Raw genomic sequence first — 72,089 nt, forward strand, 5'->3', positions numbered from 1 at the left:
AGAAGAAATTTTACAATAGGAATAGAAACTTAAGAAGAAGTTTTACAAAAGGAAAAGAAACATTCAAACAGAAAGATGGTGTACGATTGCCGTCATAATGGCTCAATGTTCGCCACAGGACCTTGTGAAGAGTGTAAGAACAAAAAGCAGACCGAGAGGACCTCGGTAAAACTGGTCTGTAGAGAAAAGGAGAATAAGAAGCTTGAGTGTCGGGTCCGCTGGTCTGATGTACCAGGAACAGAATCACCAAGGGACAGTGATAGTGAGAGTGATAAGAAGAAATCCCCACGGTCAATACTCAAACAACGAGCCAACTGCGTCATCGTCATCCACGACTCGGACTGAAAGAAACTCACTCCAGTATATGAAGTGCAATTCGTAATGTTCATGACTCCCGGAGATCTTCAAGTCAAATCCCTAGTCAGTCAGGTTTATGTTCAGGAAAACACTCTTGATAACTTCTCCTTCTAGAGTTGTTAAAAAAACACTTAGATGGATGTCTTCCAAACCAAGTATGTGTTCTTTGAGGAATGTGCAATATTTTGAACTGTTTTATGACAAATTCCAATATGAACGGGATGATATTTTACGTATATTTGATGATCACTTTGTGTACTGTAGAGTAGCCAGAAAGGTGATAAATCTAATAAAATTAACATGTAAACCTGAAGAAAACTATCGTTTTTTATCAATAATTTCTATGTAAATCGTTATAATGTGTACTCAGATAATGTTTACAATCACTTGAATCCCGATAGTCTTCAAAGAATATTTATCCTTATATATTTATATATGAGTGATAAGAAGCTAATGTCAAAAATTTGAAATTTCAGAAAAACCCTTCTATTTGATATAATCTCTTTATGCTTCTCAAATTCCAAATTTTTGATTCTGTCTTTTTTTAGAAAAATGTAAAGCCAATATTATAACTCAAAAACTGGGAAATTGTGTTCTATATTTCTTCTACTTTCAAATTTGTACCCAAAAATTTTCCACCTATAAAGATATTGAAATCGTGTAGTACAGTATTAATATCATCTAAAAAAGATATTTTTGCCTGGAGAAGTTCTACGTAACGATTTAATGGGATGATTTTACCGATACCTTGTTTATAGGACATTACTAAATGCGGAGATACAAAAAAACTTACTTTTTTATCATTACAGCATTACATTGTTTTTCTGACGTAAGTGAATTGATTTATCAGTCTCTTTGATTAAATTTTGATACATTGAACGGAATGTGCTTCGTGTTAAACAGATTTTGATAATCCAGCCTATTCATATGTAATGAATCTCTCTCTCTCTCTCTCTCTCTCTCTCTCTCTCTCTCTCTCTCTCTCTCTCTCTCTCTCTCTCTCTCTCTCTCTCTCACATTAAACACGATTTGACCACACCTGTAAAGATGCCAATACTTCAACACGACATAGAATCAAAATGGAAGTTCGACTTAGTACAGTGTTGTCTTAAAAGTTCGTCTGCGTATTCAGCTGTTCATGGCCAAAGTACAATCCCCATTGTCTCTTTGTCCAGAAGTAGACCGAGTGTAACTGCTAAGGCGATTAAAACAGAAAGATAATGATGTCATCTTCCCTCGCCGTCTGCTCGAGTCATTTAAACAAGATTAACACATTCTCTTTATGTCTGATTCCTTATAAGATTGATAAGTTGTCTTCATTGATGTTCTATTCGTCACATTCTCATAGCACAATTAATGATATAATTTATAATTAGATAACTTTATTAAAAGAACAAAAATCCAAAGTGGCTAGCCCTGTTGATATGTATATTTATTTTTATATGAGACATCAAAAGAGGTTTTTTGATTCGATCACTCATAAATTATAATCATTGATGAATTGCTTGAAGAACAATGAATTGTTTGTGTTATGCTCTTCTAAAGAAAGTTGATATTGATCAAGCAATTCAATGGGAAGCTAATATTGTAATTACTGTGTGCATTGGTTTCAACTTATTTATGTAGTGAAAATAAGATTCTAGAAAGAGTTTTATACATTCTGAAAAGATCAATTAAGTGCATGGTTTGAAAAAATATCAACTAATTCTTTCAAACTAAGATGACATTCTTTCAAACTATTATAGAAGAAAAAGTCCTCTATCATCGTGCATAAAAATGGTCTGCATCTTTCACTAATAATGAAGTATGAACATAAAATATTCAAGGTCTTAGTCAACTTAAACAATCCAAACAGGGTGCACAGTTAACATGAACCTCTAAAAACATCAGAGGTTTGTTCAGGTGTCATTGAGGAGTAAGCATCCCCTGTGGAAAGACTGTCGGTCTCGCTGTGTATCCCATGACAGGGGAGGGTAAAATCTGTGAACAATTCAGACTGGAAAAAACGCCTGTCAACACTTTCCACTTAATATGTGAGATGACTTTTGGAACAATAAGGCTTATAATCATGAAAATTATGTTATGAAAAATTTTCATTCCTCTCTGCCAAATATTTTTAAAACTTATCTTCGATAAGTTTATTACCCTAGTTTTCAAGAGACTGCTATCAGATTAAAGTTTTTTTAACACAAAGAGCAAAAAAAAAAAAAAAAAAGAGGAAGAAAAGAAAAGAAAAACATTTTGTTACAAGTAACGTATTTGAATTCAATTTGCCTTCAGAAATTTCGAATTTTGTTTACAGTCAAAAAAAAAAATACTGGCAAAAGCAAGAAGGATATGTTTTTCTTGTGCAATATAAATGGAAACTTCTAACTGTTGACACTGATTAATAAAAGCGTCTTTTTTCTCATGGTTCTAGCAATTCCAGGATCAAAGAAACATTTATAATACCACCCTCCCATAGGCCTATTGATTCTTAGAAGTGAAAATAATTTATATTCTTTATATTCAAAATAAGAAAAACTATCGGAAACATTGGTCATAAAATAAAATAAAACCTTCCAAATATGATAGAAAAAATGCATATTCGTTTTAAAGGAATCGTGCATTAAAACGTGTCCACATCTGACTGTTTGCTTTATCAATGACATAAATTTTCTTGATTGTGTCATTTACGATCGGTTTGTTTGTAGCTATAAGTTGAGAGTTGATTATACGACCATGGTGATTTGATTTATTGATCTCTATTTTCAGCGATAACCCAATTCTCATTTTATTTCTTGACATTTAAAGGTAGCCATAAATTATAAAGCATAAAAACTAGATAAAAAGAATGTATGAAAATGGCTTTTCTTGAGCTTCTCACTGTTCAATATTTGATTCACTGCTGGAGATACTTGGCTTTATGTCGCCATATACATGCATAACAATATCTTATTTCAACAGCGATAAAATGTTCCTTGTATATGTTGATACAATCTTAATGAGAAGAAGGGTATTGATTGCGACTCTTTTCTATAATACGAAATACTTCGTTGTGAAATGAAAAAGTTCGCTAAAATTATTTTTCATTTGAAAGTTTAATTTTCTCTTTGGTGACGTTTTCATGTATATTACAACTTCAGAAAATAAATAGAACGATCAAACAAACGTGCGCTAAAAATATCAAAATATGATCAAAATACTTATGAATAAAAAAAACGTACTATTTTTACTTAAAAGCTAAAACTTTATAAGTTAATATCTATTACTTGTTCACAAAGTTCGAGGTGAACAAATACATTATTACTGTTCGTATTAAATATACCCCATCCTTTAAAGTACATGTAAATGAAATGTGAATCCGATTGTTTAAGCTCATTTCTCCCGAGAAAGAATTGAACATATAAAGAAGAAAAGCATGAAAGGAACATCTTCCACAAAACATGTAACTGTGTTCGTCAAGAACGCATTAGTTACAATGGACTTTCGAGGTATTTCGATATATGGATCAGCAGTCTCGTTAAAGTCATCATTTCTAAGTTCTATAGTGGATACAATGACCTTGTCAGCAAATACAATACTGCAAAAATGAATGGAAAAAAATCTTAGCAAGTTATATGCCAAAATAATTTCTATGGATAAATCTAGAATAGTTAAGTCAAGTTGAATACAAGTTCTTTAATAGTAAACAAAACTTAATCTTAAAGTACAAGTTTATCAGCGAATTAGATTCCTTTATCAAGTTATTGTCCCAAGCTTTCACTTTCTATGTTAAGTATATTGATTTTTGTGAACGACTACCTCACATTGGAAATCTAGGTCAAAGTAATACATCAAGTATCAAGAACTTGGCATCTCGATAAAAATATATACTTTTATCAGTTTATAAATTGCTACATTTAAACTGCACGATAATAAACCTTGGAACCGAGAAAAATAGAGACGAAATGAACATTCTACAACATTCTTTCAATGACATTACAAAAAGCAAGAGGATAGAAAAAAAATAATTAATGAGGCAGAATAAACACACATACAGATAGGGTTTTTTTTTTTTTACAAAACAATAAAAAAAAATCAAAATAAAGATTCAGGTTCCTCTGAGGGATATTTCATATTCTCCTGAATGGAACTTAAAATAAGGTCATTGTGAACAAAAACTTTAGCCAAGACTAAACGCATATCGTCTCATCGAAAACATAAAATGATTGCGTATAGGAGACACATTTACTAGTAAAAATAAATCTTGACTTTTTCCTTAGAGTTTACAATCACATTTGCATTCTCTCCTAATTTAAGTTTTGATAATTGGAAGGTATTCTAATAAAACGTTACGTTTATTTTCCTGGCTAGGTAAAGTGCTCTGCACAAAATGATCGATAAAGATTAAGCAACAGTCATTAAGATGCTGGATGCTGAAAAAAAGCTTTTCTTAGCTTGTATGGCTATTTTCGTTATTTCGTTACAAAATTTTTAGTAATTTTGCTCATAGATGAAGCTTAGATACTCTTCAAATTTCTGTTTTTAAATTGTGGAAACTGTGTAACTATTTATATCATTTTGTACAATAAAAATGTGGAGATATCGAACAGTATACAAGATCAAAAGTTCATAAAACAATATAAAATAGGAGCAGGGCAAACACGGACCTCCAGAACGACAGAGGTGGGATCAGGTGCCATGGAGGGGTAAGCATTCTCTGCCGACCGACCACACCTGCCGTGTGCTCCTTGTCATGATCGGGAAAAAATGAAAAATTCGTCGTCAATTTAGTGCATAAATAATGGACTAATTATAAGTATGAAAAACGCCAGTCAGCATTTACCACAATAATAAATTTTATTTGCTGACAGGTCATTGTATCTACCATAGAACTTACGAAATGATGACATTGAACGAGACTGCTGATATTCTTGTTTCATCAACTTTGTTTTCAATAATTTACCTCGTTTAAGAAATTGTTTATACGTAGAGCATGCTCTTATGTATTGAATCAACTGAGACAACTCCGTATGCAGGCGATGAAGGTATATTGCTGCATGATTAAGGTAAGTTGACTATAGAAAAGATATAGTCATCACGTTAATCATTGAGCTTGGTTGTTAGGTTACCATTAACGTTTTTTTCAAGTTAAAATATCCAAAGTTGAAACAGATGCATCAGACTGTGGTATCTTTCATCTCAAGCTCACCAGGATATATTGTATCGACATAAGAATGGAAATTACAGTTGTTAATTGACAGTACGTCAATATATCTAAATGTCGATTTGAAGGCCACACAAGTGTTTTCTTTAAGTTTTTAAGCGGTTGATTTTGGTAAAATCTTGTGATTTCAAGTGCTCCAAAAGTTCCTTGGAATTTTTAAGTATCCACATCTGGTTTACACCACTTCTCTAATATATTGTTGCACAATACTCTTGAAGTTTCTCCTTCACTACTGTTCGTATTTTAGTGAGGAGTAAAGAAAGAGGCTTGGTTGAGCATTTACTGGAACCCGATATGTATCGTGTTTGTAAGGATTCATTTGAAGTTTCGATATCCAGTATACATAATATGGTATTTAAAAATCATTTTGGTTCTTTGGGATATTAGAAATATTCAAAACTGACAAATGATTTTGAAGAAATTCTTCTAAAGAAAGGGAACTATGAGTATAAGTTGGATTATCCTTTGTAGAATTAAATCCAAATTCTTCTAAAATACATACTCTTATATAATGAGCCTTACAAACAAAGACAATGTTTTTACCTGCTTTGTCAGCAGAGACCAGTACGTACGGATCATGTAATCTATACTTTTCTTTTCTTGTTACTTCTCTTGGCTTGTTTTTGGTAATTCTCGTTTGTGTAATGTACATATGAAGGGATACTTCCTTAATGAAAGGTTAGTCGTAATTTGCAAAAGTCAAAGATATTTACTAGACCTCGGATGTATGATCTCATTTAATATTCATACATGAATCTAGAACAAAATACATGTGCTCTAAAAAAATTGCGAGGAGTATACACTCAAAATTGATCAGTATATTTCCTGCATTTATGCCATATAAAGGTATGAATGAATAAAAAAAACTGATTTTTACCTACTAGAAAACCACTATAAATTGAACTTTAGGCTTCTTTTATTTCTCATATTTCTCAAAAATAAACTATCATATACTTTAAAGATGGTAAAGATTTGTTTGTTTCGGCAACCAAGACCTTTGCCCTAAACTTGCCCTAAATTAGGTTTAGAACCACTTCACTTACTTTGTTAATCAGTGTAATGTCTTTCCGAATGTAAAATAAACACTCGACACTTCTCCATTGACCTCGAAATATTGCTAAGAGTTTTATGGTCCAAAATATCTCTTTCGGACGGACTTTCATCTATTTATAAACTTAGCCATATGTTCTTGAAAAGGGTCCAGTACTGTTGTCTATATGCCTTACTTGCAGTTGGGTCGTGTAAAACTTTCAAACTGCATGAGGTTGTAAAGTGTTATTTGAAAATATGAAAATATTGCTTTAAATTGATATGAGAAACAAAATCTATTTTGGTTAAAAAATAAATGAAATGTGGTGATAATGAACAGTACTGAGTATTCATTCTCAGTATTACCTTTAACAATAACAGGTCCAGAGAAGAGCAAACATGGTTCTTAAAAACACGTACCACGTGGGATCTGGTGCCATGGAGGAATGCATTCCATGCCGAATGGTAACACTCGCAGTGTGCTCCTTGTCATGATCGAAAAAAACAAACAAAAAAAAAAACAGGAAAATATTATAACAAATGGATGTAGTTTACACATTAGTACAACTGATTTGACCTAATGCATAAACAGATATAGAAATGAGCTGATGATTTGATTAGAAATATGTGTAGAGAGAATGAAATAGATGAAAATTAGGAAAAGTGTTCGCTCTATAAACTACGAAAAATTACAATCATAAATGTGACAAAGTAGATAACGAATAGTAATCACGGTCAAACGCCCAGCAATGGAACAGCACAATCAGGGGCAGAGCGGAGCTGGAAACCGTTAGAGGTGGGATCGTGTTCCATATAGGAGTAAGTACCCCCTGCAACCCGGTCACACCCGGTGTGTGGTTTTTTTTTCTCACGATCAAGCAAACGGGAAAATCCGTAGTCAGTAACTTGAACAATTTACATAAAAACACGTATGAGGGTAAAAAAATATTTTTTATTTGTTTTATATAATGATTATTTAAAAGTATTAGAGGTCAAACAAAAATGAAACATGCTACAGAATTTAAAATTTATCCATTGCACGTTGGTTGAGTACCATTGTAAAATCGCCATATAGATTCGGAATAACTTAACATACAATTTCAAATAAAGCTATTCTAAGAACAAAAAAATATTTACGGAAGTTATAAAGAAATGTGCTCATTTCTTCAATAAATGTATTAATTTAATTTTTTTTTTTAAACTATTTTGGACTACATCAACCTTGTTAATACAAAGAACAGACGGTTTGTGTGACTAGCCGTTCACATGAGAATTTTACCCCTCCTAGGCACCTGATCCTTCCTCTGGAAATTCAAGGGCCTGTGTTTTATGTTCTGTTCAAAGCTTTCACTGTATTGTTCGAAGATTTATTTTCAGACTGATCACTGTTTTTTTTAACACATTTCCTTTTTCACCCAAAAAACAAATACAACATCAGTTTTACAGAAAACGAAGATAATGAAGAAATGAAAAGACAGCATATATTTGAATTCAGTAATCAAAATTCTAAAAGTTAGGATCATTAATTTAGGACAGAAATAAATCAACCAAAAGGCAACAAAAATGTCGATTTTTTTCAGTCAAAGATAAAACTTTAAAAGCATACTAATGCAATAAAATGCATAATTGTTATTGAAGGATATGGAGATAACGAACAGTGACTGACGACAAAAATGCAAATATGAAGGATAATAAAAGTATGTTCCTGTATCTACCTCACTCTTACATTATCTATAATTACAAACAAAGTTCACTAGCAAAAGTAAGTTAAGAAGTTTATCCACTTAAAGTTTATCCTTTTAAAACGTTGAAATTAACTTTGTGGTTTCAAGAAACATGCATAGTAAGGTAAAGGTATAAAACTTCAGAATTGCAAAACTCATTTAAAGTCTATTTGGAAGCTTTATTGAGAACCCAAATAGTTAAATTCTTGTTTTTAGAACGTGTGCTTCAAGACATGTACTTCTTATGTTAAGGTGAGAAAAGGGAGAAAATAAAGATTCTAAAATATAGAGAACAAAATACATCGAGATGTTACTAGCTAAGGAAAGCTAACTCTTATTACACATTAGGAATATCGTAGCCTACTTTTCATATCGTGAAGATTTTTCTCTCCTTTTTCCCAATTGAAGGAGGTTTTATCTTTATATGTATAAGATGTTATCATTAAACGAGGTTTTGAATTTAAACTCATTTTACTCTCATTGTTGTGATAAATGGCTATACTAAAATATTTATTTAAAAAACATTGAGGCATGATCATTCTTAAATAAAAGGCGGTTTCGAGATTGATCGGTGCCGTAGTTGTCTTTGACTGCTTCTTTAAAATTTATTTTAAGTTGGCGTTAATCATTCATGAATGAAATAACTATAAATTGTGTATTTATTAGTAAAATAATAAAGGTAGAGAAAACGAAAAAATTCAAATGGAATACAAATCTTTGAAATGGATATACTACACTTATACAAATCTTAAAACAGGACAAAACACTTAAAAAATCAAGAGATGGAACCAGGTACCCAGTGGGAATGTATGGATCAATTGAGGATTTAAAAAGTATAGAACATAGAAAATAGAGAACAATTCTTAAGTTTTACATCCTTAGTCATAAAAATGAAAAGATACTTGTATGGAGATAACGAGTGTAGTAATCAGGCTCAAAAGCCCATTCAAGCAATACAAGTTAGGAGCAGAACAAACACAGGCCTCTAAAATATCAGAGGTGGGATTAGGTGCCACCGAAGAAACTCGCCGTGCTCTCATTGTCAGGATCGGAAAATAACGGGAAATTCGTTGAAACAGAGTGCAACTAATGAACTAACAATTAGTATATCAAGATCAGTCAGCATTGAATTACTGATAGTCTGTATTTGCTAAGAAGGTCATTGTTTCGACCATAGAACTTGACGAATTTAAAGGAGACTGTTGATGTTCCTGTTCCATCAACTTGTTCGTCATTAACTTATCTCGTTTAAGATTTTTTTACACAAAGAGTATGCACTTGCATTTGAATCTCGAATCAAGTGAGAGATACAAACTCCCTGTTCAGGTGATGAGGTATTTTAATATTGATGCAGAAGTAACGGAAGTTAACGATTGAAAAGTTTAATTCACCACGTTTATCATAATTTTTTTTGTCGTGATTCTCTTTTGTTGAATTTCTTTGAAGCAAAAACATTATCAAAAAATTAATCAAGGCATATAAAGTACATAAAGTATTCGTATAAGTACAAAATGTACATAATTTATTACAAAACACAAACACGTTTTTACGTAATAATGAAACCAACATTTACACACTAATTACCTTGCACTCAGCGATATAATTTCAACAATCTCTAACAAAATGATACATATTTATGATATTGCACAATAAGTCATGTTGTATACAAGGAACACGTGCTCATCAGATACAGAGAGTGGTTTATGCCTTCTGTATCCGCTGGGATGGTGAGATTTCGTGAAATAATGAGTGATTATTCATCGTCCACCTGTCGTGAGAACTTGATGGTCATATCGTCCCCTCCTCTGTTGTAGAACTTAACATACAAGAACAGAACTAAGGCAGTTAAGAGGACCCCAACTATTATCATCACTATGGCCACACCCGCAGCGCCACCTAGAAGAACAGTTATACACCATGTATTATCCTCTTAAAATCTATTTTAGTTTGATAAAACATTTATGTGGCCAAACACAGAAAGACACAAACATCCTAGCAATGTCCTAAGAGGGCTTGTATACTGCTTCTGAGATATGTTTTTCAGACAAGTCACATGAGGATTGAAGTTTCCTACCTTTAGAGATGCCACCAGTAGAAGGCGTGTTCAAGTTTCCATAGTATTTCTGCGGATTAGCAATGTATGTTGTGCCATCAGGGAAAGATTGTCCTTAAAAACATATAAACATTTATTGCCACTTGTATACTAATAACATAGACTGAACTGTAAAAGGTAGGATTATTTTGCTACTTTACAACTTACTGCTGTATACAGTACATGTCGCTACAGCCGATGGTCCAACTTGTCCTACATTACTTAGAGCAGAAGTACTCAATCTGCACTCTGACCCGGTGTTACAAAATGCAAACGACGCGCAACTTCCGCCCTCCATATCCACACAAGACTTTGCACACTGGTTCACACTTATTCCAGTAATAATACGATCGTTGATCATTTTAATGTTCACGTTAATCTTGCTCTGTTTGAAGTCGTCGATGTATTTCCCTACGGAGAATAACGAAATTTTGTACACACTGTGATTTCTAAACTTCACCCGAAAAACGTAAATATCAACAGCTACTTACTTGACCAGTGGTTACACATCGGATTTAGTTTGATCTGAGACTTAGGGACATCATAAACATGCGATTTCCCTAGAAAGCAAGTTCCTATATCTGGACAAAAATCAAATGATTTGCATTGGAATCCCTGGTAGTCTACACAAAATTTAGCACACTGGTTTGTGTCGAAGATCTGTTGGTAAACAGCATTGGACGATGAAAGAACGGTTGTTCCTGGAGTCTCAATAAACTTGTTAGAATAATCACCTGGAAATATAAAAAAAAGATATTAATTTATTATTTATCAAAGATTGGCTGGCTTACCAGGCACCAGCTCATTTAGCCAAAAAGCTATCTTATGTTGAATTTATTTAGATTATTACTTACGAATAAACAAGTCGACTCCAACATTGGTCGTTATCAATGAAGGATTTTCGTCAGGGTGAAGCGTGGACAACAAACAGTAACTTGTTGCGTACTGATATTCAAATGAGTTACAGACATAATTTAATGCCGTCATGCACGCCTGCGCACAGTCGTCTACCGAGATCCCAGACAGAATGTCGATGTCAAAGTTCTTCACGAATTTGTTTGTCATCAGTTTAAAGTTACTCATAACATTTGCTGAAAAAGAAAACAATTATGGTTCCTGCAAGTGCCTTCAAAAATGAAGTTTTTTCTTATTTTTTTTAATTCTGTTTTTTATTGGTTATGTTGTGAGTTTGGGATAACGTTAATGTGCTTATCACGTGACACTGATACTCACTCGAGACTGCAGCTTGTGCTGGATTGTCCAGAATGTTATTGCTGATGGTCTCAGCGGTATACGTCTGAACCTAATATACAGTAGTCAAGCATTAAACAGACGTGTACATCCTTTGGCAATAAGATTTTTTGGTGAACCACTTTTCAAGAATAAGAAAAATATTAACTTACGCTTTTATCAAATTGCACTTGTATTTTGAAATTTTTCTTCACAACTGCATTCCTAAGATTGTTCCAAGCCGTACTAAGAGGGACTTCGGCAAAACTCGGCGTACCGAGTGTTCCTGTTGGGAAATAGAAGAACAACTCCCTGACTTATATTGTGACAAGCTTATTTTCAATATTTTCTTCGTGAAAACTTTCAAAATGAATTTGAAGGAGGAGAACAAGCATTCTCTCAATCTTCATTGGAAAATAAAATTGATGCTCACGTAATAAAAATAGTTTAAATATTTTCATAAGCTGTTAAGTAATAGCGAGCGCAGCGAGCTCAATAGACTAACTAAAGAACAGAGGAAATTCGGAATGGAATCTGAACATACGTCAGGCAAATTTTTCTGTGAAACATTTCCAGAATTCCTTTATTACCCAATGTCCTTTGCGCGAATAAATAAAAAAAATAAATAATAACGTAAAGCTTTATAGGCTTTCAGTTTGTAAAAATCTTTAAAAGAAACTAAAAATAACTCTGCAATGTTTTTCGACCAAAATTGCATTAGGTCTATAGGTCTATTGTTTCAAACAGACGCTCGGCTGTCTCCGTAAGCTCCGACGAGCTCCGTGACGTCGTGTGACGTCACAGCTAGTAGAGATGTCTCGTGCGGCTTGATGTTTGAAGTGGCTGATCATTTTTTTCAAGTGTTTTTGATGGTACAACTCTGCTCGCCCCTACAGTCACACCGTAAAACATATTAGGGGAATATTTAGGCTTTAATTACTTACATGCACACGGGAGACTTTGTACATAAAACTTACTGTCATAGAGATCACACATCTGAGTGGAGTCCGTGACGGTGCCGTCAGCCGTGTGGATTTTACTTAGTGTGCAGGTCAGTGACGACGGACAGTACTCAAAACTGTTACAGGTCCAGTTCCCAAACGTCTGACAAGTGTCTGCGCAATCGGAAGCGGAAGTGATTCCTCCAATAACGGCGTCATTGTGGAACTGAACGACCTTCCCAGGAATCTTCTGATATCTCACTGCAATCATGTGTCATTTTTATTTTTATTTTGCAGTTTTAATCAAGTTCATCAGGAAATTGTTTCCTTATCTTCATCTTTGATTTTTCTTCAATATATGTACAAATAGAATTTTAAAGCTTTTTACACGTAGAATAGGAAACTAAATATATATTCAAGATAGAGAAGTTCAATTACTTATTGTGGGGGCCTTGTCCAGTAGGGTCGCCACGAAATACGCCTGTGACGACTGCATGTACATTGTGGGGTTAGAGACTCGTAAAGGGGTAACCCCTGCAGTGTTAGCCACGGCTGATATTGTTTGGAATAAAAAGATTTGCTTGTAAGAAATCACGTTCGCATCAAACGTTCCTGTAACATAAATAAAAAGAAAATGGGTTATTGCAAATCAATTCATTCTATTTTTTTTTTATTTTGCAAATTGGATGAAATTTCAAAACTGATATATATATATACCATAATATGTCAGTTTGAATGTAATCTTTTGATCAGCTGCAAAACAAGTGCTGACGTCAAAGTTCGTGATTTCTGGATCTTCGGGGTCAAAGTTGAAAATGTTGTAGGTCAAGGTAATAGATTCCTTATTGTAAAGTAATATTTAAAGAATCAATAATTATTTCTATAATATTAAACCTGTCTAAAAAGATTTCAATGAACACTATTACAACAATTGGAAATATATAGATTTAGACCAATTTTCAACCAACGGAGTTAACCTTCAGAAAAGAAAAAACAACATTTAGATAGAAAACCAAATATCAAGGACTTGTTGAATATGTACATGTACTTTCAAATTTACATCCGAAGTTCATTCATTCTTTTGTATCAAGAATTAATGTAAAAAAAACGGTAGATATATTTACTCAATAAAAACACAAACAGACCAAAAGTAAAAAAAAAAAAAAAAAGGAGAAATATCTAACCCCTGGTATGAAGACATTCAGTTGGATTGGGACATCTTTTGAGGTTTGTGTGAGGGCTCCGGCGTTATTTTGTTCTTTCTGGTCATTCTAGAACAGTGAAAACGAAGCAGAATATTACAGGAATAAATTCTTATGTTGGTGATGTTGTAAATGATTATAATAACATACAAAAAAAATAGAGAGAGAGTAAGTTCTTTTAAATGAGATTAAATATGGGGAGGACAAAATTTCAATTTCATTTAATTAAATTCTTTAAATAATTAAATGCATATCTGAACACCATACGCATCTAAATCCCGAACGTTAAAATGGTAAGGTTAACTTTTCCTTAAATGTGAATTTTAAATTGAAAACATTTAGAATATTTGTTCTAGGTATTCATATTCTCAAATTAATATCAATTGCATGGTATATTAAATTAAAGAAGGGTTAATTTTACAAATTAATAAACATGAAAAAGTCATAAAATAAAATACATCCGCAATTAATTACAATACAAACTTCTGTGGATTTTGTTACAATGCTACAGACTTACAGCTAGGAAGTAAAATTCCAAAATCGCATGCATTTTGAAGGGTCCCAAAGGATAATCATCGCGGGTACGAATAAACACGTCACAATTCAGACCACGGGCTCTACGCTGAAAATACCCAAAAAAAAGTACTGATAAAAATTCACTGAAATAAGGTATTGACAAAATGTTATAGACTTTTTTGACAATTTTTCACCTACAAAGATTCTGGATATCGTTTTGATTTAAAATTTTCATTCTAATGCTTTCTTCCGTCATGAAATTGCTAACTACTCACTCTGCCAGTATACGTGTAGTTATTGTCGAGGTAAAACAGGTCATTGGGACTCTTCATCTTGAGAATAAACTGCTGTTTGTTTACTCCAGTTGATACATTAGTGATGGAGGCGTCAAACGAGGTGTTCTGTAGAGGGATGATCGAACAGTTTTGCATTACCTTGTCTATAGCGTAAGCCACACCTAGAAAGGGAAAATTATTTTGTCAAACAAAACGATCATGTATAGATGCATATACACGTAGATTTCTTCACCACAAGCAACACATTAAGGTAGATTTTCTTTTATTTCTGTAAAAGCTAATCCGCCAAACTCACTTCTGGCTTTCTATACCTATAGCTTCATACTTGCCCTATAGGTGTGTATTTTACCTATGCTGTAGTCGTGTATCTCGGTAATTGTGTCGTTACTGTAGTATGGAGGGGACCCAGAAGCTGGTCGGTAATCTAATCTCATTAGTTTGTAGGTGGAGTCAAACCATACCTGTATTTACATATATTTTTTAATGAACGAATTTTTTATGACGATTGTAAGGATCATTTAATAGTTTTTGATTTTCAGAAAACGTGTATCGGTTTATCATCAAATCATTTTTGGTACTCAGTTGAAAGGTACACTGTTTGGCTGAAGCCCAGTGTTCCAAATTTTATTATTAATTAAATTTTTAAAATCCTTGGAAAAACCTGATATTTCAATTTCCAGAAATAAAATTTTTAATCATTTAAAAAACGAAATTCTGACTCACATCTGAATTACTTGTGGTTCCTGAAGATGAGATTATTTCCTCTCTGTACGAAAAGGCGGACTTCAGAGATGGAACGCTTCTCAGCTGAGTCCGGTTAGTGCATGTAACGAAATGGGGGGTCTGAAAATATATTGATAAACCTTTACATTATTTTTCCTTCTTTAGGTGCACTAAGCATCCAGTTTGACTTGTTTATAAAATATCGAAGGATTTTCTCTTTTTTTGGATACACAATCTGTTATAACATCATACAATGTACAAAAGTTTAACATTTTTTATCGAACAGGCTGTGAAATTGGGGAGAGGAAAAGAAATGGCATTTTATCACTTATTTAACATCCATCGTGAACATGATGAATAAGATTCCAACTTTAAACAAGTTTCAATAAAACAATTGATTCCATTCATTTCAGTTGGTTATAATCCTATTATATACATTTAATTTTCATAGAATATTAAAAGAAGATAATTTTAGGTGACGGGGTAAAGGAATTTTATCAGATCTTCCTAGTTTTACCTCAAACACTGTTGTTCTGGGGTCCAGTGTTGTGGTGAAGTCTGTGTAGTCGTAGATATGGTGGAACTGCCGAGGATTCCCGCCGGACTGTTGTTGTATCCCGAATATCTCAGCTCGGACAGGAACCTGAGAGTACCCAGAGGACGTTATCCAATTCTGATCTGGTTATCAAATAAAAAGGTTTTATAACACATCTTACAATGTAGCTATAGCCAAGTAGTAATCAGTAACCCTGTATCAAAATAAACTTTTAATTAATATTTCAACAACAACAAATAAGATATTTATTTTGCCTTGAAATTTTATTTAAAGATCTAAACATGTAAAAGAAAAGTGTTGGATCACACTTTGCACAAGATATCTTATGAATAATTTTAAATGTGTCCCGGATCTGATTCTTTTACCTATGTTTTGTACACATGTGTTAAAATCAAAATGTAATTTCACCTTAAATATTTCGATGTAAAAATACTTAATGAACATTTTAATTTGCATAATTTATGTAGATAATAAACTCCACAACAATTTTTCATGATTTCTGAATTGAGAAACATTGTCTCCATGTAGATTGATGTCACTGTATATAGCTAAATTTGCTGCATGTATTTTTTTTTATTATATTGTAAATGAAGGAAGAGCCAACTGAAAATGTGTTTTGTAAATTAGTGTTGGGGAACCATAAGAATATCAATTAAAAGCTATGGTAATCTTTTTATCGTTTTATCCAAATCTAAACTTAGCAAACCAAGAACTTGGGCTGTAGATGTTAACAGAGGTGAGCTAACCTGTTAGTCCAGAGTAAATATAGACTTAGAATAAATGTTTGGGTTGTGGATATTTCTAACCTGTAAAGTAGTAGTCCAGAGTAAATGTGGACTGCAGTGGTTGCCAGGTCAGACACGTTCTCCACTGGTCGCAGTTTATTCCTCGAATCACCTTTTTACCCATGTATGTCTGCAGGTAAATAAATTTTATATTTATATCCAAAATTATCATGATTTGATTATTTGGTGTATAAAAAAAACTAAACTATAGTGTTCTCTTGCAGCAATTCAAAACATCTTGAATGGTAAATTATTGAAAAGACAAACAAGTTCCATCCCAACATTATAAACATTATTAAGAAGATTAATGCTGTCAAAATAAAAAATGTGTACTCTTTCCATGGTCAAGAGTCCATTTTTCTAACTAATAAAATATTTTCAGATAGAAATTGAAGAATCGATGCCTAATCAACCAACTAAGTATACTTGTTCTTTTTTCAGAAATTTTTAAGACAGAGCTCTGAATTGTACCAACCTGTCCATATTTTTGTGAGAAATGAATGGCGCCATTTGTGGAGAACACGTGAAGTCCCCCTTCGATTTTAACGTTTCCAAACAACAGGTTGTTGTCGTCCGTCGTTAGATTGGTGGTTCTACATGTACCATTAGCTACAATTAACGGTCTAAGTTTTATTTTTAATTTTCATTTAATATTCATTTTCAATTTAAATTCTAAAACTTTTTTTCAGAGAAACTTTTATCAGCTTTGATTTCATGTTCAGGAACAGAGTTTACCATTTATTAATCTGTTATGTGCGACAGGATGACAAAATCATGAATTATTTAACCTTGTTCGACTACAAGTAAATGTGCATTGTAATTGACCATCTTCATTCTGACTTACGGTAGACGTAAAATAGTTCCTCGGTGTTGTAATCAAAGATAAGCTTGTTGATCTGATCACCCCTTAACATAAAGAGAGCGGCTCGGTTGTTGTATTCGTCGAAGTATTCTTCCGCAGAGACCGTCTCGTTGCGATCCACAATAATGGCCTCTAGTTTAGTGGAAAACGTGTTTGGTACAACGGGAAACGGGGGTTCTATATTTAAAAATAAAAAGAAACTTATTGTTTATTTAGCTCACTATACTTTTAACTAGAATAAAACATCCCAGTTGAATAATTTGGGGATAAGAAGTAGAAAGGATCTAGTTAAATTGATATTTTGATCAAACAAGAAGTAAATCATAATCTCTTTTAAGATTCATATTTCATCAGTTCTTTTCAATGACAGATGTTCTTCAATTGACTTACCTGAAGCCACGGTGGGGTGAATACCTGGCTGGGGAGTACAGGTGTAAGAAGGTGTTTGACTGTGGCTCCCGCTGACAAGCAAAAGTAGAACCACTACATATAAAACAGAAGTCCCACTCTGCAGAAACAAAAGAAAATGACATATATAAATCAGAATTGCACTCTTTTATAATTATTTTAGCTTCAAGGCAATGGTAAGCATATTTGATATGTTTTGAATTTATGCAGTCATATAGTCATATAGACATGTGCCACTTTATATTATTCTGGATTATAACAGTGTATAAGAAATGCTCATTTATCGGTATTACACGTATCTACATATACAGTATTTGTAGTAAAAGAGATTTGATTGTAACATCATTTATTCAGTTAAGGACATATGATACAAACAAAAAAAATGGATGTCATAGATTGGTATATGTTTTTTGACTTATTTTGATTGTAGGTGATGAGAGAGAATAATAATTTTTTTAAGTATTAAGACATTGTAAAATGTCTATGATTTTCAAATTTCAACCTTTTTTGTAACAATCCTCATTAATCTATACAAATTTTCGCCACATTTAACCCCATTATTGTGAAGTTTTGAATAAAAAAATGAAAATCTATGCCGTTAAAGTTATTCCTTTTACTCCTTTGAACTTGACATATGTTGTTATTTTCAGGATTTTTGACAAAAGTTTGTTTGTACCATCTATCCTTAAATTAAATGTACATATACATTTACAAATACCCCTGAACTACATAGAACATGCAATATTAATGATAAGAGATTTCATGAACACTTAATAAGAAATCTGTTGTATGCTTTGATATATTTAACAAAATTCCACAGAGATAAGCTGAAAATAAAGGTTATTAAGTAAGTCTATATACATTTATCATAAGCGTAGGCAAACATTTTATCAACAATATGCATTATTTTAAATTAATTCATTGCATGTTTACAAAACCTGAAACAAGGCAAGATAATGACAACTGAGATGTAAAAACGAGGATATCAACAGTGTATCTTAAAACCAACATAAAAACAATCTTACATTAACAATATATCATTAAATCGAATGTTGACTGACGATTGCCATACAAATTGTTAGGCATCACTTTTACTCTGATCTAATTGTCTACTCGATTTTGACAAGGACTACGGAAATTTTTGACGGTCAAAAGGAGACGCCTTCTTCTCCATGGCACCTGATCCCACATCTTTGATTTTAGAGGGCCTTGTTTGCTCTGCTCCTGATTTGTATTGTTTCTATGGATTTTTAGGCAATATTAATGTTCATTATCTTCATATATCATGGAAAGGATTGAAAACAATATCTATTAACATACTGGTTCCTCTTAATGTAAAACATACCATGCAAAACAAAATAAGTAATTGAAATAGTAACTTAATATAAATTGTAAAAGACATACATGTAATACTAAAGAATTTTTATTATTTACAATAGCAGTATAAAAGCAACAGGTTCATTTAAAAAAATCAATGGGCAACAACATATATTATTCATTAATAACATTTGTTACAATTTCATCAAACATAAATAGACAGTAACTGTTCTAGCATTAAAAAGATGTAAACAATGAAATATGAAGATAAAAACAGTAATCATTCTCAGAAGTCCATTTTAACAATACAAATTTTGAGCACAGCGAACATGAACCTCTGAAAGAAAGAGGTGAGGTCAGATGCCACTGAGGTGTAATATCCCACAACCCCCGTGTGCTTATTGTCATGATTAAGAAAAACATAATGTTATTATATAAACTTTATAATAACGTAAAGTCTTTTTATTAAAATTAGTTATGTGTTCTTTTAATGCTATGTAAATGTACTAGGCCTATACTTCAATAGAACAAATAATTGTAATAATAAGAAGTTGCTGATATGTCCCTAGATGTCAAACATCATTTAGAAAAGAAAACAAATATTGATCATATTTTAGACTAAAAACAAAATAACCAATGACATTTGTATGTAACATCTAAAAAATTACAGAAAATATATATCATACGCCTCTCTTTCATAGTATTAATTGATTTTTATGTGATTACCTATTTCAAATCAAATTTAATGCTACGTAGTGTGATAAATAAAGAATGAGGCGCGGTTACTTACCATTATGTCTGTCTCTGGGGAGGTATATACAGAGGGACGGTTAATGTCGGGGTGTCTGAACTCTGAACTCCTCGTTCTTCATACAAGGTTTTGTAAGGTATCGATAGATAACACAGATAAATGTTTCAGATGTCAGTATATGAGTAGATTGTACCGGTTTTATACGTATACAGGTGTCATTACTGTAACGCACTCTTATATCACTTATGTAAATAAACAAAAGTTTTAAAAATCATTTTATTTTTCTCTCTAATTAAATAATTAAAACATTTTTAAAGTAATACATCAATGTTACAGAAAATCAAAATATTTTTTCAAAGACAAAATCTTAATGCAGCTTGATCGCGATATCTCGGTTTATTTCTTGTATTGTGCCCTGATTACTATCGGGTCTTGCTGATAAACCTCGTTTGATGGGGGAGCAGAGTTCACTATCTCCGTCCTCCATGTTATAACACACTATACCCCAAGACACAAAACAAGGTAAGTTTTATTATTAAGGATATATACCACACCCATACTGCACAAATCATACCCAACTCCACCCTTCAGTATTTAGCATGAACCTTATCTGGTAAAAAAAACTGTTTCTTTGAACAAAACTATGAAACATGCACTGCATATATCTCGTAAACTGTATGAATTATTTAAGTATGAAGATAAACTGTATGAATTATTTAAGTCATCAAAAAAATGAAACAAGAAAACTAATCACAAGCTATTTACAAAAGGCTTTGAGAAAAGGTACACTTTTTAACCAGTGAAACTATAATAAATCGAGGCAGCAAAACGATTATCGTTACGAGATTTAAAATATCTGTCTCTAATCAGGCATTGTTTGTTTTTCCTTGATCTGTTCGGATCTTCATTTATGATCAATTGATTAAATGGTAAACCTATTTCAACATAAAATATGTGTTTGTACAAAACATAATCAAAAGGGGGTTATAATGGAAACGATATTTATTTAGTCTTTTGTACATAAACATAATAATTTCCTTCAAATGTACGTATAGTATGTCCAAAACTATCCAAAATTGTTGTGATTGCTTTTGGGATCACAGCTAATTCCATCCTTCAATTTCATCTATAAATTTTTAAGCAAACATTGTACGACGGACTACTGTGTTTTTTGTTTACTATGCATTGACAACTTGATGTTCATATAGCAACAGGGATAAGTACTAAAAACTTCTTAATGTATTTACTTCGAGATGCAACCACATTTATTTATTGAGTTATACAATTGAATAAACAATTTTTTTTAAGACACACTTTTCCTTCAACGTGAAGTCTATTCGTTCGTTTGATTACCGAAAAAGTTAAGTTTATGTTTCGAAGAGTGGAAATCTTACATTAGTTACTGGTTATTATTCAGGTCTTTCTTTTTCCATCATCGTAGGCCATGATTTTCACGTCTTTTTTTCATTTTCCCGATCATATTTGCATATTTTTTTTTTTACAGATGAAGCTCCTATATCTGGTTTTCCCGCTGTTTCTTGTCACGTGTGTGACGTCAGATGACCCAAGCCTCTACACGTGTCACCCTGGAGTCCGTGCCCCCGGTGTAACGCCTGCTGCAAATCGTAACATACTTGATTGGTTTAATGATTAATTGGATAACTACTAGTATTGACAATAACTGATTAATTGATTAAAAATTGATTATTTCCTTAAGCTTTGCTTAACGTTTTGTTACATTTCACAATCCTATTTCATCACATGAAAAGGTATTGCAAGATTTATCTTAGGATTGTCCTTCCTTTAAATAGTAGATTATATTAATGTCTAGCAACTTAACAGTTAAATCATAAGCTACCAAAATTCACAATCATTAATATTATTTTAAGTTTAATAAAACCATAGATAACTATTTTGATACAGCAAATGCTCCATTTAAGGCAGTAAAATAAATTAACATTAATAAACAAATAAAAAATATTCCTTTATTCGTGACAAATAGTATAAAAATATCAAACAGTGATCGATCTAAAAATCCGTAAATAATAAAAATCTGTAAATATGGTGATATCTGGTCAATATGGTGATAATCTGTGATATTACAACATCAATCAGGAAATTTCACGATGAAAAAAGCTGTTATTGTCTCGGTTTTCAAACCATATTATTCTATCTTCCAGCAAATAAACGCAACTTAAAGTTTGTTTTACTCATATTTTCTATTCAGCCCCATCGATGCCATCATTAGCTGGAATCAATGCCTTTACCACAAAGATAGAAGCCGTCATAGGCGAGACCAACATGACTGTGTCGGCGGAGGAATACTTCGACTACGGAAACAACCGAGCTGCACTCTTTATGTTAATGTCTGGCTTGCTCTACAAACTTGTTTATGACTACAACACCAACGAGCTCTTCTACGTCAATCGTGAGACCTTTGAAAAACTTAAAGATAATGGCTAACTTTAATTTTTGCAGTATTTCAAAAAAAAAATTTTATCCTTGAAACATATTGGCTTTTTTTTCTTCAATCTGTTTAAATAGTTTATATTTATGTTTATTTTTTCGTAGCGGACCTTTCATGTTATACTCACAACCTTACAACAGACACTAATAACGTGTTCTTCGGAAATATCAAGTTGTCCAACCATCTCCATGTCTTTAACACTATGGATGCTCTGCAATTCGCTGCCACTCAAGGACAGGTACCACATGTAACAATCCTTATTCGATTGATGTTCCGCTCGTTTACCATGTTGATTTATCAACCATTTTTGAAATCAGATTATTTCTTTCAATGGGCTTAGGATAACCTATTAGTTGTATATTTGCAGACATACATGGGTCAGAAAACAGTCCGTGGAATTTTGTGTGACTACTGGAGAACTTGCCTAACCTGGCCTCAGGTCAACTCCACTTTCACACTGGACTATTACTTTACGAGTAAGATCGCAAAACAATCCATGGTTAAACCTAAAGTATTACAGGGTTGATAAGGGAAGATTATAAGGAGTTACTAATATTCTGGTTTCCATTTTTAGCTCACCTGAACCGAAGGCTCAAGTGAGCTTTTCTGATCACATTTTGTCCGGCGTCCGTCTGTCTGTCTGTCCGTCTGTCTGTCTGTCTGTAAACTTTTCACATTTTCGACTTCTTCTCAAGAACCACTGGGCCAATTTCAACCAAACTTGCCACAAAGCATCCTTGGGTAAAGGGGATTCAAGTTTGTTCAAATGAAGGGCCACGCCCTCATTCAAGGGGAGATAATTGGGAATTAATGAAAATTTGGTGGCATGTTTTAAAAATCTTCTTCTCAAGAACCACTGTGCCAGGAAAGATGAAACTTATGGGGAAACATCCTCAGGTAGTGTAGATTCAAGTTTGTTCAAATCATGACCCCGGGGGTAGGGCGGGGCCAAAATGGCCGACCAAAGTTTTACGTAGAAATATATAGGAAAGTTCTTTAAAAATCTTCTTCTCAAGAATGACAAAGCCATAATTCATCATATTTATATGGAAGCATCCTCAGGTAGTGTAGATTCAAGTTTGTTCAAATCATGACCCCCAAGGGTAGGGCGGGGCCAAAATGGCCGACCAAACTTTTACACAGAAATATATAGAAAAATTCTTTTAAAATTTTCTTCTCAAGAATGGCAAAGCAATGATTGGTCATGGGAGTGTTTTTGGATTTAAACTTTTCAATAATACTTCAGTAAACCAATTTCTACTTTTTCCTAGCCACAGTGCTCAGGTGAGTGATGTGGCCCATGGGCCTCTTGTTATTTTATGAGAATGAAGCTAGGGTAAACTTTGTATCCAAATTCCTGCCACTATGTTCTAGATTGACTATAGTGAAGCTTTTCAGGTAATATTTTCTCCTTTTTTTGTAGGGTTGGGGGTGGATGGGGTTGAGACGCAAATTACAATCCAATTTAATTATAAGGGTTAAAAAAATACGATATATTCATTTAAAAATCCAAAACTCATTATTATAATTTATTATTTTAAAAAATGGTGTAATTCCTCATTTACAATATACATGTATACACTGATTCCAGTGCGCTCTACATAAAAATCACCACATAGGCTAAAATATACTTCACTTTATGAATTCATCATCTGATCCCCTCATATATTTCCAGTACTCCGTGTTTTATATGCTTTTCTCAACTAGTAATGAAACACTGGATTTTTAAGCATGATTCACACAAAATAATCAAAAAACAGAATACAATGTTTGTACCGACCGCATCTCTTAGATTGCCAAAGTAATCAGCCAACAAAATATGATCTGATACATCTTTAATGAGGAAAATGTTTCATAAAATGCTTGAATTACAATACAGCTCCAAATTGGGTAACCCCTGCCGGAATTCCTCAAGTTCCGGTCCGGGCTGAAGTCTTCGGCATCAGGCAGATGGCCGGCGGACAACATAAATTCCATCATGTCTATGACTACACGGAATTTCGTGCAACACCACCGGATGATACAACTGTTTTTGAAGTAATATGCTTAAGTTTTTCTCAATACTGTGTTATAAAATTTAATTCAATATTTCCGAAATGGAAACTTTTTATATAATATGTACAAGGAAAACACTTATATTAAATGAAAGATGAAAATCTCTTATTCCAGACGCCAGCTATGGTGGTTTGTGCTAACCGCACACAGGTGCGCCCTCCCCCACAACTCACTCAGGCCTTTGTTTACCGAGAGGAGATTGTTCCCAAATCAGGTGTATCAACTACCGCTGACGTAAGTTATTTGGCGCCAAAATTTCAAATATAGTACGTCTTACATTCTTTGTAAAGTTGCAGTCATTTAGCAATGTCCCTAAACAAATTCTGTACATAACAAAATTGTCTTTTCCTTGTTTTTGAATATTCTCAGGTGTGGTATGATAATAATTTAAAGCTTGTAAGATATGATTTTCGACCATCTTCCCCAGTAGCTCCTTACTACAATACCGATGCCGTCACGGAAATCCATGATTTTAATACAGGTAGGCATTATATAGTGTAAGAAAAAATATAGCCATCCATTTCATCTCTTACACAATTGATGTTCTCATTAGAACTTAATTACAAAAGAAACAATTTTTATTTAGGTGTGGCTTACGTCATCGACCGTATCATGGCTAACTGTTCTATCATACCCATCATGAATGCCTCCTTTGACACCTCTCTAAATGTCAGTGTGGCAGCCAACCACCAACAATTTGTCCTCAAGATGAAGAGCCCACAAGATCTGTTTTACATCGACAATAATTATACATACGCAGGACAGGTAGGGGAACTATTTTATGCAAGTGTAATAGGAGTGATGCTTCTAATAAATATTTCAATAAATTGTCTGTTGTAACCGTTTGACATTTTTGTCAAATTATAAGATAAGCTCAGTACATCTACATTTTACTTTGTTCTCTATATGTTTTCTGATATTTAAAATGTGAGAGTGTGACTTTCATTCATAGATGTACGCCTGCAGTGGGCGGATGATGTCATTAGTAATTTTTTTGTGTTATCATGTTTGGCTTTATATTGTAGAGGTACGCTCGAGGTGAGCAGTGTGACGTCTTCATCAGACAGAGGTCGGACTTTATGCTAGGAGGCGTAGCCATCAATGCCACACTAGAGTTCTACTTTCTTTCGGTAAATTATTTCCCAGTGAAAATATTATTTCTTTGAAAAAAATATATATTAAGGAAAGAATGAACAGTTTGTATACCATGAATACACTCTGCCATTAGGAAAGAAAAGGTACAAAAATCATAAAAAAAAAAAGAGATGTTCTCTTGATATCATCTATGCTCTGCAAAAGTGTTTGAAAATAAATAAAATGATGTAAATATTACATAGACTTTAATTCAAATTTTGTTATTTATTCTCTGCAAATGAGCAAGGATTACAGCATGATAAAACTAGGTGTTTTTCTCTAGCAAGATCAGATACAGAGGAACAATGATGGAAATCTGGTGTCTCAAGTCAGAGACATCCCCGTCCAGCTGAACGTTAACGTGCCAAGCGTGAGTACACTTCAATTCTATTTGAATTTATTAAAATATACATGTATGCTTCAAAGTCATGTCAAACGTTTTATGAAAAGAAATGATCTTAAATAGAGGGAAAATTGATATTCCAACATACCTCCTATATCATATCGAAGTGACAGTACGAACCTATATGCGTAAATCTTACTGTAAAAGTATGAAAAAAATTATTTATGGCTATTTTATCTTCCTGACTAATACTTGTTTACAGATTCCCTATATGGTGACATACAGCATCTACGACTACGATCCAGAGGAGCCCGCCATTACCAGCTATGACGTCAGCACATGTTACTCCATTCAGAATAAAATGGGCTTTAGGATAACATTCTATGGTTATATAACACAGACTAGAATTAAACATTCAAATTCTCTAATTTGAAATTCAGAATACATGTACCAATAACTTTCTCAAATATATTGAATGCGTTTTGCACTAATACTAAACAACTAAAATTCTTTTCAGGAAATTTTGACAGAAAGGTCAGGGCGTACAAGGACATCTTCCTGTATCAGTCCATTTCTCTGGCAGCCAGTATAGCCGGAGTAACTCCAATTAGAATTACAAAACCCAGCTTCCACATGGAGTCTGGAAACGCGTATTTCATTGCAACCCTAGTAGACAGAGCACCGGTACTGAGTAAGTTATTACATTTGTATTTCAATCATTATCTATCAACATTTATTGTCAATGTTAAATGGACCCTAAAAATAAATACATTTATATCTATTATTTCAATATGGTCTGGATTCCAGTTAGGTTATGATAAACAACTTTATTTCTTTTTATAGAGCGGTACCGGAAGTTACCAGGAAAGATGGTTCAGTACAATAACGACGCAGTCATCCAGAACATCCGGACACCGGATATGTGTGCCTCCCTCTGTAGTCAGAATACTAACTTCACCTGTAACAGTTTTGAGTACTGCCCCACCTCTAATGTGTGCACCCTCAGTAAGATCCACACCTCGGACGGGACGGTCGTCAGTTCTACACAACAGTGCGATCTATACGACCGTAGGTTCATAGCTGCATGCACTTAGAAATAGTACATTTGGTCAATGAGAATGTGTGCTTGAAAGCAAATCCGTTCTTTGCATATATTCTGAATGGTTGAGAATATGATTTAGGTTAATTCTTCAAGAAAATCCTCCTGGAAGTACAGAAAAGACAAATTACGTACATCTTCAGTTGAAATGTTATTGACTTCAACATCATCAGATTTAACTAAGATACAATATATATACTTAAGGTTAACTTTTCCTTTCATTAACTATAAAATGTAGCTTTTGGGTGTGCAGGTTCTTTGGGAAGCAACCCATTCGTTGAGGTCTCACTACCCGACGCTTGGCAGAACCTGAAGAATGGCGTCATCAAACAACTCTTCCAAATTAGCGTCAAATATGACAAAAACGCAAGTCATCATTTTATTTTGCAATTTTTTCTGAAGATTGGGTATCAATTAAAATTGGTTGTCATCTATCAGTTAAACTGAGTATTTACGATGCTTATATTCCTATATATTAAAAAAAAGCAGAGAAAATTTGTCAGTGGTGAATACCAGCTTCAAAGCATGATCATTTATGTTGAATGATTCTTACCTCAAAAGTCATCATTTAATTTCAAATAAAAATAAGCATGGACTTTAATCTGGCTTTACTTATGATTGTTGAAGTATGTATTTGTAAGTAATGTTTTCATCTAACTGCAGACCAAGACCTATACAGCTCAGGACATCACAAATGACGTGGTAGACAGTACAGACCTTCCTCCATCGTCAAGTACGCTCTAAAAAGGGTTACAAATAAGTGATTTACAAGATGTTTTATTAATCTTATTCAAAATAATCAACCAAGAGCCAAACATTTTTTTAGTTCTTTAATTTTCAACCACTTATAATCATTCGGTTTCCTCTTACAATAATTTCATTTTCCCAAAAAAATCTACCATTTTTTTAGGTCAATCCTTGCAAGGCATTTTGTCCAGAGCCTCAAAGATTTTCAATTTTCTTTTATTTATGTTGTGCATCAATTTTGATTCTAAAATTACTGAAAATTTCAAATCTGATAAATTCCAAGCAATCATTACAGTAAGCTTTCTTCCTATTGTAATCCTTGATATTTTCAGCTAAAACCCTCCAATCCTTTAAAAGTATGCCGAATAGATACGTTCCTAATTTTGACGACAACATCCTTAGTGGTCAGTCTATTGATGACTGCGCTCAAGCATGCGTGGACCAGACTTCCTTTGTGTGTCAGTCCTTTGAGTATGAATTGTTAACGGGCACCTGCTTCCTCTCACATCTTCATCCTGACGAACACCCAGGGGTCATAAAAGGCATTCAAGGAACAGATCTATACATAAGTAAATAAATATTCAAAACGGCTATAGATGCGTATTTCTTTAAAAAAATCTTCTCACTATTTCAAAAATAGTATTAATGATTGGAACATGATATCAACTTGCAAAATTAAATAAGAAGCAACTTTTCATGAATTCCAAAAAGATATAAACCGATTTTCAAAATCTTTTCATTGAAGGGGACTATACCAGTAAATTTACACAGCTCCCTGGTCAGACCGTCCTGTCTTCCTCTAATGTGATTTACCAACAAATATACGACACGAATCAATGCGCTAAGCTCTGTGATAACTACCAGGCATTCAACTGCAAGTCATTCGATTACTGCTCCGATATTGGTACATGTTTCTTGGGGAAAACACACGTGTTTGATGTACCAAAAGCCGATGTTATATCAAATCCTATGTGCAACCACTACTCAAGTATGTCGATCATGTTTCTGATACAACATTGTTGAATTTCAATGTTAAGCATCTCTTTCGTATGAAGGGATTGTACGTGATTTTACTAACAACCTCTATATATTTTAGGAAATTACATCGACGATTTCACAAAGACAGCACGCAAAACAATACAACTTGTTAATGATCGAGTGGTGACTGGGGTCACTTTGGCTCAGTGTGCTAAAAGTTGTGTGGATACTGAGGCCGGAAGTTGCGCCTCGTTTTCATATTGTGATATGCAGTCGCTATGCCGTCTCACCACTGGTTCCTTGAAGAACGTTGGTCAGGTGTCAGCGACAAATAGTGCTACCTGTGACCTGTATACAAGTAATTAAAACCAATAATTCTTCACAAATTTATCAATAAACCTAAAAGTGTAGATGGTTTTTTTTAAACTGATAATTCAGTTTTTCCTTAGGCCTTAAGTTTGTATATATAATATTCAGATCTTTTGTTGCCATACTTTCTCTATTTGATAAATTACAATCACATTCTCGGTAAAAGAGGTCAATATCTATAATTTTATGATTGTCTGAGATTGTTGCAGGACAATATTTCCCTGACGGGACAGGATACGTGTCCAACCCTCAACAGTATTATGCCAAGAAGGCAACCTCTACTAATGTGTCCTCAAGTAAGAATTCTTAATATCAGGTGATGTCACATGAATATCATGAATATAAAATCATTATCAAGTCGCAAAATTCGTTGTAATCATCTTTTTTTACGCTTTTTTTCTCAGTACCAATATATTTCATTTTCAAAATGCATATAAGGTTTAAAATTTTCGAGGTATTTATCAATACTCATATTGTTCATGTATAATTATGTATTTAATAGCATTTTATTATGCAATTCGCTTTTTTCAACTTGAAATTTCAGACTTATCTTTACATTTTTAGGTTCTGTAGCCGGTATAGCCGTTGCTATGGTGATTTTAGGAGTCCTTTTTACAGCCATAGGAATCTTTGTATATCTTAGAAGAACCAACAAACGTTTACAAGACATACGAATGCCATCACGTGACTAGTGTTGCTCATGTGACCTCATCGATCTCATAGCATAAAATGATATCACTTACCGCGTATTTAAACTGTATTTGGCTTGACATTTTTTTATTCTTCCCCTCTCCCTTCCTGTCCCTGAGATAAACACGTGAAGTTTCTCCTTTTAGAAAGATGTGAAATATGTTTGACATAGATATCATGTGGATATCAAAAAATAATATATTTTGTGTTGATTGCATATTGGAAAAATACCTTGATTGTGAATTTATTTGAAGATTTTGCAACTTCTCACAGGTTGTGTTTAAAACATTTTGTATGTTTTTGTTGATATTTTTGTTTGTTAAATTTGAATCCTCTATCCTGATATATACTCAATGAGATGCAGAATAGTTATATTTTTCTCATGAATATATCTAAAACAGCAAGGAGCAATGATAATATCTTTTAATAATTCGAAATTTATTGAAGTATACAAATGTACCTTTTGATGAGGTCGACCTTAGAGAAAGCATTACCAAGCACGAAGTTCTGGGTCCCTATGGATTATATTGAAACACCACTTTCCTTTTATTGTGTGTGTGTGTGTGTGTGTGTGTGTGTGTCAATTTATACGAATTATCTTTTCAATGTTTATTTCCATTATAGAAAAATTTCATGTTTGAAATCTTACGCCTTACCAAAAGGACATCTAGTGTCAAACAAGAGCTTATGGGGTTTTCATAAATCTAGTCTTTATTGGATTTTGTTATGTCACCTCCATTGTTTGTTTTTTTTTCATAGAAAATTGTTTCCTGTTATAGCAATACCTAATTATTGTTCTATTTTGGAAACGTAATAAAATTGCCTATTTAGATGTTGCGTTAAATTGGATAATGTAATCTAGTATGAGCCAACCTGAGAGGTGAGAAGGATAAAGAAAAATATAATAATAACAGGGTTTGTTGCTCTCATAATTGCATTTGAAAATGTCCATGCAAAGGCGATATACTTTAAAGTAAATGATAAATTATTGATAGAGATTTTGCAGTAGCACATGTTGTAAAAGATTTGAAATATGAGATGTTTCAAATTAAAGATATGTACAAAATTATTTTCCTCGATGTCGAATCTTTTCAGGTTGAAGAATAGACATGTAACATGACAATGTGTTGTCAATGTTAAAGCATTTTATTTTGTTATCCATTGTCTAACATTTTCTTCGATTACTAGTATTCCTTTTTTTGCGATCAAATAATTATCAACTGCTGCATTTTTTATAAAGGGATAAAGCAATGTGGAGATAACTGACTAAGACAATTTTTACAATTACTTCAATGTTAAACTATACTTGATAAACTATTTTGTATTTATCTGTATCTCTGTTTTGGTCTTTGATTTACTGTAGACGTAATTTTTTCCACGGAGTCATAATTCCGCGGAATCTCAATTTTTGTTTAATACGCGAGTAGAAAATTGCGCGGATTTATAATTGTAATTACATTTATATTCTCAAAGAAAATTTTTTAGCGTAAATTAATACCACGCGGAAAAAAGTACTTTTACAGTATACTGATCAAAGCTCTATGATTTATAATAATTAAATTCTCAAAGTTTTTCTTACTTAAGATTTCAAATTGGATACAAAGACTTCTATACCGAATACTTTTGTAAAGAAAACAAATAATATTGAACAAAAAAGGTCATAAAGACTGCAAAACATTTCAATACAGTGTCGATACAAATAATAGCCTTTTATTAATGTCATACATAATGAACGATTAGGAAGAGCGAGTTCGATACGAATTCTTTTTTCGTAGGGTCTTCATGTCTATGGAAATCAAATTAAAAGGTTACCTTGTTTTATTATTTTTTCCTAATAACTGAAAAAAAACCCTTTTTTGCATATTTACAAACAAGAGTTCATAAGTGTCTGTTCTTAAAAGATAAACATCCTGTATTTATTTTTAATTGTTACAGCTGTATGTTTCACAAAATATGAATTTTTTCTCAGAGTTTTTGCTCTAACCACTTTGTTCACTCCAAGAATTTAATAGAAATGATTACAATGGAATTTTATGAGGGTAATGATATTTTTATTATTTCTCGCAAAGTTTATTCACATTATTTCAAAAAATTAAAGGTGGTCTGTTTTGTGGAGGGATTGAAAGGGGGGACAAGAGAATAATACTGTAAATTCCATATGACCTATTTTCAAAATAATGAAAACAATGGTACCGAATTTTAAGTTTTATTCTCAAAGAAAAGGTTATCCTCTTCATAATATAATTATGTAGTCATCAATATTCTAATAATTCTCAACTGCATATACATGTATTAAGATATAAAAATATTTGATACATAAACTTAAAGGTTGGCAACAGAAAATGTTTATGAAGTTCATTTTAGTAGACATACCCTTCAAGCTACTTAAACATTTATAATGACAGTAAATTGATTTTGTTAGTAAATTCTAATAATTACAAAATACTACATAGAATTCCTAACCTACTGAAACCATTCCAAAAAGACTTTAAGGTCAGATCAAATAGAATTGAATAATAGCAAAACATGTATAGCACAGAGTACATATATAAATATCTTAGTTCGTAGAAAATATCATACTACATGTTCTTGTAAGTTAATGTTCTGAACAAAATATTTATGATAAGTAATTTATAAGGTAACATGACATTCGATTCAGTTTGCGATGAAAAATTTGGAAGGACACGTCCTCATTAAAATATTAAACAATCCAGATTCAGCATAACATAAATAAATTGGATATCACATGTATAATGTAAAGAATAATTATCATGTTTGACATGTTTAAAGGTGTGACTTCTGAACCTGTAAGAACATGAAGTATTGAGAAGGAAAATTACTAACGTTTTCTTTCTCTTGAATGATTATATGCTGTGAGAATTTTATACCAAAGAAAAAGTAGTAAAGTTCCAGTTGTCAGAAGAGTTAGTCTTTGATTCGTAATTTTAGCTTGACCAAAGATTGTATTTCATTTAAGTTTATCATAAATAAACGATACACTCCTCTTCCATATTTGACTAGGAATGTGTCCTTTATCTATAAATAGATATGTGTGTAGATTCAATCAACAAGAAATGTTATTAAAACAGGCCATAAATTTTCTTTATATTCATTTTTGTTGTTTATATAATTTTACCAACCATCCATATCATTCCCCCTAAGCAAATTGAGAACAATAAACTATAAATGTAGAATGGAAAAAATAAAGGCATCTCAAAATAAATGCTGAAGTATACTTTAGTCCGGATTTAACTGCAACATAGCTAAAACTAACGGATCTTTCACGGCGCCATCATAAAATTCTTCCCATGAAATATCTCCATCTCCATTGGCGTCCATTTTTTCGAATAACTTCCGGGTCATCTTTTCGGGAGTACTGACGTCATCAGGCTTTTTTATGGATGGGGTCATCTTATAGACCGCCTGTAATAGAAAAATTACTTCATTCTTTGCAACTTAAAAGGCACAAATTATCAATATTACTCTGATAATTTAAAAACACTATATTTCAAGGAAACGTGTGTGTGGTGTTTGCTTCCTTCAAAATGTTTTAAAAATAACATGCTTTACATCCCAAAAAAACAAGTTTCAAGTTTTCTGAAAGTTCTTTATACAAACATAAACGCAGATACTCTCACACACATGCACACAGTGCATGCTTTTACTTCTTTTTCATAATTCAATCATCTATATCTGCATTTCAATCAACACAGCGATTAATTATTTAATATACTCTAACATACCGAGGAGATGTGGTTACATGTATTATATCATTCTCTGTGACAAGATCAAGGAATCTACTAATTGATTTGGTACCGCATTACACGACTTCTGATAGAATCATAAAGCTTTCTATAGAAATCAATAAGGTTCCATCTACATATAAATTAAGTATTACGAAGGGGAAAAAAGTAATTATTCTCTCATCACTATCTTACCCATGAAATTGTTATCTTTAGAACTTAAGTGCGTTAGACTCATAGAAAGCAATCAAAGTAAAAAACAAAACCTTTGACTGTATATTCTTTTTCTACTTTTTTGTAGCTAGTATATGAAAATGACATTGGATATTTTAATGATATGATAAATTAAAGATTACCATGTGATTATACTATATGATAATATATAAATCGAGAATATGTAGATCATTATTACGCTTACCCTCATCATTGACGTCATTTCCTTTTTATCAATGAAACCATTTCCATCTATATCATACATGCTGAACGCCCATTTTAATTTTTTCTCAACGTCACTACTTGATGTCACGCTCAAACCAATCAAGAATTCTTTGAAATCCACTTTACCATTTTTATCTGAGTCAAAAGTCCTAAACACGTGCTCTGCAAAGGCTGTCGCATCTCCGCCAAATATTTTTGAGTAGACGTCCTTGAATTCTTTGACAGTGAGAAATCGGCCATGCCTGCAGCTTTTCTGATACTCCTCATACCATTCTTGTATTTCTTCGGCGCTAAAATCCACGCCACTCTTTTGTAAGTCTTCAATAGCAGAGGGTTTTAACCGTGATGTTTTATTTCCCATTTCGACTCTTCTTTATCTCCCATTCCAGTGTCTCTTTCTAAACAAACATACTATAGAGTGAGACCCGGAAGTATAATTATATATTAATCTTTTCAAAGAAATCTTAATGAATGTGAATTGAAATGTTTTATTGATATCAAAATTTTATACAACATCATGCATGCTACTCTTTTTTATACAGGTACATCAAAACAAAAACAAAAACAAAAAAACAGTTGACATACCTATGAATTCTCAATTCTTCCTCCACGCCATTTTAGTTTAAATTGACGGGTACCTTGACTAAAAGGTGGAATCGTTACTCGTATACCAGTAAACAAAATCGATCGGGACATTTAAATTCATGAATGTTTAGATATTGCAGATAACAAGAAGCCTTATTGAGAAGAGTTTTTTCCGGTGCATAAGTTCGCAAAAATACCCTGCAGTGCCACTGCCGAAAACCAAAAGAAATACAAAACGTTTAACGCTTTTCAAGGTAACAGAAACTAACCTCTGCTAAATCTGTAATTCTCTGCAAAAACAGATGTCACAGAAGTACCATTCATTTCAAGAAGACCTAATAAATAAAGTCATTTTTAACCACAAAATAATTTGGCTCAAATTTTCTCTTAATGAGTATGTGATTTTGTCATCCTTACAACGTGACAAAGAGGAAACGTTTATCGAAAGATAGACATATTATAGAAAAAATATTTTAGAATGTATTTAAATGATGAATTCCAATTCTTTATCTAATGACAAATTTAAGAGAATTCGTGGTATAAATGTGTCAATTTTGTTACATACAACGCATGTTTTCAATTTCAATTTGTATGACAGCTCTCCTTATTTTCTGTTTTCGCTATTCATTCAAGAAGCACTGGGCATTTGCCTTACAAATAAGTTGGATTGGACCCTGCTTTGAGTTATGAAATCATTGACTGCAATATCCGGAATATATTCAATAAAAGTTTATTCTTTTTGAATTCATAAACAGGATAGGATGAATCTATAATTAGATAAGCGTATACTTTAAATGGTACTATTGGTGTTTTCTTGAGCAGAAGGGGACTTGTCTATAAATTCTTTTCGATACAAAGGAAGCGTTGAAGAAGCCTCGTTATATGATCTGCTTACATGTAATTGACAGACCCGGATTCCGTAGGTTTCCCTAAGAGAGAAAATGTATTTAAACAACAAGTCTCACAAATATTTACAAAAGTCGTATCCAGGTTAATTCTGTGAACATCTTTGTTTGCACAAGAACCGGTAGTTTTTTCAAAGATCCGACACCTCACATGCAAGCGATCGAAACCTTAGGTAAGATGTGCAAATAAGGTTTGGTTTGTGGTTACGGTATTCTTCTTTATTATCGTCAGTTTAAAATACCTGAAAGAATAGGGCAATGCAGATTGATTTGATATTGGTATTTTAATTCTTAATGACTTCCGTTTTGCAGTATTTTGTGTCTTTCAAGAAACAGAATATAACGACGCAGCCATTGGGTTTTAACTAACAGTTCCTTGGTCAAGCAATGGGTCAGAACAACAGCCAAGACAAAGAGGGGGAACGAGAATTAATGCGGCGTCACAAAATTAATAAAAGCGAATTGGAATCTTTGAGAAAATTGTTCCGTGAACGATGTGGTGGAAAATATAAAGCACTGACAAAAACGAAATTCCGAGAGGTTTACAACGAGTTGTTTCCCGGAAAATCTACTCAGTATGCGGACGAGATGTTCCGACTGTTCGACATGGATGGAAACGGACAGGTGGATTTTGTGGAATTTGTAAGGAACATTTGTATGTGTGATAGTGACGATATTGAAGAGAAAATTGAGATTGCTTTTGCTTTATATGATAAAGATAATAGTAAAACGATAACACAGGCGGAAGTGAGGAATATGTTAGAGGTAAGAAATGTATAAAGTGTGCGACTTTTAACAAAGACCTCTCCAACACTTCAGATTGTAAAGAAATAGTTCAAGTTTCTTCACATATTGCCGATCTATTCATGGGATTTAATGACTTTGTATTCTAAGGAAACTATCTTCTATAAAATTCACTTGGCTGATCAATTCATTTTTGGTTGTGAATTGTTCTTTTTTAGGCTTATACAAATATGTTGGGTGTTCCTTTAGAGGGCGGGAAAACAGGAGCCCAAATTGCCAAAGAATTCTTCGCAGAAATGGACGCTGATGGTGATAAATCTGTGACATTTGATGAATTTCAGCACGCAGCAAGACGAAACTCCGCCATCTTAAGCATAGTTAACCCTAAACCTCCTAACTGGGGTGACTAGATTCAATTTTGTGCCATGAGTGGGCAGTTCTTGGCGCCACCGATGTGTTTACTATGACAGATTTGAGAACTTTCACGTTTAAACAAACCGTGAGTGTTCGTAGAACAAACACGAGAGTTTATTTTACGTTAAAGAGTCTTCTTGACCATTCGCCATGTCTTTAGATACTTGTCATAAGAAATTTAATGAACAGTTTTAGGATATTTAAGCAGAAATTCTGTGAGATAATTGTGCATGTAAAATACTAAAAAAAATACACTTATCTAATTTCTTATGCATGTCAAGGACTAGTACAGTGTCATTATGATTTTACAGGGCATAAGCATGATTTCTCCTTAATTATTTGTTTTACTGTTAACATTTTTGTCTTTACAATAAAGTATGTCATAAGCTGTATATATATATATGTACGATTAATGATATTTTAACTTCTCTATATCATATATTTCCCCAACGTGGGTAATTTCTTTCAAAACCAACGTTAACTTTTCTTTCAGTATGGCTCTTTCAAACACAAAATTAGCCTTTTATTTTGCCAAAAATATTAGTTTATTTGCTAGCATACTGTAGAAGTACTTTTTTCCGCGTGGTATTAAATTTTGCTATGTACGCGGTCACAAATTCTCCGCGGAAATTTGTCCAAGCGGAGTTAATATAAATGTAAGGCAAATAGTGACAGTCTAGGAAATCCGCGTAATTTTCTACCCGCCGATTAAACAGACATTGAGATTCGGCGTGGAAAAAAGTACGTCTACAGTATTTCAAGTATACCAATATCAAATACCTGCAACACCGTGAAACAACATGAACAAAACAAAGTTCAAATACGTGATTAAGTGTATAAATAGGTGGAAATTTATCATCCTTGCCAAAAAGCTTTATGGCTTTTTTTAAAAAATATTTTATACAGCATTTGTTTTACAGCTTGTTTTCATTTTCCTGTTAAAACATATATGTCTTTGTTTATTTTTTTTTCTTATGAAGAGTTCAATTACTGCAGTACCCACCTTTAATTCTATATAAGGCTTCCATTCCTCGTTAGACACTTTTCGTTCCGTATATTCTATACTATAGGAGTGGACTCCACATTATATTGCTATTATTGAGATAAAGAATTGTTGTCTTTTATGCAATAAAAGATTGCCTTATTTGTATTTGTTTAACTGCTTGATCAGTCATTTGTTAGCGATTTTTTGAAGATTATCGATCCGAAGAGTAGATATTTTCTGCTATTGTTTTAAATTTCACTTCCTAAAACACAGTAGTAGAAAAAGGAACAATTTTCCTTCACTGCGTCTACAAAAATCTTTAAAAGAGCACAAAATGGGCCAAAAACACAGTAGTTTGGACGAGGATTTAATGCGGCGTCACAAGATTAACACAAACGAGCTTGAAGCTCTGAAAAATTTATTTCGCGAATGGAGTGGCGGGAAGCATAAAACACTGACCAGGACGAAGTTCAGAGAGGTTTACAAACAAGTGTTTCCGGGGAATTCATCTCAGTTTGCAGACGAGATGTTCCGATTGTTTGACGATGATGGGAATGGTGAGGTGGATTTCGCCGAGTTCGTCCGCTACATCTGTCTGTGTGACAGCGAGGATATCGAAGAGAGAATTCAGGCTGCCTTTAGGTTATATGATAAGGACAATAGCGGGACCATAACGCAAGCTGAAGTGGGAGAGATGCTGGAGGTGAGAGTTCCCAAATGCCTTCCGAATTACAATCTTTCACGTGTTGTTTTTATCTTTTGTGTTTCTTTTGATTTATTTTTGGCAAACATGCATAAATGTCTTTTTTCTGTGGAGAGATGTAATATATTTTGTGTTGTAGGCTTATGAAATGATGTTAGGAAGTTCAATTGAAGATGGAAAGAGTGGACGTCAGATTGCTGAAGAATTCTTTGAGGAAATGGACGCAGACCACGACGACTCGGTTACATTGGAGGAGTTTACACAGGCCGCCAGGCGAGATTCACGTATCCTCCATATAGTGACTCCCAAACCACCAACGTGGACTGACTAGTGTCTTATAAAGGGTTTTGATACAAGACTAAAAATTCATTTGTTATTTCTTGAAAAATAGTTTTATGTAAGACAATCAAACTTTTGCAATACATTACACCAATTGCTCCAATTGCTTGATGAACAAACACTCCATCCATCATCTTATTTAAATAAACGTGCTCAGAAGTATGTATTGCAAGTACATGAATTTAATAAAGTGATGGATCGATATACGACTTTTAATAAATTTATATGCAAATTGTATAATTATTGTACGAGGGCTGTTCAATAAATAATGTCCTGAACTGTATGACATACAATACAGATATCACATGACATTAAGCTTGACTTTCCCTCATTATTGAATCTTTAATAAATTTATACCAGTTTATGTGACCACTTTTCATCACATAGTTTCATTGTGAGAAGCTGGAAACAAGGGCTATTCGAGACACTGCATTATAAATGAATGGTAAAGAATCAGTAAACTAAAGTGAAAATAAAAGCTTCATTAAAGCTGCTGTAAAACTTGTTAAAAATCCAAAGAAATATTTACTGAAATATGGGACAGTTACAACAACCAATGTCTATTTTATAGACAAATAAGCAGATGAATTTTAATGATGAAAAATTATATAATGGGCATCAAAAATGGATACTGTCCTTGCCAACAATAAATTATAACACCTTATGTACTGTTTGCTAAATTTCAAGAAATAATATTTGATGATGCATGATTGACTTTAAGAAACATAGCAAAGATAGACATCATATCGGGAGTAGTTTACACTGTTTTTAAGAAACGTTTGACGGTAAAAAAGCTTAGTACTAAAAGGTCACCCTATATTTTGAAAAATGATTGTAAACGACAGCGTGTACGAATGTCTTAACAATTATTTCAAAATATCAGTAACTGTAGTTATCCACGATTGTTTGATATTCAAACAGATAATGGAACTTGAATCTATTGCTTAAAACCCTCAAAACAAAATTTACCATAACATGTTCTTGATAAAAACAGCGAAGGTCTGACAAGAGCAAAGAATTGCAAGAGCACAAAGACAGATTAATGTGCAATTTTCTTAAATATTAGTGATATTGTTGTTCAAGTTCGTATTCGGGGAGACAGTTTAATTTCTGGAAGAGTCTACAAAGCAAATTTTTTGCAAAAAAATCGAAAGGTTTATTAGAGGAAGGACCCAGAATTAGGAATCCACTATGTTAATTTCTTCATGGCAGCGTCCAAACCCGCACGTCCTGAAGAGTAAAGGGGTTTTCGGGATAAACAGAAAGTTAATGTTTTTTCACATTAACAATATTCGCCAGATCTTTGACCTTTTTACTTGTTTCTATTTCCAAACTTGAAAAAAAAACACCTTTCAGAAGGAAGAAACAAGTCCAGGAAATCATTGGATCTGCTATTTTTCAGTATACCAAGATGAGTTCTAAAATAATAAGAAATTGGATAAAAAATGTTACGGACATGTGTTTTAACTAAAAGAGATTAATAAGTTAAATCATGCAGACTAAATCATTGAAAAGCGTCTTTTGCTTCTTTCCGAGCATCGAGGTCATTATTTATTGAGCAGCCCTCGTATGTTTACTGTCATGATCAGACTTGTAGGAATTGCCGTGTTTCCACCAATTAACGCGACCTACGTATTATAGAACATCGTATTTATTTGTATATAGAACATTGTGTTGCTGTGGGGCGTATTGTATGGAACTCAGCGTTTAGACTGTGTACAGTTGCAGTACACTTGTACAAGATTTGAACATTGGTAAGTTCTTTTATAAAGGTAACAATATCCAATAGAACATCAATGTTTTATTATTATTACTGTGAAATCACTAATTTTCGTGGGGGTTTAATTTTCGTTGTTTTCGAGGTATGGAAAGGCCCACAAATTTATGGCCACAACGAAATTTTGACCCCACGAAAATGTGAGATTTCACAGTATTAGACAATTTGTATTTAATGGATATTTTGTTTGTTTTACAATTCTTTAGGTACATTTTAAACAAAAATATTTAGGGTTTGTTTTTATTAAACAAAAATATTTAGTTGTTTTTTATTAAACATAAATATTCAGGAGTTGTTTTATTGCCATTTATGTTTACCCGACATGATTAAAGGGACATAGACATACTTCCTTTGTCGTTTTACGTCCAACTATGAATTTCTCTTTAAATTCAGTTAATTTATTTTTTTTTTTAAATTACATGAAAAGTTTTGCATATCTTTTTAATTATTATCCAGCTTTGACACTGTGATTGTAAACCTGGGCTTAGAGCTCGGTTATTTTTACTGGGTGTTCGATTTTCTACTGCAATTTTTATAACTTAACACAGGCTGACAACATGATGTGTTTTCATGTCATATTTTCATGTCTTATTTACAGACTACAGATCCCTCTTTTCTCAAATATTAGGGATAAATTTAGTATGTAAACGTGCGAAGAAAATGCCCCTAAAAATAAATAACTCTTAGATTTGAAAATTTTCTGATCAAAAAAGTTTCTGAAATTTATAAATACATGTATCATTGCTATGAAACATTTCCAGAAGTTGTTGAAGTATAAAAAGTTTCAAAGGCCATTACAACTGTGCAAAAAACAATCGCCTACAGCTTTTGGTCTTGGCGGTTAAGCTATTTTTATTATTTATTTATTTTTTTGGTAAAAACTGATCCACGTTTGTGTTTTAAAGTAATTATCTTCCTTTAGAACGAGCAGATTGCTCTTTGCTTCAACAAACTTGAATCCCCTTATCCAAGGATATTTTATGCAATTTTTGTTGTAATTGGCCTTGATTTGGAGAAGTAGAAAATGTAAAAAGTTAACAGACAGATAGACAGCTATAGTCCAATCCCCACTTTTCAAATATTATGTCCCTTGGCCGCCATCTTAAGGGATAAACCCATACAATCCACACAGTAACCTTTGTAGTTTTCAGGTTTGTAACTTTTGACTTTAAAAACGCTCTGCCTTTTGTGTACTGATTGCCCCAAGATGGGGCTACCCACGCATTGAAAGAAAAAATATTAAACACAATGGATTTATCACAGCACGTCCAAATATTTGGTAGCATAAAGAGGAGAAATGAAGTTTCTTTCCCTTCCTTTTGGTTGAACCCGCAAAGGGAAACAACTTTTGCAAAGTGTGGATTGGACTATTAAAACAATCGAAACTTCTTTGCAGGGGGGGGTAAATATTATCTATGTTAACTATAATAAAGTTTTGTCGAGCAAATACTGTAATGTCAAGAAATTTAATTAAAAACAAGATAATATTGTAGAACTGCCCTGTTCTTCTAAAAATGAGAATATTTAAAAATACTTTATCTACTTTTATTCATATTCTTCTTGTTATAAAAATAATATGTATCTGCTGTATAATATATCAGAAAACTAATTAATATTTTCTCGAAATATACATCTTAACATGAGAATGTAAATTGTATATAAGTAAAAAAAAGTCTATAATCATATTGCTAAAAAATGCATACATAAACTTAGAGGAAATTAATTAATCTATAGCTACAAAGTATATCATTGCAAAAAATTATAAACATATATATTCTACTAAATTGCAAGACAAAGTAAAAAACAAAGATCACAACACAGTTAAATATTATGAAATGTGGACAGAAGGTACAGTGTAATGTTGAAATGGAGTCACTTAAAATGTAATGATAGCAATAAAAAAAGTAATAACACACACAAAAAAAATTAAATTAGGAACACTGAAAGAAGTGTGAAAATACAATGTACAGAATATCAGTAAACATGGTTTAATTAATTAATACAATATATAAGGTAAAATATCAAAAGCTTTTCTTTAAACAAGGTCCCATACATACCTACAGGGTGCAAAAGGGGGAGGGGGTATACCAAGATAAAGATTCTATACAATAATATTACAGTGTATGATAAACCACGATACATACAAGTTTTATTTGTTTAAAATGTCTGAAGAAATCAAAGAAAGTACCTATGTTTAAACAAGAAATGTTGCTTTTATTATTTTATTGGTTATGGGACTTAGTACTATTTCTTTTGTTTTTCCATAAATATGTACATTGTTTACATTTTTTGAGTTTATTATGCAAAATATTTCACAGTAAAGGAAATTACCCTATTTCAAAAACAAGATGTAAATAACTTTTCCAAAGTAACTACTACACATAAAAAAATGCACACAAGGCCTTCATGGCTTACCTATTTAATATCAAACAAAAAATATCCTTGACTTATAAAATGGAGACATTTAAAACATTCAAAATACAATGTAATTTATTGAGCAAATACAGTGCTTTGGATTTATAGGTGAAATACATCCACCAAAAATGTCTCATAACAATTGCCTCTGTACTTAAATTTCTGAAGCATTCCAAATTCTTCTTCAGAGAAATCACCCTGAATAATGCATTTTTCTTTTAAATTTAGCATTTTTCATGAGTTAAAAACTTTCGTTTCCACACGATATCTGAATGCCTAATGAAGACCCCTATTGATTTTGAGGTCAAAAGGTCAAAGTTCAAGGTCGTAAATTTATACACCATTTCAAGAAGACATGTTATGATATAACATCAAAGTGCTGAATATATATATTTAACTTTTTTTTTAAGAACCTTTCTTTTTTTTTTTATTATTTTTTTTTTACTAAATGATAGTAAGCATGTGAAATGAAAAATTTAAATAAAATCTAAAGTGTGTACATATAATGAAGAATAAACAATCAAATCTTTATATGCATATTGACATACATGTATTTTATTTGCTTCAGTATACATGTATACATTTAATAATTCTACAAATTCAGTCAGGGGGAGCCGACTTTTTCCCTAAGCGGGGGACACGAATTCTCTGAATTAGCTTGTTCTTTTAAATTTAGCATTTACATGTTCATGAGAATGAATGAAACCTGATATAACATTGAATATATATTTAACTTTTTTTCTAAGAAACTAAAGAAATAATCTAAATGTACATGTTTTCAATGTATGATAAAAAAAAAGATACATGTAAATAAAAAGAAAACAAAACCTAAATATAAACAAGTCAATATAACATGAAATGATCAGCATATTTACAGATTCATAGTCTATAAAAAATCTATTATGCCAACTTATTCTTTAATATCTTTTATTCAATATCAAAAATGTATATTTACTTATGCAAAACTGGGCATATTTGGAAACAATAAAGAGGAAGGATTTCAACTATAATCACATTATATTCATAGCTCTGGTTTGATTTAGTGTATAGCTTTTCAGTTTACCATGATGTTATCCTGTGAGGAAGGGAACACTTTCTGTTGATATCTGATCTAATTTATTCCCACACTTATCATTATAGCCAGCGTAAAACCAAGAATCATGAGAGTGTGCAATCCAATGGCTACTTTCTTGAATGGTTCCCCCTGTCAGTGAACAATAAAATTAACATCAATTAATTAGTGGGAAAAAATCAAAATAAGAAACAAGAAGCTGGGAAAGTCATATTGATGTAGAAGCATAAGTTATAATTAGGGATGGCAATTTGTAACCGGTTAATCGATTAATCGGTCGGAACGATGGTATTTTATCAGTTAGAAAATCTATGATCGGTTAGTTGGAAAAATTTAATACAAGTGAAACTGAACAAAATTTTCTTAAATTTCATTTTTAAAATGGAAATCTCTGCATAAAAGTTGATAGTTTAGCATTTTTACTAGGGATGGCAATCAAATGGAGAATTGTTAATTGGTTAACCGCAAGACATTCCGACTGATTAATCGGTTAATCGTATCAAAATATACATTTTCTAATTTTCTTGACAATTTTTATTTTCAAGTAGCTCTATTCAAGTACACAAAAAGACTGAAAATGACAGAATTTTTATAAATTTTACTTGCTCTGGTCAGAAAATTAAAGGTTCATATTTTATTTAAATTTCAGAGGACAAAAAAAAATTTAAGAAAAACGTAAAAAAAAAAGTTGATAGAAATCATTGATAACTTTCAAAGCCGATGTCACACAAGTTTATCCTGCGTTGTCACAAAAGCTAATCTAAATCTGCCCTTGATTCAGATAACATTTTTGAATTATTTAATTGGATAGATAACTGAAAACAACAAATATACCAATTTAGAGAGATTAGAGGGATTCATTTTTTAAAATTATTTAAGAATTATAGTACTATCAGGGTAACAGCGCGGTGTTTTCACAGTAATCAATACTAAACAAAACTGACCAATTACCTCAGGGTCCCTATGCGGAGAGCCATAATTACCTTCAAATCAGCTTAAATAATTTTGTTTATTAGAAAAACATCAGATAAGTTTAAGTTCAGACAAAGTTTAGATTATGGTGACATTGAAGAATGAATTTGTGTGACATCTACACTAAAAAAATATCTGCGTCTGATTTCTCAGGCAAGATTCACAGTTTTCTTATTTTTTCTTGTCTAACCATTGAAATAGAAAAATTTATTTGTACATATACATGTACATTTCTGACCAAGATTATGAGCAGAATGTTTCTACATGTAACTTCTAATATCTCTCTTTCAATCTTCATGTGTAAATGAATTATTAGATACATGTATCTGAAAATGAATTTTTTTAAAAATGCGTATTTTGATACAATTAAAAAAAAAAAAAAAAAAAAAAAAAATGGTTAATCTGTCGGAACGTCTTGCGGTTAACCGATTAGCAATTCTATAATCGATTGCCATCCCTAGTTATAATATAAACTTTTTGCTTCCAATCAAATGACCCAATATAACCAAAATAAGATTAATTTCTTTATTTACAATCTGCACAGCAACAATACAAATTTCAGAAAACTTTTGTTAACAAATACTTTACTTACCCGGGGAACAACTGCTGAGGAACTCTGGTCAGGTTCAGATACTTTCTTCATTTCATACACAGATTCTCTGTCTAAATAAAAAGCATAACAGACTCTTTACTCTATCTTCACTATAGCCGCAAAACTGAGAAATCAGTGATGTTTGAGCATTATTGACAATATTTGACAAATAATAAAAATTAGGTTACATCCTCAGATAATAACCCTTTCATTTAGTTTTTACCAAGAAGAGTTCTTCTAAATTAAGTTACATGTACATCCTCAGCTAATAACCCTTTCATTAATTAATTTAGTTTTTACCAAGAAGAGTTCTTCTAAATATCTTTACTTTAATAACAAATTAAAAGACAAAATAAGGAAATAATATAATGTATAAATAAGAATACAAAGAAAGATGATGAGATGTAATAACATACTGCTATTTGCTCTGACAACAAAACATTCATGAAACTCCAGCACTAGTTCTATAAATAGCTGGTACGCTGTATACGCTGCCAGAATGTATACTACATATTCTGGTGCATCAGCTCCGGACAATGTCACTCCGATGAAAATTGTGATCACTGAAAACAGATAAAATAATAAGTCAAACAGGCTACAAAAGGATTTTTAAAAAAGATCTTTGAAAAAAACACGTTATAATACATTAAAAGAAACCCAATGTACATCTATTTATACATTGTTTATGGATGCTCTTTGTGTCTTTTGGAGTAAATTCTGCTATATATCTAAGGGTGTGAGACATTGAGGATAAACAAAATGAAATTCAAACGGCTGGGATTTCCAACTCACTTCAACATGTATCCTGATATTTGAGATAGGGATAATAGAGATAACAATGTTCAGCTGTAATTGACTAATTGTCGAACTATGAGTACTATTTTTGTCTCTAATGAGAATTCTTGAAACTGTTGAGGAGAATGACCAGTAACTGAGATCTGTATGACTGTACCTGCAAGTATACGGGCGGTTGTTCCCACAAACCAGTGAGCCCAGTTGAAGATAATTCTATTTTTGTCATCAGGGTGGGGACGAAACAAAGCCATCAGTGGCTAAACAAAAAAAACAAAATGTAACAATGTAAATGTATATATATACTAGATCTTATAAAATTACATAATACAGCATACAATGTTGCATTTTCTGTAATGTCTAAGTACATATGTACTTACATTCATTATGGTCAGGGCAGTCACTATGACCCCCATGTAGGGGTGTGCCTTTTTGAAATCATCTGCATCCCCAAACTGTTAAATACATGTATAAAATAACGGTATGGATGAAGAAAAAAATTAAATCATATAATAAGTTTATAATCATCTTGATTTTCACTCTGTATCTACAAAATGACAATACATGTACACTATTTCTTCTTGTTATTTCGAACATTTAAAGCTGAACATGACTCATAAAAGAATTTTTCTCCCATATTCTTTAATTCTGTCAAAATATCTGAGGCCCCTGTATAAGCCATGCACTGTATTCACTTACATGGATGATAAATTTAACCATATATACAGCTACGACCTTTGACCCTTAAATAGATCTGTATATACCGTATATACTTGCCTATAAGTAGGTTTTCTGGGAGTTAAACTATGGTCCAAAACTATTAGTCCGACTTATAGGCGTTATAAAAAAGGTTGGAATCTTTTATGGTCAATCCCTCTCATATAAGGCCAGATAAAATTAAAAATTCAACTGCCCCCTTAAAGGCCCCGGCGTTTTTTATTTTGATTTTTGAGTGTTAATATAAGCATTTTCATGTATTTTTATATATGAAGTTTAAGAGTTATCTCCCGTCTGTATTAAAAGTCGCGTGTCGCTATTTATAGCAAAAGAGCCATGTGAAGAATGGAGAAAAATCGGTAATAAAAGCGGTTTAAATATGTAAGGAAAAGATTATTTGTCAGTATAGAGAAGGCAGAGAAAAATAATAGCATAAACACATCTAGATACCATCACTGGCATGGGCAAGTTTTTAAAGATTTTTTTAAAACTAAGTATGAAAATAGACATGGAAAATGACACCTGATCAAGTTTTAACGATCTCCAACTGTGTGTGATTTTGATTTGAAAAAAAAAAATAATAAAACATCGTAGGCAGACTTTAGAGAATGTTTAGTGCTAAGAAAATATTAAATCTTAAAACTGTTCAGGCCTAGTTTTTTTCGGTAGGATATTTTATTAGAATATTTTATAGATTTGGTAAATATGACTTTTATTGTCGAACATGTCAAGTCTCTAGAAGGATCCAATTTTTTAGGAAGGTGGAAATCTATAATATTTCACAGAAAACAGAGGGATTTGAAGGTAAAACTCAAGGGTATTTAGGGAAAAGCAAATCATGCATACAAAATTTATGTCAGAACACCTCATTTTGTTTTGCATGTGCCGTATATGTGTACTTGATAATTTGTTAATAAACAATAAATAACTAATAATTTAAGCAAGAATTTTCATATTTAAAAGAATATGAAAAAATAAAATATATTCATATTGGCATTAACATAATGAAAAAATGTGTACGAAGAGTCAATGTTTTCTTGATACTTACAATTTAACAATTATAAAAAATAAATAATAAAATCCGCCCACCCGCCCCAATTTTTTAGCAAATTAGGATGAGAATCTAAAGATTAATTTTACCTGGCCTAAGCTTAAAAAATTCAACTGACTTATAGGCGGACCAACTTATAGGCGAGTATATATGGTAATACTTACGTCGCTCCATCCTTCAACTTGTACAAATATAACAACAAAGGCAGCCACAACACATAACAGAGTCATGACCATCAGAAAACGGTGTATCTACAAAAGTAAGAACAATGTAGATCTAGCTCAAATAAGTAACAACGAACATGACACATTTTAAAATTAACATCATTGGACCATGCTTCATAAAAATATCTCGCTTCAAGTTCAAACTAGAAAACTGACCAGTCAGCAAGGGCCCCACCATGGGGTAGAATTAAAAGGGGGCAGCTTATGGAATGATTAAAAAATGTACGAAGAATAAGCAACAGCAACTGTATTCTTAAAATTTCAAGATAATTCTTGAATATTCAAAAACCTGAAAATAATATCCTTGTATTTACATTAGGCAGTAAAGAACAAATTAACAATTGAATGTATATTTAAACAATTATGAAGCCTGTGTTATATAAAATGCCAGCCTTCAATGAATGCAAATATCATGAAGGCTTAACCTTAACTTCAAACAAACAGCAGTTGCAGACAAAGGTTTTCATTAATCTTAAAGTGACAGATAAAAAAAAGCCTATTAAATTAAGAGTAAATTAAATTTTCTGCAGCAAGCTAGATAATTAATCCCAAGGGATTAATTGTACCTCTCACATCTTTTTCTTCTAAAGTGACATTAAGAACTTTTTCAGTATTAATGATAGAATGGGGTTTTTATACAACTACCTTAAAAATTAATAATATTCTTGAATTAACATTAAGTGAAAAAAAGTAAATCAAAAACTCTCTTTAACCTATTTCTTGTTTTTAGAATTCAATGAATTCATAACTATTAAACAAAAATATTAAAATTATAAAAATTTATATTTAAATCCACATTTCGGAGTGTTCATAGCATTCCAAATTGACTTAACTTCAAAACAAACTTCATTTGCAGACAGAGGTGGTAATTCATCTCAATGTGACAGATAAAGATGATGTTCTGGATTTTCTTCAGCAGGAAAGCTAATTAATCCCAAGGGACTCATAGCAGCATTCAGTTTACAATGGGAACATCTTCAGCAGTTATCTCTCTTTGCCAATGCATTCTTATAAAGTTAAGGAATCTACCCCACCACCCCAGCTCCAAACCAGGGGACATAGAGAACAAAACTTAGCATCAAAACATGTATTTCTGCCTACTGAACTACCATACCAAATTTGTACTTGACTGGACAACCAAAAAAAAAGTTGGCCATTCATTCTTATGCATAGTTAAGGAATCTACCCCACCACCCCAGCTCCAAACCAGAAGACATAGAGAACCAAACTTAGCATCAAAATATGTATTTCTGCCTACTGAACTACCATATCAAATTTGAACTTGATTGGGCAACCATAAAAAAAGTTATTAGAAAAAAACAGAAAAATTGCGGGCGGAAGAGTGACAGACGGACAGACAGACAGACAGACAGACGGACGGACAGACAGAGTGATTACTATAGGGCACCCGCAAATCCTTGCGGGGCCCTAATTAAATTTATATGTACACGTTTGTTTAGTTTGCTCACTTGTTTTTCATAACTTAAATATCAAACTCTAAACTGATTTCTTCAACAATTCAGATTAAAATAATATGAAAAATACTCACCTGAAACCAGACCTTTTCCCCAAGTAGTTTTCTATCCGCCCATACTGGCTTATAGTACCGGGCCAGCACCACCCCTACACTGGCAAAGAATACCCAGGCCGCAATCATCAGCAGACCTACAAATAAGGGGGTAAAGTCAAAATACAATCCTGTGGATTTTTTTTACTGGGGTGGACCCTCTAGAAAAAATTCCTGGATCCGTACCTGCAAACAAAAATAACTTGACTTGTGTTCTATAGTACATACCATGAACCTTGATGAGGATTTGAACAGCTGATCCCCCAATAACTTGTACAGACTGGAAGTCCACAACACTGGGAGATATCTTTGGTGTGGTCGAATGTTTTCTTTTGTCTGAAGTTATAAAGGACATAATATCAGGTTAACAGTGGCTAAGAAACTTTGACACCAAGTTTTACACTACCAATTCATGTACATGTACAATTAACTAACTTGGTCTCAGTTAGTTTTGTAGTATGAATAGCCTAAAAAAATTGAAAAAAAATTATCATGTACCCCTAAGCTCAGTCAATGCTTCTGAAGCTGGTAATTGTGAGGTAGGAAAACAATATTTCATCTGATGATGGCCAGGTAAGTTTCTGGTGACTGTCAGATAAAATATTTTTTCTACCTGGGACCTACAAGCTTCTGTACAATGCTCTTGTTAATAAGTTCTGAAAGGATAAGTATGATTAAAACTACACAGCAGAAATGTTTCATTCAATTTACTGTACCAGGTCCTGATAAAGCTCCGTTGGCAAAGAAAAGATAGGAATCGACATCAAGATTGAGTGACGCAGACTTCAGTAAATTAAATCCACACAATAGGACACTACCGTCTACTGACCCCTGGGTCGGCTGTAAATCGGTCCCCGCCTACAGATACAAAATAGTAAACAATTTATAGCTATATTTGTAGTAAATACTTGGTATTTGGTAGTTGGCTTTAATTATGTACTGTCCAACACACTAAATACTGTATGCAGGGTTATTTTTGCCCATGTTATTTTTGCCTTTTCACACTTTCAGACAATTTCAGTATTTCACCTCATTTAAATTTGTCCAGTCATAGTTTTAATTATTTACGTACTAAGAAGGAAGAAGAACCCCTTGATGAATGGTCACATCCCGCACATGTGCTCTTTGTCATTATTGGCCAAATTCATGTGTGTAGATAGAGCTAGGATGGATTGAAGGGGGGAGGGGCTGACATGGATTTTGCATTGCTATTGTTTCCTTCTGTATGTATGTATAATGGACTTCTTCCAATCTATTTCTGAATCTAAAGGAAACTTTTTAACCTGAGTTTCCGATAACGTACACCCGTCAAAAACCGAATTATCCGGCTACATCAACCTTGTTGACGATAACGTTTTCAACTAACGAGATATTTTAAATGACTGTTAACTAACCCTTAATTTGGATTTTTAATCTCAGTTTGCTGATCTAAATGTATCTGATTGTCCATAGAATAAATAGACCACTTTGTTTGGTAGAATAAACTAATTTTGAATTCTACAGAAGTTAAAATGTGATGACATATTCCGAAATTTTTGTAAAATATCATTTGAAAGAGCTGTAGATCTTTTAAAGAGAGTGATTTGGTTTATGCTTTCTGTTGCTGAAAGTATAATCAATTATCTGTCATAGATCACAAACTTCGTTTGCTGAAATACAAATTTATTGTTGAAATATGAAATTTAAAATTACCCACATTTTCTAGACATTGCTTTTCTTGAACTGAGTGTCCGATAACAACCGAGTAGCCGATAACACGTTGAGCAGTGTGTTATATTGTATTCTTTGAATTTGCCCTGTTTTAAATTTGCCAAATTGAGGATGGGGCAAAATGGGTAAAAATAAAATGGGGGCAAAAATTTCCATGTATACAGTATTGAAAATCAGAAAAAAGACAACAGAAAATGGTGTCACAAGACTCACTAGAGGGGTGGGTGGACGTTTTCCCGTATTCTGAGATCTGTACATTTTGACAGCACCTGACAGCTCTTTATGACACTCTACCACTTCATCATTGCCCTAAATAACAAAATATACATATAAATCCACAATATATCCAAGGCTATTAAGTGTATCACACAGACTATAAAGAATTAAGCTAGGTTTATCATGATACACCGTGAGTGACTGTAATTTTAAAACAATTGACTTCAAATGGATAAACATCTTTCTCCCATAATCAACTGTATTTCACGATATTCCAAAGTTTTTTTCCCCCCCTGTAAATCTAAGATATTACTGTGCAGTTTGTTGGGGGACATAAATAACAACAGCTGGAAATGTGGCAAATTATCCCATGTTTTCAACTATTGAAATGCACAACAACTAAACAGTGATTTCATAAAGTTAAAATAATCAAGATATCTCATCATAAGAACTTTGCTTACGACTGTGTAAAATTGATATACTTTCTGAAAAACCAACATAGATTGCTGATCTTTATAAGGCACCTTTATTTTGATGTGGAGTCCTATATATATTTCCCCCTAACCAGTTCCTAGCAGATAGAATTATATAACCTCACCATTTTCACATCCTGGGACAGTCCAATGGCAGTCCACCTAGATGTGTCACTCCCAAGGTCAAATTTCATGGTGAAGGCCACAGAGCTTCCCATGTCCTTCCAGGTCACCTCATAGGTACACCCACTGGCGCAGTCGCTGTAGCAACCACGGGTCTTTCCGCACTCAGGATCCTGGGAAAACTGTCCAGCCTACACAAAAAATACAGGAAAGGGTTTCAAATAAAACTTTATTTTTGAACCTAATGCTTAACTTGTTCATCACATAGTCTATGCTGAAGCTGTTTTGTTGAATGATGTTGGTTTTTAACTTTTTAAGTCAATTAAAGTATTAAGTCAATTAAGTATAGAATACTTATGGCATTCTAATATGACATCAAAATATGTATTAAGTGGCTAATCATATCCTGGGCACACTATACAAAGCATGTTATATCAAAATGTGAGTACTGGTTTACAAGTCATTTAGCTTTATCGAAGTCAAAATAGATGCATTTTCATAACCTTATTTGCACAGAAACTAACTTTAACTTACTTCAAATTAGTTTCTATGTAAATGTTGAGTTTTCCACGATAAGTAAACATTATATACTTACAGCTTGTGATTGGACAAACTGTCCAAAGAACAAGAAACACAGAGAGGTAATTGTCCACATTGTTAACATCACGTCAAGATACTTAGAATTCCTCAAATCTACAACAACAAAAATTTTACTATAAAGGAAAAACAAAATCGCTAACATCACTAATTCTCTGTCTGACTGCATGCATGTAAAAGCCAGTAATTCAGTCTATATATATAGAATAGGAAATATAAAATTTTGCGATTAGATTCTCTCAGACTGGTACAATGTTACTATCAGTGTATCTGATTATACTAAATGTAGCACATCTTCAACTTAAATATCTATGTAACAGTTGTGAATTTAGCAGAGTTTGTTATAATATGCAGTTAATATAATATATAAACATTTAGATTTCGTCTGATTACTTATAAATATTTATTTTTTAAATTATTTTTTCTCTCTATCACAATGGACTATTTTCTGTTTAAAGGTTAATTGGCCAAAAATAGCTAAGCTTTTTTCTTTATTTACATAGAAAGTTCAAGTTATTCATCAATGAAGTGTCAAAACTAATACAGGTAAACTCCATTTAAAATCATGCCAACAAACCAGTTTCTCCTGAAGTGTTATATGGGACATGAAAACACCTAAACAGAAATCTCTGTAAGGATTTGCACTTTTATATAAGGGGTGTGGCACACATGATCACAGATTTCCTCCAAATGCTTTATACCACAATGATTTTCTTCCAGAAATCATGGAAATAATTTTGGGAAAATCTGGGATGACATTGATGAAATGGTTTCCATGGCAATGAGATTTTTTTTAATGTGAATTTTTTGGCAATTTCAAAATTGAACAGCACAATTTTTGTGGCAAAATTGAACTCGATCCTTATCATTGCTGAACAATGCTGTTTTAAGGCATTCATTTTTACATTAATACTGAAAGTCCATGGAAAAGACGGCTATTCTAAATGTTACTATGGTAACAAATTAAATAAGTTAAGTTTATATATTTTGTCGTGGATTTTATTGAATATTCTTTTATAGCTCTATAAACTCTGCTTCTATAGTCATGAAAATTTTAATTTTCCTTTTTTTCTCCTTTATTTTTCAAATATATAAACATAGTTTTGATTGACCTATATTACTAAGATTCAATGGAATTCCAGGTTTCCAGGTTTTTAAGCAATTATAAATACTTATCAATCACTTCCTAATTATTTTTTTTGTTGATACTTTAATATACTTTATTTGCTCCTGCACAAAAACACAACAATTAAGGATACAAGAATACAAAATATCTAAAAATATTTTTTTTTAACTATCAAGGCCCATTGCCAATTAAGGAATAAAAAATGCCACATATATTAATTGCAAACACTTTTTAAGTTTGCAAGATGAAGATCTACTTATGTATTAACTTTTTAAGAAAAATCCATGATTATGTGTACGGTGCTACCAGAAAAATTAACCGAGATCTTTAATGTTTACGAGCCATTCTCTGTAAGCATCTAATAATTTTAAATTATTTTTTATATTACACATTTGCTGGAAAGATTTATACTATTTAGACCAACAATTGAACACTGAAACTGAACATTATATTCTAATGACTTGGTATTACTAAAAAGTTTACATGAATGTTTTTAAACTTACAGTTCAATATATGTCATCCCAGCCCATCCAGTAGTATTGACTAATCTACCTGCACTTTAAAGTCGTTGAAGCAGGTCAATGTATTTATGGCAATCAATCACTTCACTGAATCATATCTGAAATCATAAGTCAAAAATCTATATCTGGTCACTTCAAGCATCAACTGCTATGAATAAATGCTCAGCTTTTAACAAATTATATGCTAAAGGAAAAGTGGGTGTTAACACAATAACTACCTGTCTAAGAAGGTAAACTCAATGAAACATGAACGACTATTATTAACACATCACGATGTTCTCAATTATGTTCTAAAATTTGAACTTTTGGTTGAAAGCTTTAAAAGCACTGAGGCACGATTTAGTCTAAACTAAATATTTTACTAATGTACAAGTGAAGGATAATAGAAGACGGAATTCTGCACATATTCTCATCTCAAATTCACAACCTTTTGTATATAAAGGAAAATTGTTTTTCTTTAAATACTTTTTTAAAAACGTATAAAGTATTATCATGATTATTAAGCCTCTTCTTTTAAAGGATGTACGTAATTTCTTCATTACCTTTTCAACATTTAGTACAGCCATGCATTAACTGTAACAAACTTAAACTTTGATCATCCATTGTTGCCCCATCCTACCCCCCGGGGGGGGGGGGGGGGGGGGGGGGGGGGGGTCATGATTTAAACAAACTTGAATCTACACTACCTGAGAATGCTTCCATATAAATATGACTTATCATGGCTTAGTTGTTCTTGAGAAGAAAATTTTTAAAGATTATTCCTATTATACTCCTATGTAAAACTTTGATCATCAACTGAGGCCCCATCGTACCCCTGTGGGTCATGATTTAAACAAACTTGAATCTACACTACCTGAGAATGCTTCCATATAAATATGACTTATCATGGCTTAGTTGTTCTTGAGAAGAAAATTTTTAAAGATTATTCCTATTATACTCCTATGTAAAACTTTGATCATCAACTGAGGCCCCATCGTACCCCTGTGGGTCATGATTTAAACAAACTTGAATCTACACTACCTGAGAATGCTTCCATACATAAATATGACTAGTCTTGGGTTTGTTGCTCATGAGAAGAAGATTTTTAAAGATTTTTCCTGCATATACCTATATGTAAAAATTTGATCATCAACTGAGGCCCCATCGTACCCCTGTGGGTCATGATTTAAACAAACTTGAATCTACACTACCTGAGAATGCTTCCATACATAAATATGACTAGTCTTGGGTTTGTTGCTCATGAGAAGAAGATTTTTAAAGATTTTTCCTGCATATACCTATATGTAAAAATTTGGATCATCCATTGTAGCCCCGCCCTACCCCCTGGAGTCATGATTTGAACAAACTTGAACATACACTACCTGAGGATGCTTCCACATTAGTTTCATCTTTCATGACCAAGTGGGTCTTGAGAAGAAGATTTTTAAAACATGCCACCAAAATTTCACTATTTCTTAATTATCTCCCCTTGAAAGAGGGTGTGGCCTTCATTTGACCAAAATTTGAATCCCCTTCACCCAAGGATGCTTTGTGGCAAGTTTGGTTGAAACTGGCCTAGTGGTTCTGGAGAAGAAGTCAGAAATATGAAAAGTTTACAGACAGCTAGACGGACACTGGACAAAATGTGATCAGAAAAGCTCACTTGAGCTTTCAGATCAGGTGAGCTAAAAAAAGGGGGGATCAATTACTTTAAAAAAAAAAAAAGGGTTCAATTACATGAATCAGGCCTATCCTTGCTTTAAAACGAGGACTGAAATGAAAACATTTCCAAAATATCGTTTAATGTTCAGTGCTTATTGTGTGGTATTAAAAACCTTCTTTATGAACTTGAATTAACAAACAAGTTGAAAGTTCTTACCTCCTTTACTTCAGCAATATAAGCTTGAAACCAGTGTAAAACTTTTACTGGTGATAACGGTCAGTTTCGGAAGTTCAGTTGTTTACACCTCTCTAACTCCACTTCCGTTTGGTAGTTTTATACAAATGCCCATGGGAATCGAAGCTTACCTGGCTAGTGGATCTCACACCCGCATATTTAAAAATCAGCAAGCTATCTGTTGTTTGTGTTTACGAATAAGAGTTTAATATGTTTTATGGTGTGACCGTTGGGGCGAGCGCAGTTGTAGCATCAAAAACAATTACAAAATTGACATATACATAAGGCCAGATAAAATTAATCTTTAAAGTGCTGTGTTTTGCAAGTTTTTCAAAATAAATAGGTCACTGGTGAAATTCATCCCCGCCCGAAACCGTCATCTTTAAATCCCTAACTCAAAATGTCCCGAATTTTAATCCTTTCCTTTTGTTTTTGTTTTTTATTTTGATTTTTGGGTGTTAACAAAAGTTTATTCAGCAAGAATTCAGGTCAAAGTTTAAGAGTTACCTCCCGTATGTATTAAAAGTCGCGTGTCGCTATTTATAGTAAAAGAGCCATGTGAAGAATGGAGAAAAATCGGCAATAAAAACAGTTTAAACATGTAAGGAAAAGATAATTTGTCAGTATAGAGAAGGCAGAAAAGAAAAAAATAGCATACACACATCTAGATACCATCATTGGCATGAGCAAGTTTTTAGAGAGATTTAACTAGTAAGTAAAAATAGACGAGGAAAATGACACCTGGTCAAGTTTAAACGATCTCAATCTGTGTGTGATTTTGCTTTGAAAAAAATAAATAAAACATCGTTGGCAGACTTTAGAGAATGTTAAGTGCTAAGGAAATAATTAAACTTAGAACAGTTCAGGCCTAGGTTTTTCAGTAGAATATTTTATGAGAATATTTTATTGATTTTGCATACATGACCTATTTTAATGTCGAAATGTCAAGTCTCATAGATCAAGAACGATCATATTTTTGATTAAGGTGAAAATCTATGATATTGTACAGAAAACAGAGGGATTTGTTGGTAAAACTAAAAGGTATATTTGGGGAAAGGCCGTTGAGAAGTCATGCATACACAATTTATTGGTATACCCACCTCATTTTGTTTGGCATGTGCCGTATTTATGTGTACTTGATAATTTGTTAATTAACTGTAAATATTTAATTTTTTAAAGCAAGAATCTTCTTTAAATATTTAAAAGAATATGAAAAGAATAAAATCTATTCATATTGGCATTAACATAATGAAAAAAAGTGTACGAAGAGTCCATGTTTTGTTGATACTTACAATTTAACAATTATAAAAAATAAAAAATAAAATCCGCCCACCCGCCCCAAATTTTTAGAAAATTAGGATGAGAATCTAAAGATTAATTTTATCTGGCCTAAGCCGCACGAGACATCTCGACTAGCTGTGACGTTACATGACGTCACTGAGCTCGTCGGAGCTTATGGAGACAGCCGAGCGTCTTGTTGAAACTATTGATCTAGTGCAATTTTGGTCGAAAAACATTGCAGATTTATTCTTTGTTTCTTTGAAAGATTTCTACAAACCGAAAGCCTTTTATCCATTACATTATTTATTTATTTATTTATTTATTCGCGCAAATGACATTGGGTAGTGCAGGAATTCTGGGAATGTTTCACAGAGAAATTTGCCTGACGTATATGTACAGATTTCAATCCGAATTTCCTCTATACACGTTAGTCTATTGAGCTGCGCTCGCTATAAGTAAATGACTGAAAATTCTAATACCAAAACGTTTGCCAATTAACATCTGTTACATAGGCGTCGGAACCGGGGGGAGGGGGGAGGCTTAGCCCCCCCCCCCATCCCCACTTTTTTCCCCAAACATACAGGTAGTATAGAAATTAAACATATCTTCGTAGGTTTAGCCCCCCACTTTCCACAGATATGTCTGGGAAAGTGGTGGCGTTTGGAAAAAAAAATTGGTACTGAAGTTCGACCCCCCCCCACCCCCACCACCCACGAAAAAGGATTTTTCATGTTTGTGAAATGGACATTTCCCTTTTTTTTTTTTTTTTTTTTTTTTTTGGCTTGTCAGGTTTTTTTGAAGGTACAAAAATTTTTGTTTACACATAGCCCCCCCACTTTCAATTTGCTTCCAACGCCAATGTGTTAATTAATACATTCAACTCTCTGCGATTAACTCTTCAAACTTTAACTGCAAAATGTAATTAATTAAAGTTGAGTGAAATGAAATCTTAATTAACGTTTATTTTGATTTACCACACAATGAAAAATATAATTATTTAAAATAAAAACAAAAAGATTAATATATTCAATTTCAATTTGTTCTGGTAACGTAACTAACGTTATAGGACAAGGTCAAGACCAATGATAGCGAGAAAACCCAGCTTAATAACAGGATGTTGACAGCAGGTACCACTAATCGCAAATATTCCTCTGTATCATAAATAAAAAAAGATATCGAACACTCTGTAAGATCAGATTAAAATCAAGAATTAAACGCAGTGTTATAGAATTCTACAAAGATTTTTTTTTTCTTCTAGCACTTCTCAGCGACAAAATGCGATTTTGTCAGGCTTTCCAAAAAAAATTTTCCCGTTTGCAGCTGGGAACCTATAAGTAGTGTTTTTCTCTTTTTAAGTGGTGGAAAAATCAATGCCTGAATCATTTAGCTGTTGAAGCATACTCTGCTGAAAATAGAAATATTCTACTCCAATGATGTTATAATAATAGAAATTACAAATTGATATGAACTATTATCGACTTCTTATTAAACTATACACCACTGCAGCAGAAACTAGAGGTACTGTGAGCACTGAGCTCACTAAATGATACATGTACCCCGCCTCCCATATGATTATAATGCCATTGTTCATGTTTTGCTCCGGGAGACCCGAAATAAGTGTCAAATAAAAATAGCATAAAAGTAGGAGATGCACAATGGTATTTAGCTGCAATAGTGTAGCCCTCTTCCTTGGGGGGGGGGGGGGGGGGGGGGGGCTACAACTCCTTAGGATCTCTGTAATGGTGCAGCTGCGTGAGTGATTCGCTCCCGCACGGATTTCGGCTCAAATTGTCAGCATACAAATGGCTATTTTATTAAGACTCCAAAAATGTAGTTATCCAAGACATAAATCAATCCAAAAAATATACAGAACGATCCATATAGCGGTTATTTTTCGAGTATGTCAACATCACAACTTGAATTTATCCGCCATGATTATATACTGACCTTGGAGATTGTATTTTGGGACAGCCAATAAGAATTTAGGTTCTGTCAGGTTGTAAATTTTGAATTTACCGGGTGGCAGTAAATACAAAACTTACAACGTGACAACTTAAATTTTGTATTTACTGCCACCCGGTAAATTTAAAATTTACAACATGACAGTTCTATAGGAGAGGATCTTCTAGGTTGTTTGCGTAAAAATAACACTTGAAATGGTTTTAATTATGTTCCCCAAACGAAGTTGGGGAACATATTGTTGTCCCCCGCTTGAAAAGTGGGGGATATTAATTTGGGTTTGTTCGTCCGTCCGTCTGTCCGTCCGTCCGTCCGTCCGTCCGTCTTTCTGTCTGTCTGTAACGCTTTCGTTTCCACACGATATCTCGAGAACCCTTTGAGCTTTTGCAATGAAATTTAGCATAGCAACTCCCTGTGGACTAAAGAAGACCCCTATTGATTTTGAGGTCAAAAGGTCAAAGGTCAAGGTCATAAATAAGCAAATTCTGTCTGTTAAAACACTTTCGTTTCCACACGATATCTCTAGAACCATTTGAGCTATTGCAGTGAAATTTTATATAACAACTCCCTGTGGCATAATGAAGACCCCTATTGATTTTGAGGTCAAAAGGTCAAAGTTCAAGGTCGTAAATTTATACATTCTGTCTGTGTGAAATACTATTACTTCCGGGCGATATTTCAAGAAGCTTTTGAGCTTATGCAATGTAATTTTATATTAAAACTCCCTAGGACGTCTCTCGCCCCTCTCAAAGTGCCCCGCCCCGTTTGTTTTATTAGTATTTATAGTATTACATGTCGCTATTTTTAGCGCAGGGGCATGAGGAGAGTTATTGCGTATAAAACAGGTTCTCGGCGGACTTTATGTTCTTATTACATCTATTAGAACTGTTTAATAAAGGCTAAATAAATCAAACACCATGGATTGTGTAAAATTTTGAGAATACCGAACATGAAAACATGAATATATACATGTATGTGACTTCACTTCTGCATATACTTCACACCTTGCATAGTCATTCCGTGGTCTAGTAGTTATGTCTCTCGCTTCAAGTGTGAGAGGTCCCAGGATCGAATCTCGGTCGCACCTTTCTTTCTTTTTTTTTTAACTAAATGATAGTATTCAGCATGTGAAATGAAAAATTTATGAGGTTATAAAATCATCATTACAGTGTGATAAAAATTCCATATAAAGAAATCTTCTATACACATAATGAAGAATAAGCAATCAAATCTTTATATGCATATTGACATACATGTATTTTATTTGCTTCAGTATACATGTATACATTTGATAATTCTACAAATTCAGTCAGGGGGAGCCGACTTTTTCCCTAAGCGGGGGACACGAATTCTCTGAATTAGCTTGTATATAACAACTCCCTGTGGCCTAATGAAGACCCCTATTGATTTTGAGGTAAGATCAAAGTTCAAGGTCGTAAATTTATACCTTCTGTCTGTGTGTAATACTATCATTTCCGGGCGATGTTTCAAGAAGATTTTGAGCTTATGCAATGTATATTTATACCAAAACTCCCTAGGACGTCTCTCGCCCCTCTCAAAGTGCCCCGCCCCGTTTGTTTTATTAGTATTTATAGTATTACATGTCGCTATTTTTAGCGCAGGGGCATGAGGAGAGTTATTGCGTATAAAACAGGTTCTCGGCGGACTTAATGTTCTTATTACATCTATTAGAACTGTTTAATAAACTTAAGCTAAATAAATCAAACACCATGGATTGTGTAAAATTTTGAGAATACCGAACATGAAAACATGAATATATACATGTATGTGACTTCAGTTCCGCATATACTTCACATTGTGTAAAGTCTAGTGGTTATGTCTCTCGCTTCAAATGTGAGAGATCTCAGGATCGAATCTCGGTCGTTCCTTTCTTTTCTTTTTTTTTTAAATACTTTTTTTTTTTTACTAAATGATAGTATTCAGCATGTGAAATGAAAAATTTATGAGGTTAAAAAATAATCATTACAGTGTGATAAACATTCCATATAAAAAGATCTTCTATACACATAATAAAGAATAAGAAATCAAATCTTTATATGCATACTGACATACATGTATTTTATTTGCTTCAGTATACATGTATACATTTAATAATTCTACAAATTCAGTCAGGGGGAGCCGACTTTTTCCCTAAGCGGGGGACACGAATTCTCTGAATTAGCTTGTTTTTACTCTGTTTCTTATTATTATTAAGGTCTTCCGTCTCCAACGGAAGACCTTATTGTTTTCGTTCGGTTTCTTTTTCCCTATTATTATTTTTCTTACCGATTTTGTGCACGCGATTTCTCGGAAACGGCTAGCCCGATTTTCACCAAACTTTCAGATCTGATAGATATTCATCTGAACCTTGTCGGAAATTTTCGTCGTTGATGACGTCACTTCCGGTCGTGAGATATGGACGATTTTCTGATTTTTAGAGGGTCAGCTTGTCCAGAGATCTCAACCTAAACCACTGAAGATATCGACTTGAGATTTTCAGTGAAGGTAGAGAAAGGATAGTAGATGTGACATTTTGCATATAGAGCTTTCCAGGTAAAAGGCATCGACGCTCGTACGGGCTCGAAAAATAGGCTCATCCGCATCTCGAAAAAATTGATACGTTTTCTTTTATATCTTTTTACTGGTTAATATTTTGTTATGACATTTAAAATAAAAAATGTGCAATATAGTAAGAACTTTCATTTGATATGAAGAAAATGGGGTTAGCCCTTCAAATTAGGGGCATAGAGGGGCGAAAATTCTCTCGTCTTTGACTCTTTAATGATCAATATTTTGTGATACATTACTGCAGCAAAGATATTTAACTTAACTATTTGCAACAATATATACAAAAAATTTGATCATATGTTACGTAATAAAGGGTCCCAGGGGGCTAGAATGCTAAATCTTTTACGCTTTATATCTCGAAAAGTGTGAATATTTTGATAAGCAATATTGAACAAAAGATGGTCAAAATAATGTTCCCAACAATATGCATACTTTTAATTTGTTCATTTTTTCCGTCGACACTTCCGTTGTAAACCGGAAGTACATGTAATTTAAATACATGTACATGTGCAGCGATTTATTTTTCATTTTCTAATGAATGTAATTGTTCATTATAGAGATTTAAAGAATGTGTAGCAACTTAATATTTCCACCAGAAGTACGGTTCGTTCAAACCGGAAGTTGTCTAAAAATTAGTATTTTCCATCGAAACTTTCAGGGATGATTATGCATGCTTGATGTAGAGTTAATAGTACTTTTGAGCACATACGGTCGAACCGGAAGTGAAGAAGTAGAACCGGAAGTTGATTGGAATTGATAGATCCTACATTTTCTTGTAGTCCTAAACATATTTTGAAGAATTCTTGTGCCTTTTTGACATTTCCACATGGAAACCTCAAGTTTACATCATGTTTCCCAGTGGTTTCAGAATTTTTAGCGGAAACATTTTTTGCTCACATTATAACATCTTATTTGTATTTTTGAAATATATTCTAAAACGCCAAGTTTCCGTGTTTACACGGAAACCCCCTGACACGGAAACGCTCCGATTCCATAAGGTATCCCGAACCACGGAAACCTCTGTAAACCTGAAGTTTCCCGAACATCCATGTAGTTTCCCGTAATGGGAGACCTGAAGATTCCACTGGTTTCCAGAATCAGGAAACTTGATGGAATCGGAGCGTAGGGGGTTTCCGTGGAATGGAAACTTGGGGGAATCTTTAAGTTTCCTTTTACGGGAAACTACATGGAAGCTCGGGAAACCTCACGATTCCTAAAGTTTCCACGACTCAGGAAACCATATGGAATCGGAGCGCAGTGGTTTCCGTGGAATGGAAACTTGATGGAATCTTTAGGTTTCCTTATACGGGAAACTACATGGAAGCACGGGAAACCTCACGATTCCTAAAGTTTCCTCGACTCAGGAAACCATATGGAATATGAGCGTAGTGGTTTCCGTGGAATGGAAACTTGATGGAATCTTAAGGTTTTCTTTTATGGGAAACTACATGGAAGCTCGTGAAACCTTATGATTCCTGCAGTTTCCTTGACTCAGGAAACTATATGGAACTTGTGTAACACTTTCTGTGTGGCGGAAACTTGGTGGAATTATCTGGAGTCCCATTCCTGGTGGAAATTACTGGGAAACTTCAAGATTCCCTAACTTTTCTAAAGGAAGCAATGTGAAATAATGTGTATTCTTTTAAAAATCTATCAAAAAAATTTATTACATGTAAACGAAAAAAGCATTACCATTTTATATGTTTAATAATTCATTTGATGTACAAAAACTGTAACTGAATTTTTCAATGATATCAAAATATTAAATAAATCCATATATCTTAGATAAACAATGGAACAGTCTTTCACATTTAAGTCCATTCATAAGGGTCATTAAATACTTCTTTCAACATCAGTTTCCTGGTTTTCTTCACATCACCTTTGATCTGCAATATTCATACAAAATTATTATATGATGCAGGGATCACTCTGGATTTTAATGTTGATGGGCCATTAACCCATCAACATTAAAATCCATGGGTCATACGCCGGGGATATGTTAGGCCCCCTTGATTTTCCATGCTATTTTGTGATGAATTTCAAGTAAATATGATGGGTCTTTGAGGGTTTTAAAATGCCATTTCTGACACAACCAATTTAATTTTTTTTTAATAAAATGAATATTATAAATATAAAATATTTTTTTTTAAATTTCATCTCAGTACTGAAAAATGTCATATTGGAGAGTTAATTCCTCGCCCCTTGGATTTTATTGATTTAGTTCTCGAAGGTTGTTGAAGAGCTAAACTATAAAGGATGCAAACTTACATGCACATTTCTCTACTGAATATACCTGGGGCAGTTGCAGATTAAATTTGGTTCAAATGGTAGGGACTGGTTTTGTATGCAAAGAACTAGGAGCAAAATAAGCAAAAAGCTTAAATGAGAAAATTTTTATTTGTTTGCAAAACATTTTAGTCCCATCTGATCAAATTCCAACCACGGATGCAAAGTTAGCCACTTGGACTGGAAATGACGACCATCGTTGCCGTTGATACTGTTCTTCTTAATCAGAGACCTCTGCCGAGTCTGGGAATTAAAAAGTTTCCGTCGTTTTATTTGTAAAACAAACGAAAGCTTTCGTTGTTTTGGGTCAGTTGGGCCCAATACCGATCCTCCCTTTGGAGGCATTTCGGGCAAGCGTCTGGACACACAATGAGTAACTTGTACTTGTTTTGTTTCGAAATAAAAATTCAAAGTTTTAAGAAATATTATTAGGACATATTACTTACTGGAGTATTACTTTCATATGTTTATTATTTTAATCATTACATAAAATTTTAATAAATATAGTTGACTCAGTATTCGGTAAAAAATTTCTAGTAGCGTAATCTAAACGAAGGAAATATTCCATGTACAACTTCGATTTTAGTCTTGATCAACCAGACGCTCTGCTGGTAAAGAACATACGCGACTACAAAGAGTCTGATTGAACGAAGTAACAGTATGCTCAGATACGACATGAATACAATCAGTCAGCTTAAAAACGGTCCTAAAATGCACCAAGATAAGAGTTTTGACCCACAGTTTTGCATCTTATAGCGCCATATCTGTAAGACATGCGCCAGACTGACCCCTTTCTAATTTTTTAGTGCGCCATTTACAAATATTGAGCGCCAATGGCGCAAAGGCGCGGCCCAAAGTGATCCCTGTGATGTCAGAATTATAATGCTTGAATATAACTTAGAAATCTGAGAGATCAGCCAATGTCCTTTAATATACCAATATCAATAATTACTTTCCATGACCATGATACATATGATTTCAGCATGTAATGTATCTCTTTAATATTTAATGCTTTATGATAAGTGAAAAAAAAAATAACATAAGGCCAAGCTTAAAAAATTCTTTGTTTGCAGTTGCCGACCTATAATTTTTAGTCTGAGTAGGTAGGTTGGCAATTTTTTTTTTTTTTTTTTTTTTGAAAAAAAAAATATTTCCAGATCTTTGTTAGATAACATAAAATAAAGTTTTTCATAGGCCTACTTTACATGAATAAGCTGCACTCTTGGTATGATTGATATAAGAAAAAAATTGAAAATGAAACAGTTTTAATATCCTGAAAAATTGGAGAGAAAAAAAATATTACAAAATGGCTAAAAAAAAGTTTGGGTCGGGTGCATTTTCAGTGGGTCGGTCGGCAACTGCAAACAAACAATATTTTATTTTAGGCCTAATATAAATAATGTTTTCAGCCTTATGTCATTGAGAATATATTACTACATGTATCTCATACTAAGAACCCTGCTTTAAGTTTGATTAGTTTGAGAGAAAACATACTCTTTATAATAACAAAAATATTTGGGAGAGATTTTTTTTTATTTTGATATTCGACCTAGAAATTGGTTGAAGATCATTGCAGACCCTCCACGGAGTCCACCCCATTGCACAAAAGCTAGATTACACCAGGCAGGGGAGAAATATACTCTGGACTACGATTTTAAATAAAGATATACAGTAGATTTTGATACTGACCTTTGACCTAGAAAATTGGTCAAAGGACACTCTTCATCCACTATCCACAGGCTCTCTGTAGTTTAAGTTTGAGAGAGAAATATGCTCAGAACAAGTGATATCAGATGGAGTGATGGGTAGACACTGTCTTAGGGCATCCACAGAACAGGACCTAAAAATAGTGCAATATATATGTATTACAGTATAGAAACACATGTACTTGTATATTAATGACTTATCATATGCTGCATTGGACACATATGATTTTATCATGGTTTAAGTATACATGCATCTTATGAGTAATTTTATACCGGTATTGCATGTACGCTCAGTTTATTTAAGAAATAAATAACAAGTTTATAAACTTCAATGGGAGAGATACCACAAATGTATATATAAACAAGTAATTTATTTTTTTTTTTACATATATTGTCCAACATTATTTACATCCATTCATCATGTTCATAAATTGGCTGATCAAAATTCAGTCAGTTTTAGATCTATATGATATACCATAAAGGATTTTCACATTTACAAAAGTTATTCCCCTTCGCAGGGTCGATCTGGGGTCAACCGGCTTAAGACGCTGTTTTCCGTCTTCAACCGCATCAACTGTGAGGGACAATATCTTAGAAATAAAATCACTTTTTTTTATCAGTATGAACATATTCATTATGATTTTCATGTTGCCCCCATACTCTGCCAATACAGATACAGATTGTAATTGTCCAATATTTTTGAAGATTGAAAATATTAACAAGTAACTTACAAAGGACAAAGTGGGAAAAATGAGCGATACGCCAACAATTGGAGAAAACTCTTAGGAATGTGAAATTCGTCTATTGGTGAAGACAATTCCTGTTTTAATGTCACTCAAAAATTAAGAGACATTAAAAATTTAAGCCCTATTGTCATACACGCATGCTGTTTTTTCATCCATATAACCTTTTAGTATCATAAAATTTACCAAAATTTAATACTTCAAATAATTTCATTGAATATCTTTAAAATAAAATAAAGGAAAAAATGGAGAGAAAAAAATTATCATATTTCATATAAATATGTGCATAATGAGCCTTTTTTATTCATTTAAAACATACGGTATGTGCCTCATTTCCCCAAGAAATTTTCAAAGACAATGGACTATCTGTAAGCAGAAATAATTGCTGTTTACTTACATTGGAAAAATTTATGAAAATAATTAATTTCCTATTTTTTTGATTTTAAATAATTCTTAAAATAATTTAATCTATTAAAAATAATCTAACTGACTGTAAAACAACATTTTCATAATCTTAATCTATGGGCAGATCACTCTAACTTCATAAAACTACCTGATATTAAAGTAGAACTCTTTAGTGTGCAGTTTTTAGAGCTTCCTTTAAGTAATCAAAATACTGACCAGCAAGAAATCAGTTAACAAGCATTTCCTTTTTTTCATTCAAATTTTTGGAGAGATCTCAGAGTTTTTTCCTGTTCAATTCAGGTTCGAGACGACAAAGTTTTATTGAAGTGTATGTATTAGAGAACTGATTGTATGTCAATCATAGCAATACACACATAACATGGAGGGGGCAAATTGTTTGTTTGTTTGTTTATTTACACTCAGACCATACAATGGTATATGAGGTACGTGAACATATTTCATAATTAAATACAAAATACAAAGTCAAGCAATTGTAGTATCAATTAAATAGTTACTAAAAGCAGGCGAATAGTGGATCTTTTTAGCTAATAAAGACAATTTAAACAGTGAATCAACATTTGTGATGGACATAATTTTCTCAAATTTATAAGTATTTATATGACGACAATTCTTCTCTATAAAATAACATTTTACCCGTAAAGACAAAAAATATGGACACTCCATTATATAGTAAATTCATCCCCCAAAGTAATTTTATTAAATAGAACATAATCCAAAGTCTATCAGTTTAGTCCATCTAGATTCTACTGGGAGTTTGTAATCACTGAGTTCTAGAATTTTGTTAATACTTGTGTGCCTTTTATATTGAATTTCATTCAAAATTTGGATCCTGTAATTGCAAACATTTAGGTGAATTTTCTATGTTCATATGCCAGTCTTGTAAAAATTGATTTAACAACATTTCTTTCACAAAGATTTTAACAGCAACAAATGTAACACTAAGAAGTTTTGATTATCCACACATGTCAGGAATTCATAGCATATACACACATAACATTTCAACATGTTTCAGCCCTAGCTTTTACATAAAACTTCTTGTAGCTCACAGCTGATATACCACAGTTCAGTATTTAAATAAAATTTAGAATCTTTTTTTTCAGGCAATTGTCATATACATACGAATCATGAATGAATTACCACTTACCAAATGACCACATCCTGAATCATCATACATTTTCTATAATTTTATCTCACTGGTTTTCTTTTAAAATCACACAGTTTTCTTCTCTCTGAAATGATAAATTATGTCCAGGTACTATTGCATTCTAATTTAAACTAATTATGTAACAGCAGTAGCAACAACTGGAATGGAAGAAAAAATAACCAGAAGTCTCTGTCGAGACTGTAGCTCTACTGGTTTGTACTTATCAAAAACTGATGCACAGAATTATGTATCTTAGTATAGTCTACTTGTGTGCCAAGTTATATTGAAATCAGACTAAAATTTAAGGAGTAGTGTTTTCAGACAGACGGACGGACGCCGGACACTTTACTATCGCAATAAGCTCTACTGGTCAGAGACCAACAAAACAAGATGCGCTTGTGAAACACAGCAACAAAGTTCGCAAAAGCAATTTTTTTAGCATACAGGTCACAGTCAAGATCACTGACACATAATCATTGTCCTTGTTGCCATTTGAAAGCACTTCATTAGTGGAGTATGCATACTAAAGTAAATATGAAGCCACTATCTCGACGTATAGTTCTAAAGTTATGGTGAAGGTTTAAGTTGACAACAGACACTCAGACAGACACACAGATATACAGTTATGGCAAAAGTTTGAACATTATAACTTGGTATACACACAGCCACTTCGAGGTATCAAGGGTAAAATTCACAGCACAGTGGGACTGCATTTTGACTTCGAGGGATCAAGGGTTTCGAAAGATCAGGAGTTCGAGAAATCAAGTGCAAATCTGCTTAGTTATATAGTGGAAAAAATTGGGACAAGAGACTCACTTCAAGCGATCAAGAACTTCCGAGAAATCGAAGTTCAAGCCATCAAGAGTTACCTGTATATACTAGTACAGATATAAGAAGCATGTTATTATTTGCAATTTTGACCTAATGACAGCTAAATCTGTTCAGTAAGACAATACCGTGTACATGTATGTAAGTAGTTTTATTGTGCATGATTATTTACTTATTTTCTTGATCTTCTCAACTTGAAGTGTTCTGTATTTTATTACCAAGTTTGTAATAAACATAATGAAACATTCCCTTTTCCACATCACATCCTGTATCAGACCTTCGACCAATATCAGCTCTAGGGTCTCTGTCCGTCTGGCTGAAATTGGTGTCTCGGGCTAGCATGCGATATGGAAAGGAGTATGTATTATTTGCTATACATTGACCTACTCAGGTCAATAATTGTGAAAAAACTGATAATTCAAGCTGATGATTCATTTGCATTTCATGACATACTATCAATATTAATTCACTATTAGGATTTTCTTTTTTTACATCTTCATCTCAACAGGTTAGACATTACAAAAAAAAATCTTTTGAGCAGTAAACTATTTCAATAAACAATAAAACAAACCTAATCTCTTCAGAAAAGAGGACAGGCTTTCACCTACATTCACTTTTTTATGTATATTTTCCCTCCATATCATCGTCATGCATATGATTAAGGGTTATGCTATTCGCTACAATCTGTTCTGATGAGGATATCCTTCATGAATAATCGGATAAGCTGAGATTGAAGACACTTTTTGTAAAAATATCGATGCTTTTATCAAAGTTTTGAACCAAAAATATTTAATTTATACCTTGCCATAAGTCGTAAGTTCCAAAAAAAAACAAGAGTTGGCTCCCAAAAGTCAGAAAACACATGTGGTATTCAAACCGGATGTTATACAGTCTGAATTTAATTACGAAACCATGTTCGGTGTAACTATTATCATCCGGATAATTTGAGCGGGGTTTAAAATATTTTTTTTTTAAATTCCGAAAAGTATTCATTTATATATAGAGAGAGAACATACACATGGAGCATACATTTTAATAAACATGATAAAAGGCGAAACGTTGAAATTTTACAACATACAGCATGCACATGCACGGTGCCTTCATAATATAAGTTATGCTATATCAACGTCTCAAATTTCTCTTCTCTCTCTCTCTCTCTCTCTCTCTCTCTCTCTCTCTCTCTGCAATATATACACTTAACAATTTAAAACTTAGGTATCCAACTTTTCAAAATGGCGTCAGAACAAAAGTTGCCTCCGATAGTGAAGATTTGTTGTTGCCAAATATTACAACTATTTACCGTAAAAAGTTAACAAAAATATACGTACACTAATCCTTCATCGTTGGCCATTGCATTTATCACAGTCTTAAAGACACTGGGTGGTGAAACCATCTTAACTTTTCACATTTACCAGCTGCTTACACCTTCTTCTTCGTCCTTCTCGATCCTCCAAAAATGGCGCCTCGGTAAATTGACCAATGAAATAAAGCGCCTACAGAGCGATGCAGGATGGGAAATATAATCTGTTTACATTCACTATGATTAAGTGTGATTATGAGATCTTATATTAGAATTTAATTAAGTTTTCCCCTTTTCATGGAATAAAAAGAGGGGCTCCTAAATATTTTTGCCGATATGATGTGTAGGCCTAGTATATTTAGAAAAAAAGCGGTTAAATACATGAGGCAAGAGCAGAAAAAAAAATGTTTCTTGCTTGACACCTCAACTTATTTGCCTTCGGGATATGGGTTTCGGGGCTTGGTTGTTGGTAGTGGCCGTCCTTGCTGAAAGTACCCCCCCCCCCCCCCCCACACACACACACACCTCCCCGCTTCTTTTAACTGTTACATGTATGATTATGAATTTATAATAATGTCAAACCATTTTTAAAAGCACAATTTTTTTTTATTGTGAACTTTCCACAGGAATCCTAAAAGGCATGAAAATAAGCTACAATTATAATATGATCATCAAGAACAGTTTTTTTATTTCAATAGTGATGATTGAAAAGTTCGGTGTTTAATTCATTGCTAATAAATTGTTGTGGTTTTTTTGGGGGGTGGGGGTGGGGGGGGGGTTAAATTACTAATCGAACTCCCTCCTTTTCGGGGTTTAATTAGATTTTGAGCCTGCTATCAATATTACTGGTGGACCTGCTAGACTTTTCTCTAATTGCTACATATACATTGTACTTTAACATGTTTAAACTCCTTGGCCTTTAGCTAAAAGAATTTCCCACATCATTTTAACACGTAAAATTGTTAAATGAATCAGAATGTTGAAAACCTTTTTCTTAGGAGAGTTATATCTCTAGGTGGAACAAAACTAACATCTCATCAAAGGCAGGAAATATAACAGTATTTTAATTCAATATTTTAGTCGTGATTGGTATAAGTGAAGTCATGGGAAAGATGTCGAAATTCATCTATACTCGTTGATGTGCAGGGCTGTACTTATGCATACAGCTTTAGCTGGTCCCGCCCTGCATTTCTTTTAATGTTTTTTTTTTTTTCGTTAAGAAATCTGGTAAGGTATGCTAGTAAAAATAAAATCCCTGTTGGTTTATTACTCTTTCGGAAATTACTTTCCTACAGGCCTGAAGATCGAGTCT

The 72,089-nt window shown here is 33.0% G+C and overlaps 6 protein-coding genes across 7 annotated transcripts; 3 read left to right on the forward strand and 3 right to left on the reverse strand.

Moving 5' to 3' along the window:
• Positions 1-9,818: 9,818 nt before the first annotated feature.
• LOC134281071 (uncharacterized) lies at positions 9,819-20,125 on the reverse strand. The gene is made up of 21 exons (XM_062763532.1): positions 20,017-20,125; positions 17,892-18,009; positions 17,484-17,678; positions 17,115-17,248; positions 16,661-16,769; positions 15,816-15,976; positions 15,299-15,418; positions 14,925-15,036; positions 14,555-14,736; positions 14,281-14,385; positions 13,746-13,832; positions 13,279-13,402; positions 13,000-13,173; positions 12,598-12,822; positions 11,794-11,906; positions 11,624-11,693; positions 11,245-11,481; positions 10,882-11,124; positions 10,559-10,801; positions 10,373-10,465; positions 9,819-10,194 (listed from the first exon to the last, which is right to left on the reverse strand). The coding sequence occupies exons 1-21, from the start codon at positions 20,017-20,019 to the stop codon at positions 10,052-10,054; spliced, it is 2,991 nt and encodes a 996-aa protein (XP_062619516.1). The 5' UTR covers positions 20,020-20,125; the 3' UTR covers positions 9,819-10,051.
• Positions 20,126-20,400: 275 nt separating this feature from the next.
• LOC134281083 (uncharacterized) lies at positions 20,401-30,065 on the forward strand. Its single transcript, XM_062763546.1, has 21 exons — positions 20,401-20,499; positions 21,482-21,602; positions 22,205-22,405; positions 22,549-22,682; positions 22,812-22,920; positions 24,324-24,481; positions 24,614-24,733; positions 24,869-24,980; positions 25,086-25,264; positions 25,525-25,629; positions 25,917-26,003; positions 26,239-26,362; positions 26,494-26,667; positions 26,820-27,044; positions 27,329-27,441; positions 27,739-27,808; positions 28,155-28,391; positions 28,568-28,810; positions 28,919-29,158; positions 29,379-29,465; positions 29,734-30,065. Exons 2-21 carry the CDS (start codon positions 21,482-21,484, stop codon positions 29,859-29,861), a joined length of 2,967 nt encoding a protein of 988 aa, XP_062619530.1. The 5' UTR covers positions 20,401-20,499; the 3' UTR covers positions 29,862-30,065.
• Positions 30,066-32,057: 1,992 nt separating this feature from the next.
• LOC134281082 (neurocalcin-delta-like) lies at positions 32,058-34,726 on the reverse strand. Its single transcript, XM_062763545.1, has 3 exons — positions 34,626-34,726; positions 34,021-34,438; positions 32,058-33,282 (listed from the first exon to the last, which is right to left on the reverse strand). Exons 2-3 carry the CDS (start codon positions 34,399-34,401, stop codon positions 33,097-33,099), a joined length of 567 nt encoding a protein of 188 aa, XP_062619529.1. The 5' UTR covers positions 34,402-34,438; positions 34,626-34,726; the 3' UTR covers positions 32,058-33,096.
• An 817-nt stretch (positions 34,727-35,543) lies between these two features.
• LOC134281081 (visinin-like protein 1) lies at positions 35,544-37,060 on the forward strand. The gene is made up of 3 exons (XM_062763544.1): positions 35,544-35,703; positions 35,843-36,295; positions 36,493-37,060. Exons 2-3 carry the CDS (start codon positions 35,918-35,920, stop codon positions 36,682-36,684), a joined length of 570 nt encoding a protein of 189 aa, XP_062619528.1. The 5' UTR covers positions 35,544-35,703; positions 35,843-35,917; the 3' UTR covers positions 36,685-37,060.
• Positions 37,061-38,007: 947 nt separating this feature from the next.
• LOC134281074 (frequenin-2-like) lies at positions 38,008-38,707 on the forward strand. Its single transcript, XM_062763536.1, has 2 exons — positions 38,008-38,376; positions 38,516-38,707. Exons 1-2 carry the CDS (start codon positions 38,008-38,010, stop codon positions 38,705-38,707), a joined length of 561 nt encoding a protein of 186 aa, XP_062619520.1.
• Positions 38,708-43,623: 4,916 nt separating this feature from the next.
• Positions 43,624-56,634, reverse strand: LOC134281072 (ferric-chelate reductase 1-like). 2 transcript variants are annotated; one of them, XM_062763535.1, is made up of 14 exons: positions 56,519-56,634; positions 54,692-54,758; positions 53,012-53,109; positions 52,419-52,607; positions 51,818-51,913; positions 50,611-50,752; positions 50,123-50,230; positions 49,877-49,992; positions 48,268-48,354; positions 46,716-46,790; positions 46,496-46,595; positions 45,960-46,106; positions 45,544-45,614; positions 43,624-44,111 (listed from the first exon to the last, which is right to left on the reverse strand). In XM_062763535.1, the coding sequence occupies exons 3-14, from the start codon at positions 53,078-53,080 to the stop codon at positions 44,019-44,021; spliced, it is 1,293 nt and encodes a 430-aa protein (XP_062619519.1). In that variant the 5' UTR covers positions 53,081-53,109; positions 54,692-54,758; positions 56,519-56,634; the 3' UTR covers positions 43,624-44,018. The 2 variants fall into 2 exon arrangements, with proteins under 2 accessions (XP_062619519.1, XP_062619517.1); XM_062763533.1 differs by having other exon boundaries at positions 43,625-44,111; positions 54,643-54,758.
• Between the last annotated feature and the right edge of the window lie 15,455 nt (positions 56,635-72,089).

The sequence above is a fragment of the Saccostrea cucullata genome, unplaced genomic scaffold, assembly GCF_032062105.1.
Source record: "Saccostrea cucullata isolate Sc308-1 unplaced genomic scaffold, CSIRO_AGI_Scuc_v1 ctg621, whole genome shotgun sequence".
Taxonomy (NCBI): domain Eukaryota; kingdom Metazoa; phylum Mollusca; class Bivalvia; order Ostreida; family Ostreidae; genus Saccostrea; species Saccostrea cuccullata.

Coding starts and splice junctions, on each gene's coding strand:
- LOC134281071 (XM_062763532.1), bottom strand. Junction 15,037..15,298: donor GAACCACAAGTAATTCAGAT/GTGAGTCAGAAT, acceptor ATGTAAATACAG/GTATGGTTTGACTCCACCTA. Junction 13,403..13,745: donor TGAATGTCTTCATACCAGGG/GTTAGATATTTC, acceptor CTTTACAATAAG/GAATCTATTACCTTGACCTA.
- LOC134281082 (XM_062763545.1), bottom strand. CDS start 34,401: ATGGGAAATAAAACATCACGGTTAAAACCCTCTGCTATTGAAGACTTA. Junction 33,283..34,020: donor AAATGACGTCAATGATGAGG/GTAAGCGTAATA, acceptor TTTCTATTACAG/GCGGTCTATAAGATGACCCC.
- LOC134281074 (XM_062763536.1), top strand. CDS start 38,008: ATGGGCCAAAAACACAGTAGTTTGGACGAGGATTTAATGCGGCGTCAC. Junction 38,377..38,515: donor AAGTGGGAGAGATGCTGGAG/GTGAGAGTTCCC, acceptor TTTGTGTTGTAG/GCTTATGAAATGATGTTAGG.
- LOC134281083 (XM_062763546.1), top strand. CDS start 21,482: ATGAAGCTCCTATATCTGGTTTTCCCGCTGTTTCTTGTCACGTGTGTG. Junction 22,683..22,811: donor TCGCTGCCACTCAAGGACAG/GTACCACATGTA, acceptor GTATATTTGCAG/ACATACATGGGTCAGAAAAC. Junction 27,442..27,738: donor GCGTCAAATATGACAAAAAC/GCAAGTCATCAT, acceptor ATCTAACTGCAG/ACCAAGACCTATACAGCTCA.
- LOC134281072 (XM_062763535.1), bottom strand. CDS start 53,080: ATGTTAACAATGTGGACAATTACCTCTCTGTGTTTCTTGTTCTTTGGA. Junction 51,914..52,418: donor TGTCCCAGGATGTGAAAATG/GTGAGGTTATAT, acceptor TTTGTTATTTAG/GGCAATGATGAAGTGGTAGA. Junction 50,753..51,817: donor AACGTCCACCCACCCCTCTA/GTGAGTCTTGTG, acceptor TTGTATCTGTAG/GCGGGGACCGATTTACAGCC.
- LOC134281081 (XM_062763544.1), top strand. CDS start 35,918: ATGGGTCAGAACAACAGCCAAGACAAAGAGGGGGAACGAGAATTAATG. Junction 36,296..36,492: donor AAGTGAGGAATATGTTAGAG/GTAAGAAATGTA, acceptor GTTCTTTTTTAG/GCTTATACAAATATGTTGGG.